At 42.1% G+C, this 72,089-nt stretch overlaps 2 pseudogenes; one reads left to right on the top strand and one right to left on the bottom strand.

Annotated features, from left to right (window-relative positions):
* Positions 1 to 10,903: 10,903 nt before the first annotated feature.
* Positions 10,904 to 12,590, top strand: LOC140711164 (ubiquitin carboxyl-terminal hydrolase 17-like; annotated as a pseudogene).
* A 20,274-nt stretch (positions 12,591 to 32,864) lies between these two features.
* LOC119625745 (zinc finger protein 705D-like) lies at positions 32,865 to 38,750 on the bottom strand (annotated as a pseudogene).
* Between the last annotated feature and the right edge of the window lie 33,339 nt (positions 38,751 to 72,089).

Consider the following 72,089-nt stretch of genomic DNA (forward strand, 5'->3'; position numbering starts at 1 on the left):
ACTGTAAATTAGTTCAACCATTGTGGAAGACAGTATGGTGATTCCTCAAGGATCTAGAACCAGAAACACCATTTGACCCAGTAATCCCATTACTGGCTATATACCCAAAGGAATATAAATCATTCCACTATAAAGACACATGCACATGTAAGTTTAATGCAGCACTATATACAATAGCAAAGACATGAAACCAACCCAAATGCGCTTCAGTGCTAGACTGGATAAAGAAAATGTGGTACCTATACACCATAAAATACTATGCAGTCATAAAAAGGAATGAGATCATGTCTTTTGCAGGCACATGGATGAAGCCATCATACTGAGCAAACTAACACAGTAACAAAAAAAGCAAACACCGCATGTTCTCACTAATAAGTGAAAGTTGAACTTTGAGAAAACAAGGACACAGTGAGGGGAACAACGCACAACACGGTCCGCTGGGGACTGGGGGTGAGGGAAGAGAACTTAGAGGATGAGTCAATAGGTGCAACAAACCATCATGGCAAAGGATACCTATACAACAAACCTGTACGTTCTGCACATGTATCCCGTATTTTTTAAATTTAAAAACAGGAAATACTTATGGACACACGTACATACATACATACACACATACATTCTTCCCGGATCTTCATTCCTGGCAAGCCAAGGAACCTGGAGAAACACCAGAATTCTGTCCCTCTGAAAATGCAGGACAGGTCTACCTTCATCAGCATAAAATTTTGGACCATATATGGTAACTGCAGGTCCACCCCACAATGAGTAACTGAAAATTGAGGCAGTATTTCAGATCCAAAAAAACTGATGAAGCAATTCGTGACACATTTGGGTTGTTTTTGCCTTTTCCTACTATGAAGAGTGCTAGTAGGAAGAAGGAAGAACGGTGTACAAATATCTGTTTGATTCTCTGCTTTCAGAATCCTTTGCTTGTTTGCGTGTTTGTTTGTTCTTTCTTGAGACAGGACATCACTCCAGTCAGCCAGGATTTTCCAGTCTGTAATTTTTGTTCTTTCCTTTTGTCAAGTTTTAGAAGATTTTATTTACTTTCTATTGAATTTTAAGGCATTTTTAGATGTGTATTAAAACATTATCTCACATGCTGTGTGTTACATTTCATTTATTTTCATCGTCCCTTTTTTATTTTATTATTTTATTTTATTATAGTTTATATTCTAGGGAATATATGCACAAAGTGCAGGTTTGTTACATATGTATACATGTGCCATGTTGGTGTGCTGCACCCATTAACTCGTCATGTACATTAGGCGTATCTCCTAATGCTATCCTTCCCTCCTCCCCCAACCCCACAACAGGCCCTGGTGTGTGATATTCCCCTTCCTGTGTCCAGGTGTTCTCATTGTTCAATTCCCATCCATGAGTGAGAACATGTGGTGTTTGGTTTTCTGTTCTTGCAGTAGTTTGCTGAGAATGATGGTTTCCAGCTGCATCCATGTCCCTACAAAGGACATGAACTCATCCTCTTTTATGGCTACATAGTATTCCATGGTGTATATGTGCCACATTTTCTTAATCCAGTCTATCATTGATGAACATTTGGGTTGGTTCCAAGTCTTTACTGTTGTGAATAGTGATGCAATAAACATATGTGTGCATGTCTTTATAGCAGCATGATTTATAATCCTTTGGGGATATAGCCAGTAATGGGATGTCTGGGTCAAATGGTATTTCTAGTTCTAGATCCTTAAGGAATCGCCATGCTGTTTTCCACAATGGTTGAACTAGTTGACAGTTCCACCAACAGTGTAAAAGTGTTCCTATTTCTCCACATCCTCTCCAGCACCTGTTGTTTCCTGACTTTTTAATGATCACCATTCTAACTAGTGTGAGACGGTATCTCATTGTGGTCTTGATTTGCATTTCTTTGATGGCTAGTAATGATGAGCTTTTTTTCATGTGTCTGTTGGCTGCATAAATGTCTTCTTTTGAGAAGTGTCTGTTCATATCCTTTGCCCACTTTTTGATGGGATTTTTTTTTTTGTCCTTGTAAATTTCTTTGAGTTCTTTGTAGGTTCTGGATATTAGCCCTTTGTCAGATGAGTAGATTGCAAAAATTTTCTCCCATTCTGTAGGTTGCCTGTTTATTCTGATGGTAGTTTCTTCTGCTGTGCAGAAGCTCTTTAGTTTAATTAGATCCCATTTGTCAATTTTGGCTTTTGTTGTCATTGCTTTTCTTGTTTTAGACAAGAAGTCCTTGCCCACGCTTGTGTCCTGAATGGTATCGCCTAGGTTTTCTTCTAGGGTTTTTATGGTTTTAGGTCTAACATTTAAGTCTCTAATGCATCTTGAATTAATTTTTGTATAAGGTGTAAGGAAAGGATACAGTTTCAGCTTTCTACTTATGGCTAGCCACTTTTCCCAGCAGTATTTATTAAATAGGGAATCCTTTCTCCATTTCTTGTTTTTGTCAGGTTTGTCAAAGATCAGATAGTTGTAGAAGTGTGGTATTATTTCTGAGGGCTCTGTTCTGTTCCATTGGTCTATAGCTCTGTGTTGGTACCAGTACCATGCTGTTTTGGTTACTGTAGCCTTGTAGTATAGTTTGAAGTCAGGTAGTGTGATGACTCCAGCTTTGTTCTTTTGACTTAGGATTGTCTTGGCAATGCGGGCTCTTTTTTGGTTCCATATGAACTTTAAAGTAGTTTGTTCCAATTCTGTGAAGAAAGTCACTGGTAGCTTAATGGGGATGGCATTGAATCTATAAATTACCTTGCACAGTATGGCCATTTTCAGTATATTGATTCTTCCTATCCATGAGCATGGAATGTATGAAATGTTCTCCCATTTGTTTCTGTCCTCTTTTATTTCATTGAGCAGTGGTTTGTAGTTCTCCTTGAAGAGGTCCTTCACATCCCTTGTAAGTTAGATTCCTAGTTGTTTTATTCTCTTTGAAGCAATTGTGAATGGGAGTTCACTTATGATTTGGTTCTCTGTTTGTCTGTCATTGGTGTATAAGAATGCTTGTGATTTTTGCAAACTGATTTTGTATCCTGAGACTTTGCTGAAGTTGCTTATCAGCTTAAGGGGATTTTGGGCTGAGAGGATGAGGTTTTCTAAATATACAATCATGTCATCTGCAAACAGGGACAATTTGACTTCCTCTTTTCCTAATTGAATACCCTTTATTTCTTTCTCTTGCCTGGTTGCCCTGGCCAGAAGTTCAACACTATGTTGAATAGGAGTGGTGAAAGAGGGCATCCCTGTCTTGTGCTAGCTTTCAAGGGGAATGCTTCCAGTTTTTGCCTATTCAATATGATATAGGCTGTGGGTTTGTCATAAATAGCTCTTATTATTTTGAGATATGTTCCATCAATTCTGAATTTATTAAGTTTTTAGCATGAAGAAGTGTTGAATTTTGTCAAAGGCCTTTTCTGCATCTATTGAGATAATCATGTGGTTTTTGTCTTTGGTTCTGTTTATATGCTGGATTACGTTTATTGATTTGTGTATGTTGAACCAGTCTTGCATCCCAGGGATGAAGCCCACTTGATCATGGTGGATAAGCTTTTTGAAGTGCTGTGGATTTGGTTTACCAGTATTTTATTGAGGATTTTTGCATGGATGTTCATCAGGGATATTGGTCTAAAATTCTCTTTTTTTTGTTGTGTCTCTGCCAGGCTTTGGTATCAGGATGGTGTTGGCCTTATAAAATGAGTTAGGGAGGATTCCCTCTTTTTCTAGTGATTAGAATAGTTTCAGAAGGAATGGTACCAGCTCCTCCTTGTACCTCTGGTAGAACTCGGCTATGAATCTTTCTGGTCCTGGACTTTTTTGGTTGGTAGGCTATTAATTATTGCCTCAATTTCAGTGTCTGTTATTGGTCTATTCAGGGATTCAACTTCTTCCTGGTTTAGTCTTGGGAGAATGTATGTGTCCAGGAATTTATCCATTTATTCTAGGTTTTCCAGCTTATTTATGTAGGGGTGTTTTTAGTATTCTCTGATGGTACTTTGTATTTCTGTGGGGTCAGTGGTGTTATCCCCTTTATCATTTTTTATTGCATCTATTTGATTCTTCTCTCTTTTCTTCTTTATTAGTCTCGCTAGCTGTCTATCAATTTTGTTAATCTTTTCAAAAAATCAGCTTCTGGATTCATTGACTTTTTGGAGGGTTTTTTGTGTCTCTGTCTCCTTCAGTTCTGCTCTGATCTTAGTTATTTCTTACCTTCTGCTAGCTTTTGAATGTGTTTGCTCTTGCTTCTCTAGTTCTTTTAGTTGTGATATTAGGATGTCAATTTTAGATCTCTCCTGCTTTCTCTTGTGAGAATTTAGTGTTACAAATTTCCCTCTACACACTGTTTTAAAGGTGTCCAGAGATTCTGGTATGATGTATCTTTGTTCTCATTGGTTTCAAAGAACATCTTTATTTCTGCCTTCATTTCGTTATGTAACCAGTAGTCATTCAGGAACAGGTTGTTTAGTTTCCATTTAGTTGAGCAGTTTTGATTGAGTTTCTTAATCCTGAGTTCTTGTTTGATTGCACTGTGGTCTGAGAGACAGTTTGTTATAGTTTCTGTTCTTTTATATTTCCTGAGGAGTGCTTTACTTCCAACTATGTGGTCAATTTTGGAATAAGTGTAATATGGTGTTGAGAAGACTGTATATTCTGTTGGTTTGCGGTGGAGAGTTCTGTAGATGTCTATTAGGTCTGCTTAGTGCAGAGTTGGGTTCCATTCCTGTATATCCTTAACTTTCTGTCTCGTTGATCTGTCTAATGTTGACAGTGGGGTATTAAAGTCTCCCATTATCATTGTGTGGGAGTCTAAGTCTCTTTGTAAGTCTCTAAGGACTTGCTTTATGAATCTGGGTGCTCCTGAATTGGGTGTATATATATTTTGGATAGTTAGCTCTTCTTGTTGAATTGATCCCTTTACGATTGTGTAATGGCCTTCTTTGTCTCTTTTGATCTTTCTTAAACTCTGTTTTATCAGCGACTAGGATTGCAACCCCTGCCATTTTTTGTTTTCCATTTGCTTGGTAGATCTTCCTCCATCCCTTTATTTTAAGCCTATGTGTGTCTCTGCACGTGAGATGGGTCTCCTGAATACAGCAAACTGGTGGTTCTTGTCACCACCAGGCCTGCCCTATAAGAGCTCCTGACTCTTTATCCAACTTGCCAGTCTGTGTCTTTTAATTGGAACATTTAGCCCATTTACATTTAGGTTAATATTGTTACATGTGAACTGGATCCTGTCATTATGATGTTGGCTGGTTATTTTGCTCATTAGTTGATGCAGTTTCTTCCTAGCATCGATGGTCTTTACATTTTGGCATGTTTTTGCAGTGGCTGGTACCGGTTGTTCATTTCCATGTTTAGTGCTTCCTTCAGGAGCTCTTGCAGGACAGGCCTGGTGGTGACAAAATCTCTCAGCGCTTGCTTGTCTGTAAGGATTTTATTTCTCCCTCACTTATGAAACTTAATTTGGCTGGATATGAAATTCTGGGTTGAAAATTCTTTTCTTTAAGAATGTTGAATATTGCCCCACCCCTCCCTTCTGGCTTGTAGAGTTTCTGCTGAGAAATCCACTGTTAGTCTAATGGGCTTCCTTTTGTGGGTAACCCGACCTTTCTTTCTGGCTGCCCTTAACATTTTTTCCTTCATTTCAACTTTGGTGAATCTGACAATTATGTGTCTTGGAGTTGCTCTTCTAGAGGAGTATCTTTGTGGCGTTCTCTGTATTTCCTGAATTTGAATGTCAGCCTGCCTTGCTAGGTTGGGGGAGTTCTCCTGGATGATATCCTGCAGAATGTTTTCCAACTTGGTTCCATTCTCCCCCTCACTTTCAGGTACACAAATCAGACGTAGATTTTGCCTTTTCCCATATTCCCATATTTCTTGGAGGCTTTGTTCATTTCTTTTTACTGTTTTTTCTCTAAACTTCTCTTCTCACTTCATTTTATTCATTTGATCTTCAATCACTGACACCCTTTCTTCCAGTTGACCGAGTCGGTTACTGAAGCTTGCACATTTGTCATGTAGTTCTCGTGTCATGGTTTTCAGCTGTCTCAGGTCATTTAAGGACTTCTTTACATTCGTTATTCTAGTTAGCCATTCAGGAAATATTTTTTCAAGGTTTTTAGCTTCTTTGCTGTGGGTTCGAACTTCCTCCTTTAGCTCGGAGAAGTTTGATCGTCTGAAGCCTTCTTCTCTCAACTCGTCAAAGTCATTCTCTGTTCAGCTTTGTTCCATTGCTGGAGAGGAGCTGCATTCCTTTGGAGGGGGAGTGTTGCTCAGATTTTTAGAATTTTCAGTTTTTCTGCACTTCTTTTTCCCCATCTTTGTGGTTTTATCTACCTTTGGTCTTTGATGATGTTGATGTACAGATGGGGTTTTGGTGGATGTCCTTTCTGTTTGTTTGTTAGCTTTCTTTCTAATAGTCATGACCCTCAGCTACAGGTCTGTTGGAGTTTGCTCAAGGTCCACTCCAGACCCTGTTTGCCTAGGTGGCAGCAGTGGAGGCTGCAGAAGAGTGAATATTGCTGAACAGCAAATATTTCTGCCTGATTATTCCTCTGGAAGCTCCATCTCAGAGGGGTACCCGGTTGTGTGAGGTGTGAGGTGTCAATCTGACCCTAGTGGGGGTGTCTCCCAGTTAGGCTACTCCAGGGTCAGGGACCCACTTGAGCAGGCAGTCTGTCTGTTCTCAGATCTCAAACACCATGCTGGGAGAACCACTACTCTCTTCAAAGCTGTCAGACAGGGACATTTAAATCTGCAGAGGTTTCTGCTGCCTTTCGTTTGGCTATGCCCTCTCCCCAGAGGTGGAGTCTACAGAGACAGGCAGGCCTCTTTGAGCTGTGGTGGGTCCACCCAGTTTGAGCTTCCCCACCACTTTGTTTACCTACTCAAGCCTCAGCAATGGCAAGCGCCCCTCTTCCAGCCTTGCAGCCTCCTTGCAGTTAGATCTTGGACTACTATGCTATCAATGAGGGAGGCTCTGTGGGCGTGGGACTCTCCAAGCCAGATGCGGGATATAATCTCCTGGTTTGACGTTTGCTGAGACCCTTGATAAAGGACAGTGTTAGGGTGGGAGTAACCCAATTTTCCAGATGCTGTGTATCACGCTTTCCCTTGGCTAGGAAAGGGAATTCCCTTCCCGCTTGCACTCCCTGGGTGAGGTGATGCCTCGCCCTTTTTCGGTTGTTGCTCTGTGTGCTGCATTCACTGTCCTGCCCCCACTGTCCAACAAGCCCCAGTGAGATGAACCCGGTACCTCAGTTGGAAATGCAGAAATCACCCGTCTCCTGTGTTACTCACACTGGGAGCTGGAGGCTGGATCTGTTCCTATTCTGCCATCTTGGAACTGCCTCTCATCACTCCTTTAATGAACAAAAGGTTTTAGCTTAGATATATTCCTGTTTGTCAAGTTTTTCTGATTTTGACTTTTCAAAATATGCTGTCATATACAAGAATCCCTTGGATATAAAATTCCATGAATATTTCTCTTTTCTTGCAGTCATCGCTTCGGTGGATGTCATCAATTAATCTCTGGGTTATAGCATGTTTTCTTGAAAGTGTTCTGCAGTCTATTTTGGGCATTGAGAATTTCATTAAACTTAAGTGAATATTTCTACAAATTGAACGCATAGTCCCTTTTGATGCTTTATTATTTGCATATATTGCCTCCACAAGACCATTTCATGCAAAGACTTGTCTTGTCCCCACAGCCAGATCATTGCAACATGATATAGAATCAATTGGTCAAAAATGGGAAGGTTATCTCTGGAATGTCTATTTGACTCCATTGATCTCTCCATTTTAATTAAGACATAATATGCTGTGTTAATTACATAATATCGCTGCACATTCTCAAATCAGAAAGTGTAGTTCCAACTTCTTGTCGTTCAATCGCGGAAAGAATGATCTTATCTCCCAGATGCACATCCTTGGAAGTACTTTTGAACACACACACACACTCACACCCAGACACAAAGATACAAATACACACACAGACACAAACTGTTTAATATGTACACAATTGTTAACTGGCATTGTTTTACATGAAATAAGGCAAACGTGTAGCCACTGTCCTAACTCAGTTCCACTCCTATCATATTTGCCCATAACACTGATTAGTAAATCTGATTCAACGGTTCTATAATCACAATTTAAGCTGTGTCCATTAAATTCCCTGAGGAATGCAAAAGGATACAACCTAAGACACAAAACTTAATTGACTGCTGACATTTCATTGGTAAATTGGGTAATTGATGGGTAAATGTAGTGGAACCGGTGGGGGGACATTAGTTATATAAGGGGTGAAACAGCAAGATACTTCATTATTAAAAGGTGTTTGAAAGAAATTGAAACACAGGAGTGTGTGTATTCAGCTGAAATAAAATTAGAAAACCCAGAAATAAATCTCACTTGGGGTGTTAAAAAAATGGCATTAGGGGAGATTCTGGGTCAATCGTCCAACTGTGCGAACTGGATTTTGGAAGCAGGATCCCTTTCCTGCAATGAGACTTGTTTATTGGTGGTGGTGTTTCAGTGGAAACGATTTTGGAGAATGGCCCCTTCCTTTTGTGTATCTGCTGATTAGATTTCATGGCTGATTAGATTTCATGGGAAATCTGGGGTTTTAAACTCTATTTAAATGTTAACGTAATTCATTCAAATGACAAAAAAGTCAACAGGTTCTTTGATGTGGAATCATCACAGATCCCTTTCTTCTTAGGTACAGTTATTAAAGTTGACCTACCAGAGTGAAACAATTATGGAGAATGGCCCCTTCCTTTAGTGTATTTGCTGATTAGATTTAATGGTACGTTTATCATTAGGCATAGTGATCAAAGTTGACCTACCCAAGAGTAGAGATGTCCAGGACAGAACTCAGGACTCTGTAGAATCACAGATTCTTGGGTGCAACACTGTTCAAGCACATAAACATGCTCATTCAGAGTGTTTCGGTGTGACGTGTGTGTGGATTGCGGTGTAATGAGCATGACACACAGACAGATTATCAAGGGGACTCACCTCAAAATCAGTTATGGGCATTACAGAACACTGATGCCAAGTTCCCGGATCCAGAGGAAAGAAACTCCAGCATCCTGTGTAAAGCCATGGCATCTGGATTTCTTATGCTTCTGGGGATCATGATCCTGAAAATAGTGACTCCTTCCTCCTTGTGGAGCGTCTTTCTCAGCAGCGCTCATTTCTTCTTCCAGGACTCTGTCCAACAGAAAGGGGAAGCCTCCTGATAGAGCACACCTGACCCATGAAAAGAAAAGGGAAAGAAAGGAGGCCAAAGGTCACACTCTCCTCATTCCACCATCCTCCCTAAAATCATCCTGATTTCATGGGCCCTGAGACCGGGGATGCTTCTGTACACCTCGAGGCCTTGGCACCTGGCTTAAATTCTATTCTCTTTCTCATTATCTGAAAAATTTTAAGAAAATCCCTAGAGCCAGGATCTTTATTCCTACTAAGCCAAAAGTCCCAAAGAAACACCCAAATTCTGTCCCTCTTAGTTTGGGAAACAAGTCTACCTTCATCAGAATGACATTTTCCACCAAATGTGGTAACTACAAGTCCACCACACAATGCTTAACTGGAATTGGAAGCAACATCTCAGACAATGAAAAATACAGGCAACAATACCTAAGACAAATGGTTTATTTTTCCTTTTCTTACTAAAACAACCGCCAGTTTTAACAATGGTATGCAAATCTCTTTTAGACGCCCTGCTTTTAAATCTCTATGTTTCCTCCTGAGACAGGGACTCACTCCCATCACCCAGGCATTGACAGTGTTTAATTCTGGTTATATGCTATTCTCAAATTTACAACTATTTATTTCATCTCTCTCAAATGTTGATCCATTATCACATACGTATTAAAATATTATCTCCCATGCTGTGTGATATGTTGTTTTTATATTCATCCTTTCTTAAATGAACCAAAGGTTTTAGTTGGATTAAATTGTGATTAGTCAAGTTTTCTGATTTCATGATTTCTTAAATTGCGGTCATATGACCTCAATCACTGGAAATAGAATGTCATGAGTATTTCTCTTTACTTGCAATCATAAATACGGGAAATGTCATCAATTGGTATGTCCGTGATTGCATGATTTCCTGAAAGTCTTTCACAGTCTAATTTGGACACTGAGTATTTCGTCTAAGTTCTGTGCATGTTTCCAACACTTGATGCTTTATGATTTCGGTAGATAGCTTCCACAAGAGCATTTCCTGCAAAGACATGTCTTGGTCTCCACTGGTAAGTCATTTCACTCGAACACAGAATCAATAGGCTGAACATGGAAAGGTTATCGCTAGAATACTTATTAGACTGCACGGATTTCTTCTTTGATATTAAGGAAACAAATACACTGTGTTATTAACTGTACTTCATTGATGATTCTCAAGTCAGAAAGTACAGGTCTGACTTCCTGTCCTTCAGTGCCTGAAAGGATGATCGTAACTGCCAAAAGCACATAGTTAGAAGCACATCGCAGCTCAAACACACACACACCCTGACATATAAACAAAAACAAAGAAACACTCACATGGGCGTGATTCCGCATGCCCACAAGTTCACGCAAGCAAACACATACACACAAACTCACACATTGTTTTGTAAGGACAGAATTATTCCCTACCACTGTTTTAAGTAAACTAACACATTCCCCAGGAGTTTTAAGTGAACTCCCTGGGGAATACAAGGGGACACACCATATGACTCATTCTTTAACTGAGTGCTGATATTGGATTGCTGGACTGCGTACCTGATGGGTGGGTGAGGTGTTCGCGGTAGGCGGGGATGAGTTATATAAGGGCTGATGCAGCCAGTTGGCGCATCATTTGAAGACTCTCTCAGAAGAGATAGCATCTTTCTGCAACGTGTGGTCCCGGCAGAAAAAGCTTGTGATCCTTGCTCCTGGCGACATGGAGGCCGATTCACTCCACTTGGGAGGTGAGTGGCAGTTCAACCACTTTTCAAAACTCATATCTTCTCGGCCAGATGCAGCTTTTGCTGAAATTCAGCGGACTTCTCTACCTGAGAAGTCACCACTGTCATCTGAGACCCATGTCAACTTCTGTGATGATTTGGCTCCTGTGGCAAGACAGCCTGCCCCCAGAAAGAAGCTTCCTCTCAGTAGCAGGAGAGCTGCTGCGGTGGGGGCTGGGCTCTAGAATATGGGAAATACTTGCTACTTGAATGCTTCCCTGCAGTGCCTGACATACACACCACCCCTTGCCAACTACATGCTGTCCCAGGAGCACTCTCAACTTTGTCAGCGTCACAAGTGCTGCATGCTGTGTACGATGGAAGCTCACATTACACGGGCCCTCCACTGTCCTGGCCACGTCATCCAGCCCTCACAGGCATTGGCTGCTGGCTTCCATCGAGGCAAGCAGGAAGATGCCCATGAGTTTCTGATGTCTATTGTGGATGCCATGAAAAAGGCATGCCTTCCCGGGCACAAGCAGGTAGATCATGACTCTGAGGACACCACCCTCATCCACCAGATATTTGGAGGCTGCTGGAGATCTCAAATCAAGTGTCTCCACTGCCAGGGCGTTTCGGACACCTTTGACCCTTACCTGGACATCGCCCTGGATATCCAGGCAGCTCAGAGTGTGAAGCAAGCTTTGGAACAGGTGGTGAAGCCCGAAGAACTCAATGGAGATAATGCCTATCATTGTGGTCTTCGTCTCCAGAAGGCGCCTGCCTCCAAGACGTTCACTCTACACACTTCTGCCAAGGTCCTCATCCTTGTATTGAAGAGATTCTCCGATGTCACTGGCAACAAACTTGCCAAGAATGTGCAATACCCTGAGTGCCTAGACATGCAGCCATACATGTCTCAGCAGAACACAGGACCTCTAGTCTATGTCCTCTATGCTGTGCTGGTCCATGCTGGGTGGAGTTGTCACAACGGACATTACCTCTCTTATGTCAAAGCTCCAGGAGGCCAGTGGTACAAAATGGATGACGCCGAGGTCACTGCCTGTAGCATCGCTTCTGTCCTGAGTCAACAGGCCTATGTCCTCTTTTACATCCAGAAGAGTGAACTGGAAAGATGCAGTGAGAGTGTGTCAATAGGCAGGGAACCAGGAGCCCTTGGCGCTGAACACAAAGACAGGCGAGCAACGCAAGGCGAGCTCCAGAGAGAACCCTGCCTCCAGGTACCCGACTTGGAGGAGCACTTGGTGGAAAGAGCCACTCCAGAAAGCACCTTAGACCACTGGAAGTTCCTCCAAGAGCAAAACAAAACCAAGCCTGACTTCAACGTCAGAAAAGTCGAATGTACCCTGCCTCCCAACGTGCTTGTGATTCACCCATCAAAATACAAGAGTGGGATGAACAACCATCATCCTGAACAGCAAAGCTCCCTGCTGAACCTCTCTTCAAGGAACCTGACACCTCAGGAGTCCATGAACACTGACACACTCACTTCTCTGCAAGGGAGGACCAGGAGATCCAAAGGGAGGAACAAACACAGCAAGAGGGCTCTGTTTGTGTGCCAGTGATCTCAGGAAAAGTCTCCACCCAAACGCAGGAGTGCATGCGCACACACACTGACACACACACACATACACGTGCACACACACACCCACGAGGGGGTTCACGCACGCACACACACACACCATCACATCACATACACAGTCAATCCGACATAAAGTAATGAGGAGCCCAGGTTTCTGTCTACACAAGAGGGACAACTGGATAGTGATGGCTGCATTTCAGGATGAGCCCAGACATGGGAAACATCGAGTTTTGCCGTCGTGAGTCTTCTGAAGCTGTGGGGGGATTGTCTGTGTGTTTGTGTTCATGGTAGATGACATTCAGTGTGAATTTCTGAATAGGACATATTGCAGTGTAGGATTGCGCGTGAGGTTATTGCAGGGGACGGGGTTGACTATTTTCTCTTGGGGTGTGTTTCATTCGTCAGTTGTTGGTGAGCACCAGAAGTTGAAATTTTGTGAAGGTGGGACTTCTGTGGATCCTTCTCCCTACCTTGAATAGTGGAAACTGGGACGCATTTGAAGAGAGTGTGCATTGAGTGTTCTTCTTTTGAACCTGCCTCGCCGTTTTTACATTGCTTGTTGAATGGACCTCAGGCGCCCTAGGACTTGTGCCCTTGGTGGAACCCACAGAATGCTGGAAACAGACAGACAGACACACTTGCCTATTGAATGCTGTCCATTTCCAATGCATTGAAGCAGAAAATCATCCCACTGGTATGTGAGTCATTTGGAAGTAAGTCATATTGATAATCAAGGAAATCAAACACAGGAGCGTGTGTGTATTCAACTAAAATAAAATCAGCAAGCACAGAAATAAATCTCATTTGGTGTGTATCAAAATGGCTTTTGGGAGATTCCGGATCAATCGTCCAGCTGCAAAAGGTGCATCTCTGAAGCACAGTCCCTGACCTGCAATGAGACTTGTTCATCCGAGGTGGTGTTGCAGTGGAAATGATTGTGGGAAATGGCCCCTTCCTTTTGTGTATTCGCTGATTGGATTTCAGGCTCCGTTTCTCGTTCGGTACAGTGATCCAAGTTGACCAACCCGAGAGTAAAGATGTCCAGGGCATAACTCAGGGCTCCGTACAACCACAGAATCTTGGGTGCAACCCTGCTCAAGCACACAAATGTGCGTATTAACAGTGTCTCTGTGTGACGTGTGTGCAAAGTACAGTGTGATGAGCATGACTGGCAGACAGTATGCTGCCATCGTATGTCTCCAACCACCGGAAATAGAATGTCATGAGTATTTGTCTCTTCTTGCAATCATAAATTCGGGGAATGTCATCAATCAGCCGGTCGGTGATTGCATGATTACCTGAAAGTCTTTCACCGTCTAAACTGTGCATTGAGTATTTCGTCTAACTTCAGTGCATGTTTCCAACACTCGATGCTTTATGATTTGAGTATCTAGCTCCCACCAGAGCGCTTCCTGCAAAGACTTATCTTGTTCCCCACTGGCAAGTCATTTCACTCGGATATAGAATCAAGAGCGTGAACATGGAAAAAATCAAGAGGCTGGAATGTCTATCGGATTCCCCGGATCCCTACACACACACACGCACACAGGTGTACAGTCATTTCTACATAACATAATGTGGTCCTCAGATTTTTGTCTATGTAAAAGGGACAACTGGTTAGTGATGGCCGCATTTCAAGATGATCCCATATCTAATATGTTGTTGTGGAGTTGTGAGTATTCTGATCATGTGAAGGGACTGTCTCTGTGCATGTGTTTTCACAGTAGATGACATCCTGTGTGAATATCTGTAGACTACATTTTGAGGTGTAGGTTTTCCCCTCAGGTTACTGGATGAATTTGAATTTATTGTTCTGTCTTGGTTTGTTTTGATTAGTCAATTGGTAGGCGAGAGTAGGTGAAATTTTGCTAAAGTGGGATATAGGTGAATCATTCTCGTGAATGTGAATAATTGAGACTGGGATGCATTTGTAACGTTGGAAGGGTGTTCTTACTTTTTATTCCAACTTTTTTTGCTTTTGTTTTCAACTGATCTCAGGTGGCCTGGGTAGAACCTAGGTAATTCTTGGAACAGACAAACAGATGCTGCTAATTTTATGGTGTGAGTTTAAGTTTAATTTAAAGGGAAAATTTTCTCACCAGTATGTAATTCATTTTCAAATAAGTTATACTTATCATCAATGGAATAATACACAACACACTGAAGTGTGTGAGTATGAAACTACAGTCAAATTAGAAAGTTCTTAAATAAACTGCATTTCATGAGTAAAGGATGGAATTTTCGGAAATTCGAGATCAACCATCCAGCTGTGAAATCTGTGTCTTTGAAGCAGTATCCCTGTCCTGAGAGTTGTTTTTCTCTGGTGGTATTTCAGTGGAAACTACTTTGGGGAATAGCCCCTTCACTTTTTATATTTGCTCGTTACTTTTCATTGTAAATCTGTGTTTTTAAACTGTATTTAAATGTTAATAGAATCCATACTAATAAAACATAACCAACAGATCTTCTCATTTCTAATCATCACAGATCAATCTCTTGTTCGTTATGGTGATCAGTTTACTTACCTGAGAGTAAATGATACCTGGGCAGAACACAGGGCTCCATAGAAGTACAGAATCTTGGGTCCAACCCTGTCCAAGCATCAAAATGTGTATATTAACAATGTGTCTGTGTGAATTGTGTGTCAAGTAAACTGAGTTTAGTAAAACTTGCAGTAGATTATTAATTTGGCTCACTTTGTAATCAGCGAATGAGCTTTAAAGAGTATCAATGACCAGTGCCTACACCCTAGAGATAAGAACTTCCAATATCTTGTGTGAAATCATGGCATCTGGATTGCTCATGATTCTGAAGATAATTCTGTCCCCCATGGTTTCAGAATCACTGCAGGAGGTGGAAACAGATAACACATCAGTCCCTTGCTCTCTCTGCTCTCTTCACTCAGGAAAAGTCTCACTGGGACCAAGGAAAATCCTATGATTTCCTAGGGAGAAGGATTTTTCTCAGGAGAGAAAATGGTGGCTCCTTCCTCCCTGTTGAGCCTCTTCCTCAGGATTGCCCCTTTGTCTCTCCAGGACTCTGTTCATCAGACCTGAGATGTCCCCTGGTTGAGCACATCTGGCCTATGAACAAATAAGGGGAAGGAATGGTTCCAAAGACTGTACTATGCTCACTCCACCATCCCCTCTGAAACTATCCTGACTTCATGAGCCCTGAGTCAGAATCTGTTTCTTTATATCTCTAGGCTTTGCGTCACAGCCTCAATCCTGTCCCATTTCCTACATCTTGTAAATTTTGACAAAACCTGTAGAGTCTAGATCTTTATTCCTGACAGGGCAAAGGGAGACACACCAGAATTCTGTCCCTCTGAGACTGCAGGACATCTCAGCTTCCATCAACATGAAATTTTGCATCAAATATAGTTACTGCAGGTCCACCTCACAATGAGTAATGGAAGTTGAGACAACATCTCAGACCCTGTACAGTGTTTGACCAAGCTCATTTAGTTTGGCAATGCTTTTACTCTAGAAATCAGTTGTGAAAACACTTAGGATTCATGTTATTTAGTCTTTTAATCAGTCTGTTATTATTTTCAATGTATTTACTACACTTTAGCTTAATATTTCTGATAAACTTTGTTGCAAAATTCTCAATATAATAGTGGCAAACCAAATCCAGCAATACATCAAAAAGCTTATCCACCAAGATCAAATCGGCCTCATCCCTTGGGTGCAAGGCTGGTTCAACATATGCAAATCAATAAATGTAATTCACCACATAAACAGAACTAAAGACAAAAACCCCATGATTATTTCAGTTGACTCAGAAAAGGTCTTTGATAAAATTCAACTATCCTTTATGCTAAAAACTCTCATGAAACTAGGTATTGATGGAGCATGCCACAAAATATTAAGTGCCATTTATGACAAACCCACAGTCATTATCATATTGAACAGGCAAAAGCTGGAAGTATTCCATTTGAAATTTGGCACAAGGCAAGGATGCCCTCTCACCACTCCTATTCAATATAGTGTTGGAAGTTCTGGCCAAGGCAATCAGGCAAGAGAAAGAATAAAGCATATTCAAACAGGAAAAGAGGAAGTTGGACTTTCTTTTCTTGCAGATGGCATGATCCTATATCTATAAAATCTCATCACCTCAGCCCTAAAGATTCCTAAGCTACAAGCAACTTCAGCAAAGTCTCAAGATACAAAATCAGTATGCAAAAATCTCAAGCAGTCTTATACACCAACAACAGACAAGAAGAGAGCCAAATCACAAATGAATTCACATTTACAATTGCTACAAAGAGTATAAAATACCTACCTAGGAATACAGCTAACAAGGCAAGTGAAGGACCTCTTCAAGGAGAACTACAAACCACTACTCAAGGAAATAAGAGAGGACACAAACAGATGGAAAAACATTCCAAGCTCATGGGTAAGAAGAATCATTATCATGAAAATGGCCATACTTCCCAAAGTAATTCATAGATTCAATGCTATTCCCATAAACTCCCATGGACATTCTTTACAAAATTAGAAAAAACTACTTCAGAATTCATATGAAATGAAAAAAGAGCCCATATACCCGGGACAATCCTAAGTAAAAATAACAAAGCTGGAGGCATCCTGCTACCTGACTTCAAACCATATTACAAGGCTACAGTAACCCAAACAGCATGGTAGTGGTACAAAACAGACACATAGACCAATGGAATGGAATAGAGATATCAGAAATAAGACTGCACATCTACAACCATTTTATTTTGGATGAAAACAAACAATGGGGAAAGGATTCCCTATTTAATAATAAATGGTGCTGGAAAAACTATCTAGACATATGGAGAAAACTGAAACTGGACCCTTCCTTATACCTTATACAAAAATGAACTGAAAATGGATTAAAGATTTAAATGTAAAACCCAAAACTATAAAAATCCAACCCCATATAAAAGTGGGCAAAAACTGGGTGCAGTAGCTCATACCTGTAATCCCAGAAGTTTGGGAAGGTGAGGTGGGCAGATAACTTGAGGCCAGGAGTTCAAGATCAGCCTGGCCAACCTGGTGAAACTCAGTTTCTACTCAAAATACAATAAATTAGCCAGATGTGGTGACAGGTGCCTGTAATCCCAACTACTCAGGAGGCTGAGACAGAAGAACCACCTGAATCTGGGAGGTAGAGGTTGCAGTGACCCGAGATTGTGCCACTGAACTCCACCCTGGGTGACACAGCAAGACTCTGTCTTAAAAAGTGAAAATAAAAATATTTTAAAAAGTGGGCAAAGGATATGAACAGACACTTATGCAGCCAACAAACATATGAAAAAAAAAAGCCCAACGTTACTGATCATTAGAGAAATACAAATCAAAACCACAGTGAGATGCCATCTCATGCCAGTCAGAATGGCGATTATTAAAAAGTCAAGAAACAACAGATGCTGGTGAGACTGTGGGGAAACAGGAACACTTTTACACTGTTGGAGCGAATGTAAATTCAAACGCTGTGGAAGACAGTGTGGTGATTTTTCAAAGACCTAGAATCAGAAATACCATTTGACCCAGCAATGCTATTACTGGGTATATACCCAAAGGAATAGAAATTCTTGTATTATAAAGATACTTGCATGCATATGTTCATTACCACACTATTCACAATAGCAAAGACATGGAATGAACTCAAATGCCCATCAGTGACAGACTGGATACAGAAAATGTGATACATATACACCATGGAATACTATACAGCCATAAAAAGGAATGAGATCATGTCCTTTGCAAGGACGTGGATGAAGCTGGAAGCCATTATTCTCAGCAAACTAATGCAGGAACAGAAAACCAAATACACATGTTCCCACTTATAAGTGGCAGATGAACAATGAGAAAACCTAGACACAGGGAGGGTAACAACATACACTGGAGCCTGTCTGGGGGTGAGTGAGGAGGGAGTGCGTCAGAGTAAATAGCTAATCCATGTTGGGCTGAATACCTAGGTTACGGGTTGATAGGTACAGCGAACCACCATGGCACACACTTACCTATGTAACAAACCTGCACGTCCTGTACATGTATCCTGGAACTTAAAATGAAATAAAATAAAATTTCTAAAAACTTTATTTTTTCTAAGTCGTGTTTGCAATTTTCAACGTGAACTTTCTAGTAGACATTTATCATATATAGAATTATATAGTTGATTTTTGAACAACTATGGGTCTGCCATTCTTTAAAATGTAAATTCTTTATGAGTGTGTGTATATGTACACATATGTGTGTATATATATTTGTGTGTGTATATATATGTGTACGTGTGTGTGTGTGCAGATAGATAGATAGATAGATAGATAGATAGATAGATAATGCTCCTGGTCTTCTGTTTGAGTAGGCTGAGAAGGAGGAGGGGGAGGAGTGATTGTTCTTGCAGTCTCAGAGGTAGCTAGGTGGAAGAGAATCTGTACAAATGAACACATGAAGTTCTCATTTGTAAGTGTGATTTAAATAATTGTACACCTGGACATAGAAGTGGAATGATAGACACTAGAGATCTGGAAGGGTGAGAGGGTGGGAGGGGCAAATAATAAACAATGGTTCAGATATCTGGATTCCCTGATCCCAAATGGCATACAATTATTTCTCTTTAATTTGTGTCCATTTACCAGCAAGTTTGAGAGGAGTGAGCCAAGCTCAGAAAGGCATTCAGATCTAAAATCAGATGTGCATGGCAATGGGCAGAAGTACCCTCTCCCTTTCTCAGAACAAATCCAAGCTTCCTTTATACCCCTTACCTACAGGAAAGTTATGTTCCAAAATGTATTTCTGCTGGAGGCAAAATATTTTATATTTTATGAAAAAAAAACTTGTAACTTGGTAAAACTTAGAAATTAATATTGGAAAAAGAGTAGGGCACTCTCTTTGGGACTTAATCTTTGAGACACTTCAGCAGCATATACAGCTTGTAATTCGTCCTGAGAAAATCCAGATAGTATAAACTTGAGAATGTTCATGAGGAACGGAAAAGTACACATTTACTCACATATTTTACATTAAAGTTTATCAAGGGTAGAAATTCAAAAATCTGTTTTACTATGAATGTCCATATGAAAGTACAGACAGTCACCTAAATTTTCCTGAAATTATTTAAAAATTAATTTGTCATTGGTAACAGAAACTTCCAAACATCTCCATTTTACAAGTTTCATTATCCATATTTTCTCTAAAATATTCAGAAGTAGAAAATATATATAGATTAAAAGCTCATATTTTTCAAATTTAAAATAATTGTTCAGTAACTGGGAAGAAAGGTTTACACAAATTGGAAATTCTGTATGTATATAGAAATTAATAAGATGAGAAAATTACGGCAAATAATAGGGGGCTTCAATAAGTTCATGCAAAATAACAATTATGAAAAAACTATGCATGAACTTTTAGCTTTTGCATCAAAACACACCTATGCTAGTTTATTTTAACTTTTTTTTTTATTTTTGAGACAGGGTCTCGCTCCTCTCACCGAGGTTGCAGTGCAGTGGAGCAATCTTGGCTCAAAGTAACCTGTGCTTCCCAGGCTGAAGCGATTCTCCTGCCTCAGCCTTCCAAGTAGTTGGGACCTTGTCTGGTTAATTTTTGTATTTTTTGTAGAGGCTAATTTTTGTATTTTCTGTCGAGGCAGGGTTTTGCCATGTTGCCCAACCTCCCAAAGTGCAGGGATTACAGGCGTGAGCCACCATGCCCGGACCTGTTTTAACATATGTGAATAGGATTTAAAACATCAGTCTGAAAAGAGCCACACGAATTCTGCCAAACTTGAATTCTGCCAAACCTGAAATAAGAACAAATATCAAATTTATGGTGAAGCTGGGGTACAAAAAACGGTGAAATAAATTATTCTTTATGAAAAGTCTATGGGAAAAATGACCTGAAGGATCAGTCGTTTACAAACGGATACCTGATTCTAAGAAGAGATAAGACAATGTTGAAAATGAAGCCCACAGAGGAGGGGCATCCATTCCAATTTTTGAGAGAAAAAAATTGTTTCCATGCCCTAATTGAGGAGGACTGACAATTAACGAGAGATATTATAGCCTACACCACAGACATCTCAATTGGTTCAGCTTACACAATACTGACTATAACGTGAAAGTTGAGAAACTTTACATTTGATGAGTCCCGAATAGCCTTGTGCCTAGATCAGCTATGGACAAAAGCAGAGCTATTAGTGACTATTTTGAACAAGCAGAATCAAGATCCTGAAGCATTATTTTGAAGAATTATAACAGGGAGTGAAATTGACTTTATCAATAGGATCCTGAAGGCAAAGCACAATTAAAACAATGGCTACCAAGAAGTAGAAATGGTCCAGTCAAAGCAAAAGCAAACTTCTCAAAAGCAAAAGCCATAGAGGTTTTGGGGATGCTCAAGGCATTTTGCTTGTTGACGTTCTGTAGGATCAAAGCACCATAATATTTGCTTAGTAGGAGAGTTCTTAGAGAAAATTAGCAAATACTTTTGCAGAAAAGTACCCTGTAAAGCTTCACTAGAGAGTCCCTCTGCACCACAACAACACTTCTGTTCCTTCCTCTCATCAAACACCGGTAATTTATACACCAATAACAGACAACCAGAGAGCCAAATCATGAATGAACTCCCATTCACAATTGCTTCAAAGAGAATAAAATACCTAGGAATCCAACTTACAACAGATGTGAAAGACCTTTTCAAGGAGAACTGCAAACCACTGCTCAATGAAATAAAGGAGGACACAAACAAACGGAAGAACATTACATGCTCATGAACAGGAAGAATCAATATCGTGAAAATGGCCATACTGCCCAAGGTAATTTATAGATTCAATGCCATCCCCATTAAGCTACCAATGACTTCCTTGACAGAATTGGAAAAAAACTACTTTAAAGTTCATATGAAACCAAAAAAGAGCCCGCATTGCCAAGACAATCCTAAGTCAAAAGAACAAAGCTGGAGGCATCACACTACCTGACTTAAAACTATACTGCAAGGCTACAGTAACCAAAACAGCATGGTCCTGTTATGAAAACAGAACTATAGACCAATGGAACAGAACAGAGCCCTCAGAAATAATACCACACTTCTACAACCATCTGATCTTTGACAAACCTGACAAAAATAAGAAATGGGGAAAGGATTCCCTATTTAATAAATGCTGCTGGGAAAACTGGCTAGCCATAAATAAAAAGCTGAAACTGGATCCCTTCCTTACTCCTTACACAAAAATTAATTCAAGAGGGATTAGAGACTTAAATGTTAGACCTAAAACCATAAAAACCCTAGAAGAAAACCTAGGCAATACCATTCAGGACATAGGCATGGGCAAGGACTTTGTGTCTACAACACCAAAAGCAATGGCAACAAAAGCCAAAATAGACAAATGGGATATAATTAAACTAAAGAGCTTCTGCACAGCAAAAGAAACTACCATTAGAGTGAACAGGCAACCTACAGAATGGGAGAAAATTGTGGCAATCCACTCGTCTGACAAAGGGCTAATATCCAGAACCTACCAAGAACTCAAACAAATTTACAAGAAAAAAACAAACAACCCCATCCAAAAGTGGGCAAAGGATAAGAACGGACACTTCTCAAAAGAAGGCATTTACGCAGCCAACAGACACATGAAAAAATGCTCATCATCACTAGCCATCAGAGAAATGCAAATCAAAACCACAATAAGATACCACCTCACACCAGTTAGAATGGTAATCATTAAAAAGTCAGGAAACAACAGGTGCTGGAGAGGATGTGGAGAAATAGGAACACTTTTACACTGTTGGTGGGACTGTAAACTAGTTCAACCACTGTGGAAGACAGTGTGGCGATTCCTCAAGGATGTAGAACTTGAAATACCAATTGACCCAGACATCCTATTACTGGGTATATCCCCAAAGGATTATAAATCATGCTGCTATAAAGACACATGCTCATGTATGTTTACTGCAGCACTATTCACAATAGCAAAGACTTGGAACCAGCCCAAATGTCCATAATGACAGACTGGATTAAGAAAATGTGGCACATATACACCATGGAATACTATGCAGCCATAAAGAAGGATGAGTTTGAGTCCTTTGTAGGGACATGGATGTAGCTGGAAACCATCATTCTCAGCAAACTATCACAAGAACAAAAAACCAAACACCACATGTTCTCACTCATAGGTGGTAACTGAACAATGAGATCACTTGGACACAGTAAGGGGAACATCACACACTGGGGCCTGATGTAGGGTGGGGGGAGGGGGGAGGGATAGCATTAGGAGGTATACTTAATGTAAATGACGAGTTAATGGGTGCAGCACACCAACATGGCACATGTATACATATGTAACAAACCTACACATTGTGCACATGTGCCCTAGAACACAAAGTATAACAAAAAAAATCATATCAAGTGTGAAATAAAGAAAATTATATATAGAGAGGGAGAACAGAATCTATAAATATGCATATTTGTGTACATATATCCATATACATACATATGTGTGTGCATGCAGTAATTTTATTCTCCTAAAGCAATGCCTCTGCCTTCCACCCTCACTGTACATGTCCTAGTCCTGTGATGTCCCTAGAACTGAGCACCTGATTTCCTTCTCTGCCTCCCACAAGAACAGGGAATAGAAATGGAAACTACACTCTGTGGTTACTGTTGTGAAAATCCATGTCCCCCACAGGCTAGTTTTGCATCTTACATTCCAGTTCCCATTGTAAAAAAAGCAAGCAACAAACAAAAACTACAAAAGAAAAAATGAAATATTTGAAAGTCTAGAGCCACAGAGGTTCCGGATTCACCCACCACCCACAGTGACCTCCACCGCCTTCCAGACCTGAGGGCAGTTGCGCCTGAACAGCCTGCCTCTTCACCATCCATGAAAAGAGGTGACCTTAAACTTCAATAGATTTTACTCTGTTCAAAAGGAACCAGGTCAACATTCAAAGTCAGTGGTCTGACAACTCTAAACTTTGGCCAGAAAGTATTGGAAACATTTAACGTGCAGTGGATGAAGCAGCCTGGCCCCACTGCACACAACACACTCGTGGGGACTCAAAGGAGGATACTCAACATCCGCTGGGTGGAAGTGAGGACAGACCCAGAAACACGGGGGGTAGGGCGGTCAAACCAGGAAGGCTCAGGCCCTGACCTCCTCCTAGGCCCTGCCCCTCCAGAACTTGCAGTTTTTTCTGACCCGGAAGTGGATTTCACTGATGGAAAAGAAGTTCAGTATTTCTGGTCCAGCCCAATAAGCTGCTCCCGTCGCCCAGCCTTCCACACCCCTGCAGACGTCACAATGCCTACTCCCACTAACCCCACAAGGGAGCTATGCATCGCCTAGAGACAGTACTTGGTCTGCAACCCCGCGATGGGGTCCAGGGTCTGTGTCCATTTCTGGTTAAAATTGCTCTAAGGCTGGTCGCTGTCTTGGCCTTCCCTGCTTCCTCTCTGTTTACTTCTCCCCTCCTCACCCCCTATGAAGCTTTTACTCAGGAGATGGATTATTGCCCCTCTTCGAATATCAAGGACACCACCAGGACACCGCACTGTCTCCTTGACCCTGGGATTCTGCAGACCTCAGTCTTCCTCTGAGGTCCCCTCACTCCCTACCTCATTTTTTCCATCCTTCTGGGGTCTGGGTCTGCTATACCTCAGGCTTCCTCTTCACAGTCACAGACGGAAGGAGCCCCCTTCATCCTTGGGCTCTGGCCACAGTTCACCTGCTGCAGGACACTCAGTGGCTTTCAGTAGTTCATCCAGATATCCAGATGGAAGTGGGATTTCCTGGAAGAAAAGCAGGACCCCAGAATTACTCTGAATTCTAACACAAGAGCCCAGAGTCCCCTTCTGCATGGGACATTAAGCTGCAAACACTACACAGGCACTTAATACTCAGCTGCCCTTTTAACATCTGGTCCAGTTGTGTCCCTCCTCCTTGGAATATCTCAGAAAATATATCTCCACCTAGAGTTGTTTAAACGCATCATCCTATGTGATTCCAGACCATCGGGGGTACAATGGGTCCTCACCAGAACTTCCACTCTGCTTGGAAGACTTAGAAAATCCTGGGGCTGCTCAGAGGGTCAGATTCCCATTTCTGTGTTTCAGAAAAACTTCAGTCTTCCCCGGACAAGTGAGGAGACAGAAAATGTCTAGTCTCTGGCACATCTTTTGCAAGCAATGGCGGCTCCTAGGAATCAAAACTATCAATGAGTATATTTTTGAGACTCTGGTCAAAAGAAGAGTCATTCTGCAATTTCAGGTAGGATGGAGTGGTTCTGTGGCTCCTGAGGTGATTTTGAAAAGATCTAGACCCTCACAAGAACCACGGAGGACATTTCTGGCATTTCCAGACCAGGAGGAGTGACTGATGGACCTCCAGTGTTACTAGGAAAACTTTTTGTTGGACAGCTTTGCTTTGACTTTCAGGCCTTCACATAGGTTGCTTAGATCATGGAAGTGCTTCTGCATTTCTGCATAGGCTCAGGATGCCTTCTCAAGTCGTCCCTGCAATTATGAGACAGTTTCTGTCTCCAGAGGTCACTTAGAATAACACAAGAGGCTTCACCTTCAAAGGGACACCAGACAATATAGCCACAGTTCAGCCAAGATTATCTGTGTTTACATACCTGTAAAGTAACACTCCTAGTTACCTCCATTAACGTGGACATCTTTCATGAATAGAGAAACTCTAGTGATTGTTATATAACAGCTGCCACAAAAATTAACCAATAAAAATAAATGATAAATGAAAAATATTTCATAATTATGATAGTGAACGCAATGAACTAAATAGTAAGAATTTGAATACTGGTGACAATATGAACATAAGGATAGAAAAATCAATGTAGAGATTCTCCTAAATATATGAAAAGTCCACAAATTGGGTCCTCCTTGTGTAATTTGGAGTCAGAGTCAAAGAATTTCACTATGAAATGTGTTCCATGATGGCAAACATGAGAAACAGGAGGTAAAAGGAAAGCAAGCCACAGGAGAGCATGGGCTAATAGGACCACTTGTGTGCAAACCTCTCTAGTCAAGGACTACCAGCCAGAGGTGAAGAGAGTTTGGCTTGTGTCTTGCCTACCACTGGGCACACAAAAGCTTTCGGTAGTGCAACCAGATGGCTGGTTTGGCCTGGCTCCCTGCAAAGAAGACATGGATCTCATCCCCACCAGCCCATCAGTCCTGGAACTCAGAATCCTACATGCAGTAAACATGAAGCTCCAACTCCATAGCTGACTTCACCTCCTTACTGTCCTTCTGCCATCTGGTGTTTCAGGTGCTCTCCAGATCTGGACTTCTTGGCTCCCCTACCTTTATCAAGTGAAGTCAGGATGTATCATTCTCAGAGTTCTCCTGCCAGTCCAAGGTGAAACTCACCAATACAGGCATACCCTGGATGGACTTCCTTGGAATATTTAGAAAACCATGAGCTTGCTCAGGGGTGATGTGAGCTCTAGGAGTAGAGTTACAGTCTCCCATGGAAACCTGAGAGGACTTAGAATAGTCCCAGAGGCCTAAGCAGTCCAATCTGTCCTAGAAACATCAAGAATGATATACTTGGTCTTCCTGAGGCTCCAAACTTTTCCTAAATAAACTCAGAGGTTACAGAACCATTTTTCTTTCAGGAACTGAAGTGGAGTTATTTGACTTCTGCCAGCATCTCACTTTTTTTATTTTCTAAGTTAGCTTTTGAGCCCAGAAGTAGATATTCCTTGTATTTGATTAACACAGGGAGCTTCCTAGAATGCCCATGAGTCTGGATACTTTTTGCATTCACTCAGGTATTCACAAAATGCTGCAGTTCTGCTGAAAATCTATGAGATGACCATTTGATCACCCTAAAAACTTTAGAATGTGTCTTCTATGGAAGCCCTGGAGCCTCCCTTCTGGTATTTCATCCATTGCTGGTACTGAGTACCCAGGGTGAAACCCTCCGTCAGACATTGTCAGCAATTCCAGTATGGAGATGGCACTTACGTGATGGGGCTCAAGAATCAGATGGTAGAAGACCAGTCAGGAGGTGAAGTCTCAGTAGGCTTGGGGGCTTAATATTCGATGCACACCAGACTTCTGAGACTCAGGAAGCGGGTGTGGATCTGTCTGCCCAGTGCTTCTCATCTACAGCCTGGACCAGCCATTTCTTGGGGTGAACTACTGAAAGTTTTGGTATGACCTGTGTCAGGCAGGACTCTGGCCAGACCCTTTTCCATAGTCCATTTGTAATGTATTTCCACATGGCACAGGCATCTCCACTTTTGCCCAAGCCCTCATGTGGCTCAGAATTATTCTCCCTACTGCCACTCTTCTTTGTCATCACAGGAGATATTCCAAGATGCAGCTCCAAGCCTCTCCCTGTAATCAACAGCATGAGGGCTCATATGGGAACAATGTCACAGGCTTACAGGAATATGCTCTTAAATATCTGCTTTTTTATTATTCTCTTCATTAAAATGACATTTATATCACACCATTATGATTGCTATTAATGTTATTATTATGTGGGTACAGTTCTTTATCATGGATATATTTGTGGTAGTTATTATGCAATGTTGAATAATTTTTTTTTTATGTTCTGAAGACTGTTGAATTTGCTGACGATGATTAAAAGACAACCTTAAAACATACATACCACAGCAACCCCAAGACTCCTACTGTATCACCTGGTGTCCTGTAGAATGGGCTTCCTGAGTTATTCTTTTATTTTTTGGGCAAGTACCTATCCATACCAGCATAGGGGATGGATGAAGTGCACCCTGGTCTTGCCATGGGCTCAGAAAGAATTCATACATATGCTTTATGTGCTAGCAACTCTATGTGTAGGCCTGTGAGCCCTAGAATGCACTTTCTTTCACCAACTAGTCAACCTAAAAGTTTTCTAAGTCAAATTCCCCCTCCATGCTTGGATAGGTCATGAATGGCTTTCTGTTACCCACCTAAGATGAAGGGATACTGCTAAATCAGGTTTGTGGCCAAGAAACTTTTACCTGGAGTGGCAGGAGAGGGACTACCTGTTCACCAGAGTCTCTGCAACATTTTCTTTTTCTTCTTCTTCTTTTTTTTTTTTTTTTTTTTTTTTTGTGATAGAGTCTCGCACTGTCGCCCAGGCTGGAGTCCAGTGGCACAATCTTGGCTCACTGCAACCTCCGACTCCCAGGTTCAAGCGATTCTCCCGCCTCAGCCTCCTGAGTAGCTGGGTTACAGGTGCATGCCACCATGCCTGCCTAATTTTTGAATTTTTAGTAGAGACGGGTTTTCAGGCTGGTCTCAAACTCCTGACCTCGAAATCTGCCCGCCTCAGCCTCCCAAAGTGCTGGTATTACAGGCATGAGCCACTGCGCCCAGCCTCTGCAACATTTTCTAAGTCAGTACAGTAGTTCTTTGAGCCACTTTTTCAGTCAAAGAACTCGTGAAAAAGTCCTCCAAGAACTTGTGACCTTCTGGAAATTGTCAAAATCTCTACAGGTGTCCAGAGTCATCCAGAGCTGTATTGCAAACCACTGACTGGGTTCCACCATTAGTAAAGCAAATGCAAAATATGCCATGCCCACCAAAAAGAAGCCAGAAGCCGTGGTATTTAGCTCTTTCCATCTTTCTTGCCTCCTGCAGGTGGGAGAGTACTGAGTATGATGCCCTCCTACAGCCTCTGGAGGACATGCCAGTGCCTAGAGGTGCCAGTAGAGAGGGACCATGAAAGAGCAGATGACAGTCAGGTGGCTGGGAATGACATTGTCCTGGGGTTTTTTGCTTGTCATGAACTCTGCCACTGGGCAACATGTACGGGTCTGGACATGTACCTTCTCTGGATCCCTGCCCCATCAACCAGCTATCTTATCTCCTGAAAGCTGGTAGGTGTTGGTCAGCATGGTGTTGCAGGACCAGGGTTATATTAACATTCCCTCTTAGGCTGAAACAGCAGAAGTTAACACAGGAGTCCCCAGGTGTGCACATGCCAACCTCCAGATTGTTTTTCTTCTCGTTCTAGATGTTCATCCTTGCTTTCTGGGACTTGAAATAACCCTACACCACCAAATATTTATGCCTATTATCCACTTAGGGAAAACTTGTATGTCCCAAGTCCATAGGGTTAGTATCATTATCAGTATTATAATCACTAGTACTAGTATCATGATGATCATCATTCCTGTTAATATTCATCAATATTTTTATTACTACCATTGTTAGTATGGATTTTTCATTATTGTACAGCAAGGAATATAGTTTATCCATTCACAAATGGTGTTCAGTTACTAAAGATGACTACAAGGCATGCTGTGCAGACATATACACACACAGCTGTCCTGGAGACCCAGCTTTGCCACCAATTGCTCTTTCATAAGATGAGCTCCCCCAATACCCACCAGTTTTTCAGGACTCAACCTGGGCTGGTTGGGCTAGACCTGGAAAAGTTTCCTATTCTCAGCTGTACCTGGAAAAATTTTAAAGACTCTTCCAAGGCCCAGTAATAGCTTTTGGCAGCTTCCAAGACCAGGGAGGGTTTCTTGGCCATTCAGAGCCATTCAAATATTCTAAGTAAACTCAAGGAACCAGAAACCCCACTTGCAGTCATGAAATACCAGTGAATGGCCTCTGTGAGTCTCTTCAAGTTTTTCAAAGATAACTACCTGGAAAGGCTGGCCAGGAAGTCACCCAAGCCCATCCCTCTGCAGGATGTTCTATGTCAGCCAGGGACGCAGTGAATTGCCGTTGAACAGAAGGGTGGAACAGAGACAGCATGCCTGAGCTTCTGGAAACATTCTAAGTGCCCTTGTTGGCCCAGAAAAGACTGGTGCTGCCATACGAGGCACAGATATGGCAACCTAGCCACTCTAGGAACCACACAAGATTTAAAGCCTCCCAGGAAGTCCAGGAAGGGCAAACATGGCCTTTTAGAGCCATCAGATTTTATTCTAAGTCTACGTGGGAGACAGTGCACTGGCTTCATAAAAACACCAGTGGAGGTGATATCACTTGCCCCAGTATCCGGTCTTTTCCACCTCATCTCAGAGGCAGGCAGCCACCATTTCCCAAAGCTGCTGTGCAATGAAAGGGGAATATTCTAGGTGCTCTCCTGTGCCCACGAAATTCTGTGGCTGCACTAAAGGCAGGGGTTGTCCTCCGGAATGCTCTTCAGGAATCTGACAACATGAGTCAAGATTAGAGAAGTTCAATTCAACGTCATACAAAACCCATCATAAAAAAAAAAAAAAAATGCATAGTGAGACAAAATGATGAACCCACCTGCTAATAATCATGAATGACAATAACAACAATGATGATCTTAGTGATAATGCCACCAACACTGTTAATGGCAATAACAATAAACCTGAGGTAATGGGTGTTAGGGTCCCGATTCACCGATGTGAAGGATGGCGCCAATTTCTGGCCTTACAGAAATAAAGGAAAAGTAAACACCTGAAGGAGGAGGAGGTGAACCTGGAGATCCCGCCGGCCTCTGGGCGCTCCTTGGTGGAAGGAAAGGGACTTAGTCCTGAGCCTGCCCAGGATCCACCCGCACCAGAACCCGGGAGTCCCAGTCCCTGGATGGGCTCAGTCCCATTCAGGCCAGACGCCCCGGAGCCCTGGAGCCCGGGTCCTCCAGCCCTCGCTGCTGCCGCTCCTCGCGGAGCCCAGGCCCCCGCGCCACCTCAGCCTCAGTGCGGCTCTACGAGGGCAGCGCCAAGGATGCTCCGGGCCCAGCGGGGGCATCCGGCCCCAACGGGATACTGACGCCCTGAGGGCGCGGAACAGCGCGGCCTGTGCGGGGCCCGCCATCTTGGGCCTTGCAAAAAGAGCGGCCTCTTCAACGCCCGCACCCGGAACCTCCCCGGAGGCCCCAGCCCCAAAGCCAGGGCGGCGGCGCCTCCTTCACCCTAGGTAAAGAAAACTCAGGTCCTACCTGGACATCCGGCTCGCCTCGGGAAGCAGACCGCGCATGCGCCCTGCATGGCCGGAACGATGGATTTCATTGCCCTTTGCCGGCCATGAGGTGGCAGCACAGGACGTTTGGCCTTTACTGCTTAGCGGTGGACCTGAGTCTGAATCACTGAAATTCAGGTACGGATTATTCAGTACCTTTCTTTTGGAAGATCAAATGGAAATTGAGTACGATATCTTGTGCTTTAATTAAAGAAGATGGGAATAAAGAAACAAATTCGAAAGTTAGTGTACAAAAGTCGATTGATTCCCTCTATGTGAAGGGAAGAAGAGCTTGAATAAGAGAAGCATTCTGTGTTACGCTTTAATGCTGGAGATCTGCCACCATGCACTTGTCAAATCCCGTAGAATTTCACAGCACAAATAGTACATCTTCATGTGGCTCAGGACTACATATAATGTCAGCCACAGTTTGAGGGTAAATTACATATTTAATTAAATAGATTAAACAATAAATAATGTTATGAGCTCTACCTGGACACAATCCTTGCCTCTCCAACCAGTTTGCCAAGGGCTCGAATTTCTTGCTCGTTATCCTCACACTTGACATAAACCCTGGCTGCTAAGTAAAATCAATCACTTGTGGAGATTTTTTAATATAATGATGTGTCAATTTCAACCATGGATAAGGCCATTTAGCCTTAGTAAGGCCTATCGTATTAAGATTGTGCCTGTTTTGCAAAATTTCAAGTCGTCATGCCACTTATTATTCAGGAAACGTTTTCTCTTGAGTTTTAGGTTCAATACTGAGGCTCCTTGATGGACAATACATTTTCCAATTCTGAGGACAAGGCAGAGGAGGCCCCATCTGTGAGAACTTTCATTTTGCTTCTGGAAAAGTACATTGAATCAAATATAGGAAAGGCTTGCATGGTGGCTAACAGGTTCGGCTGTTTTATCATGCTGGTGTTTTACCTTCTGGATAGAAGTAAAAGGAACACAGCTGTGTCTGTCTCTGTGTAATAACTCAGGACTTACCTGAGTAAACTCTGGGGTGTCATGAGATGAACTGCTACCTCCACTTAGAGAGGCTTCAGGGACGAAATTTCAAGAGATTTCTGAGGAATAGAAGAGCAGGGCTGCCTTATTCTCTGATCCCAGGTAACTACTCAGAGACAGAGGCAAAGGCTGGGGACACCCAAATGCATATACCAGGTGTCTTTGATCCAGCCTCCGTTTCCTTGCTAAATCTATGCAATGACACACTGAGAAATCTGGCAAGTGGGGCTGAAGATCCCTGATGTGTCAGTTCCAGGGTTGGATGGAAACAAGTGGTTTTAGTGGACATGGAAGTAAAGGGAGGTGAGCTGTGAGGAAAGAGCCGTTGAAGACTGGGGAGACTCAGAAGTTGGGGTAGAATCTCGACTCATAAGCTGAGGAGTGTAGATGCAAATGGATTTGTTAGGGCTGCATAAATGAAAGAAGGACTTTACCAACACACTAAGTTTTTCCAAAAACCGATTGTATTCTTTCAATATTTGAAAGTATTGATCTTTTGGAAATGTTTAATGAGATTTCATATATAATTCTGCATTCAATTTATGCCCAGGTCACTTTGCTATTATACGTTTATGTGCTGCATTTTTATGAATAGACATTTTCTCAAATTTCTGAATTATTTTGCTAAACTATATGTTAAGAGTTTTTTCTAGAGGTCCACCTTCTTGACTCACTTTTCTGACGAGAAATCTATCAGTTTTCTCCATAGTGATTTTCAATTTTAATAGCTCCTCAATGTGAGAAACTTAATGTTAACTAAGAAATGAATTACCACTAAAGAATCTTCTCCTTTCAAGATGCTAACCGTGTTTTGTCCAGTGTGAAATCTCACATGTGCCACAAGCGTTACTCTGTGAAGAAAGGATTTCTCATGATTTTTCAAGGCATAACTTCTCCAGTAAGAAGTGTTTGGTATTCCAAGAGAATTCATTGCCCTTGGAAAGATTTTCCCTTCTTATTTAGCTTATAAAGGAGTTCCTCTCTTATTTTCCTTTTTAGCAGCATTTTATCACTGTGTTTTCTTGTGAACATCAAGCCTGGTGCTTGGCTGAATGTTTATTCACAGAAAATACAAATAAAGGGTTCATCCAAGTAAAGTTTTCTTACGTTATTTGACAACAAATTGCACATAAAAACATTTTCACACTGAACGCAGAGCTAGAGATTCTCTACCTGAAAGTCCCACACGTTTTAAGTTATTAAAACTGTTGCTGAAGACTTTTAGTTTATTATGTTGACAGTTTCAGCTCTCTCGTGTCATTTATGATCAGATCACTAACAAGCCTTTGGTACATATATGTCGTACAATTTCTCTTCCATATGAATTTATTGATGTGGACTGAAGAATAAAGGTAACTGAAGTAACGTCCATGTTGATTATAGTAATTCTTCAAAATGTGAGTCCTTTGGCATGTTTAGATGTTACAACTACAGCTGAAGTCTCTTCCATATTCCTTACATTCGTCATTCCTAACACCGTGTCATCTAAAGTCAGAATATGTTCTGAAGACATTTATCATTTTCTCTCCAGGGTGAATTTTCTGATGTTATTTAAGATCAGTACACTGACTGAAGGCTTTCCCACATAAATGGCATTCATATGGCTTTTCTCCAGTGCGTGTTCTCTCATATCATCTAAGGTCAGAAGATAGACTAAAGGCTTTCCCACATAGAAGACAAGCATGTGATTTCTCTTCAGTGTGAATTCTTGTGTGTCCTCTAAAGCCAGAGGTTTGATTAAAGACCTTCCCACTTTCATCACATTCATAACGCTTTTATCCAAGATGAGTTCTCTCATGTCTTCGAAGGTTAAAGGATTGAATAAAGCCTTTCCCACACTGATGACACTTATACGGTCTCTCTCCCCTGTGAGTTTTCTCATGTCTTCTAAGGTGAGAACACTGAGTGAAGGATTTTCCACATAGATGACATGCATATGGCCTCTCTCCAGTGTGAGTCATGTGCCATCTAAGGTGAAAGTAATTAGTATAGGCCTTTTCACATATATTACATTGATATGATTTACCTTTAGTATGAATTTGTTTATGTGGTTTAGGGAACAACTGATTACTAAGGGATTTTCCACACTGTTTGCTGATGTAGGGTTTCTTTCCACTCTGAGTTAACAAACGCTGAGTCATTGTGGAACTGTGAGTGCAATCTTCTCCCAAATCATTCCATTCAAAGGGATCCTCCAGAATGAGAGAGTTCTTCTTTAGGGACAAAGATTAAAAGCTCTTAATGATTTACCAACATACATCTATACATTCATTTCACCACCTTTGAATTCTAGACCAACTATTCAGTGGTAGAGTCCAGTTGAAATCTTTCCAATGTTACTTGTGTGAAAGGAAATTAAATGTTGGCACCCCAAACTCATTGAACCAAAGGGAAAAATCAAGCTGGGAACAGGGTCACAGAAACCTGCCTCCTCCTTCTGGTTCCTAAATAATATGGCTACAAGATGAAAAGCTACATGCCTCCCCCATATTTTGCCCACAAGGAAATTCCTCATGAGCTGTTAAAGTTACACCATGGTAATGCCAACTCATAGCTTGTCTTTACAGGCGCAGTCATCCCCAGTTCACCAGACACAAATGCATATCCGATTATTTCCCTGCCCCATTTTGCCTATGTTGTCTTATATAAAATGCAGCTCTCCTGCATTATTCCTCTGCCTCATTTGTTTATGTCATCTTATGTAAAAAAATCCAGATTCACTGAGCCAGAAAAATGCATGAATGACTATTTTTTTCTATGCACCTTTTACATGAAAATTGTGTACTTCTCAATATCCCACCCTTTCCCCCTTTAAATTTAGAGAAAATCATCTTTGGAGAAAGGTATACACCTCTCCCCCAGGTACATGTCCTTAACTCTGGCAAATAAATCTCCTAAAATGATTGAGACTTGTCTCGTCATTTTTCTCGATTGACACTTGCGTACACATTATCTCCTGCAGACACAGATATTTTCTCTTTTGTAAGATCCCAACTGCAGAGTTATTCCATTGATTGTGATGATATCAATATCTTTCAAAGTCTGAACATGAGCAATGTATATGCACTTGTTCTATTTTAGAGATCTCATGTTATGGTTTAGAACACAGGTCACTTTTTTCACTGGATTCAAACTATCAAAATTTTTTTTTGCTTAGAAAGCACTTAATGCCAGCCTAATTACACTCAGGTGACTGTGCGTCATTACTAACTTAACCCATTACCAGGTCTTTAACTTAGATGGCTGGTGTACACAGCTATAAAACTCACCATTGTCATACCAGTGGACGCGTCTTTTCTGATAGGATGCATGAATATCGTGTGCTTTTTCTTAAGGGCACTTTCCTTGTCTGAAATCATTGAAAAATAAATTGTTACCTTGGTATTATGGTAATAAAATTGTTTGAAAAACCCCAAGGCCCTTTTACTTTTTTTCAAAAATTGACACTTAGATGTGGCAAATGTGTCAAATGAAGAAAATACTTCAATAGAAGAAACAGATTGTACAGCGTCAGCAATAAAAAAGTGCTTTAAAATTAAAATAAGAAAGGAGATAAAATGGAGATGAGATATCAGGCAGGTAAATAGAGGGTTAGTCTTCACAGGGGTATCGGGAAAAGAGTCAGCATGTGACAGTTTAACCCCAACAGGTACACGAATTATCCTTTTCCCGAAAGTAAAAGAAAAGGCAAGAGGACACAAGAGTAGCATCTGACATATGAACAAAATGATAATAACATCTAAGGAATTCTGCTCCAGTAGCTTAACCTACATTTTAGAAATTACCACTCATTTAATAAAACCGCTAATTAATATTTGACTGATATTATTCATTGACAAAGCACTTCCTCCCGTTAGAGCACAGGACCTTGTTCCTTACCCAGATTCTGGCCTTGGAGAAATTCTCTTCCTTCCCGCCAGAGCTCTTTTCCTTGCTCCAGCTGCAAAGTTATATAGGATTTGCTTATCTGTACCCTGTTAGTGGAAACAGTACATGTGTTTTGAGTTCACTGTCAATAAATGTGCATTATCACCAACTGTAAGGCAGGCTACCGAGGAAGAATAAAAACAGTGAAGGTCAGCTCAGGCCACAAGACCTAGAACACAGAAAACTCCCCAGGATTTTTCTGACCCAACGTGAGACTAGAAAATAAATCCAAACAAAAGGTCCATCAGGAAAAGGAAATTCAAAACAGTCAGGACCTACGAATGCTGAGTCCATGCCTCAGTTCCAAGACACAATGCGTAATACACAGTCTTTTCAGAAAGAGATTAATTAAACCTCTGCACAGTATGTTTATTATTATTCTCATGCAGAACAACAAAAAAAAAACCATTCGATTTACAAAAATAATTGGTGTTCTATACAGAAAAGATATTGCTATTGTTTTCACTAATTGGTCTCAGCCTAAGCATAGCGACTGAAGCAGAAGAGTTATTTAGAAAATATTTAATTTAATACATTGAAAATATTCATTAAGTTCCCAGGTCTGATCTGAGTATTAGAGACTGAGTACCAAGGAAACCATGAAATCCCTGTCAAGATTACATTCTAATTGCGTGACACACTAAATAAAACAAAATAAAATAAAATAAAATAAAGATATTTCTTTAGACAGATTTAGAGAGCTCAAACTTTTTTCAGATAAGATCTGTGAGAGAATCAGAGAAGAGATTAGAGTGAGATATGGGGAAGCTGTTCCAACATTTATCGAATGAATGAGTCAATGTGTGTCTACATACGTATGTGAATGTTGAGGGACTCACCGAGGGACACCAGGTGACTGATGTTTTCCAGCATTACATCTCTGTACAGCTTTCTCTTGGATGTGTCCATCATGGCCCACTCTTCCTGGGTGAAGTCAATAGCTACATCTTTGAAAGTCACTTTGTTCTAAAACATCACAGACATTTTAGTTTAGACAGAGAATCCCTTTTAATGTCCAGAGGAGGAAGGCTGACATGACATAGGTAGGAGCTGGGTATGCAGAACACTCAGTGTTTTAGGTTCCAGCCAGTTCATTCTCAATACTAAACTGGTATCTGCCTTTCAGATTCACTCACAGAGACATACCCACTCTTAATCCATTAAACTTTCCTATGAAGAAATATCGCATGAGATGTGGCATAATATAGCCCAGATATTTTTCAGTAATGTGTTAATCACCTGTACATAACTGATTATAAAATTTTCGCTTGAACCTTCATAAACAAAACAGATTTACCATGAATTTCAAGTAAATTACAGATTTGTCACAAGGCAAATAACCATGATTTACTACTTTTTAAACATGACTGTGATTAAATGAATTATTTCTCTAGATAAACCACAGGTTTCTCACCAATCAAATGGTTAAAAGACCTATTGTGTGTTTTGAATAATCTAAAGAAGTAATAGAAAACATGTTTCCTATCTAGCAAATATTTATTAAATACAGGTCATTGGTCCCTTATTCATTAAAAAGTTAGAAAGTCATGAACCAGACTCCAGCATTCTTCAGAACTGAACAAGTTTTACACAGAATATAGGATTCAATTCATACATATAGTCACTCTAATGTTATGTAATTCAGGCGTTCATGACAAGGCTTAAAGACAGTCCAGCCGCACAAGACAAGCCCGCTGAGGCTGCTATACTGAGGAAGTCTTAGTCTGATGATTCCTGTCATATGAAGCCTCCTGTTCTCAACTTTCTCTGGGCAACCCAAACATCAGTTATCACTGCCTCTCTTTTAACTTTACCTTGTCACTTGGCTTGTTCAAGGATAAAAAGGCCTCTTTACTGTTTTGTTTTTTTCTAACCAGCCCTTATAGAGAGAGCATTTCCACAGAACCCTAAATTGTACTATATCTACAATATTCCTTCTCCTGAGTGTGCAACCATAATTAAGTAATTGTATTTCTTATATGTTACTTTCAGTTACCAGAAGGCAAAAAGGTTAATTATCAAAAGGCAAAACGAATGGGGATAAGAATAATAATGACTTCTTTAGTTGTCCTTTTGCAAAGTTTTTAAAAGCATAAATATATTTGAACAAACTCTCCTTTTTCCTCAACACTGTGCAGCTCTTGCCCAAGGCCTATCACACGGGATTTATTGAACTCAGCTGCTAGAACATCAGCCTCATTATTGGTCTGTGATCTTCTGGTCTTCACACATCTCTATTGCCTGCATTCATCACAAGCCTAAGACTATTTCAGCCAATGGTACAGTTAATGGGTCAATTATTTCCCTATGAGGTTGAAGGGGTGGCCTGCCCCTCCACACCTGTGGGTGTTTCTCGTTAGGTGGAATGAGAGACTTGAGAAAAGAAATGAGACATAGAGACAAAGTATAGAGAAAGAGAAAGGGGGCCCTGGGGATCGGTTCTCAGCTTACAGAGGACCCAGGCTGGCACCGGTCTCTGAGTTCCCTTAGTATTTATTGATAATTATCTTTACCATCTTAAAGATAAGGGAGTGGCAGGACAATAGGATCATTGTAGGGAGGAAATCGGCAGTAAGACATATGAACGAAAACCTCTGTGACATGAATAAGCTTAAAGGAAAATGCTGTGCTTGAGATGCATATGCAAACATCTCCGTAAACCTTTTAGCAGCATTGTTTCAGCCTATCACATGGGGAGAAACCTTGGACAATACCTAGCTTTCCTAGGCAGAAGTCCCTGTGACCTTTGGCCGTGTAGGTGTCCCTGGGTAGTTGAAATTAAGAGAATGGTGATGACTTTTAACCAGCAAGCTGCCTTCAGGCACTTGTTTAACAAAGACACATCCTGCACAGCCCAAAATCCATTAAACCTTGAGTCACCTCAGCACATGTCTCTTGCAAGGATAAGGTTGGGGGTAGGGTCACAGATTAACAGGATCTCAAATACAGAACAAAATGGAGTCTCTTATGTCTACTTCTTTCTATATAGACACAGTAACAGGCTGATCTCTCTTTCTTTTCCCCACATGAGGTTATAGGATGGATAGAAGAAAAAGAAATACATAAATGCGATCTCTCATGTCTTGTTTTGTAAATAGCCTGCATAGGGGCTGGAATAAAGTAGTGTAATATTAGAAATTATATTGATAATTTAGGAATCTTTGACACATGATACCCAACCTAGAGTCCTGAGAAAACTTAACTGGAGGCCAGATACCTGAAAGTCTCCTGATTGCATTTGGAACACCCAGGCTGGGTGGATTTTGCAACATAAAAACAAACAAAAAAAGAATAAAAATGAAACACTCATGCAAACTGGAGAAAACTGCCCATTTGCCAGCAATATGGGTATAATTTCAGTAGAAAGAGGCATCCCCTACTCACTAGTGAATGCATTGTCAAAAACTCAGTTTCTCTCTGTCTTCTTCTGGATTTCCACTTGCAGACACTTCAGGCACTAAGAAAAGCTGAGGTTGGAGAAAGAACACGTGAGACACCAGCCTTGTACATAATTTTCAGACCAACCTGTGATGAAAAGCCAGACCTTCACTGAAATGTGACATCACCTGCACCACAGCCTAACCAACAGACACAAACACACAGAGGCCTCTCCTCTTTTCCCATGGTCAAAATTAGGAAGCCTATGACTACGGTTTCTGACAAAGAAAGAACACAGATATCTTGTGAATGAGAACATCAAAAGCACTGAGTTTTCCATGTTAATTGACACAAGTCCAGATATTCAATTCCCTCACTGATTTTAAAACACAGGGATCCCTGACTCCACCTGTAATGCCCAGACCGTTTATTCCCCGAAGAAGACCACCAGAGTCCAGAGTCAAAGCTAAGCAGCAAGGATCTTTATTACAGGTTCGAACCTGGAACTCTCCCTCGCTCGCGAAACGAGACGGGCAGGAGAGCTCCCCCACTGAGCTCCGAGCAGTGTTATATAGTCTAAAAAAAGTGGGCATAGAATTATTAAGCAAATCAGATATATGATTGGCTAGTGTTTGAACAAGGCGATTTGGCTAACTATGATTGGTTCCCGCCATTTCTGATATTTCGGTTCAACCTTTGAGGCGGGAGAGCAGGTTTATGGCAGCAATAGTTTATCTTACTTAAAACACATCTTGTGACCTTGCCTCAGAACTTACAAAATTTCTGGTACGTGCAGAAAAACAGGTACTCACGAAATCTCTGGTATGTGCAAAACAAAATCTCTGGTATGTGCAAAACAAAATCTCTGGTACGTGCAGAAAAACAGGTACTCACAGAACTTACGAAATCTCTGGTATGTGCAAAGATTAGAGAGCAGAACAAAAGCGTGTAGCGGGGGGGCGGGTACTCATCTATCTTTGTGTCCTTTCATTTCCCCCTCACATAAGTAACTGGATGTCCAATCTTGGATTTCCAGAGTTTTATAATGTAGTCTCACTTTCTGGGTGCAGGAGAGTCTGGTGATGGATACGGAGGACCATTAGTTGGATGGTATCAAATCTTTCTCTGACAAATTGTAAAATTTTATTTACCACACAGGGGCCTATAGTGAATAGAAGTAGTAAAGACATTAGGTGGCCTAAAAGGGGTGCCAGAAGGGAAAACATTGAAGAGCTCCACCAATTGTTAGCGGCTGTAGTAAATTGTTGCTTTTTCATTTCTAAGCTTAGTTTGTGTAGGCGTTGGACTCTTTCCTCAACTAACCCTGACTCATTTATATAGAAACAGCATTCTTCTCTGAGGAACATACAGGTACCTCCTTTCTCAGCCATGAGTAAGTCTAAGGCTCTGCGGTTTTGAAGGGTGACTTGTGCTAGGGAGGTGAGCTGCCGCTGAAGGGAGGCTAGGGAATAGGCGGAGTCTTCCATAGCAACAGAGAATTGTTGTAACAGCTTGTCGTTTTCTATCATGGAGTGTTGTAGGGCCCCTCCTGCTAACCCCGCTGCGACGACAGAGGTGGTTAAGGATATTCCGGCAATTAATGGTAGAAAAACTGCTCGTCTATGCCACGCAGTTTCAGTTGGGGCAGTCCCTGCCCAGCCTATGAACTCTGTGGGAGTTAGCAGGGTCAGTCGGGGGACTAGTGTAACAGGGATGCACAACTGTCCGTCAGAGATGCTTTTGGACAGAGTTTTTAACAGAGTCATATTACACCAGAAGAATATACCAGGGGGAGCATATATGGGGCTATTAGGGTATGTAGTCGATTGGTTGCAGAGGCTGTTGCTAAATGCCGAATAACAGTAGGGATATTTCTCTTGGTATGGGTCACGGTACAGGGCCACATCGGGTATTGTGACTGTTGATGAATTAAAACCCGTCGTATAGTTTGTGGGAGGGGAGGATAGGGGAACAGCGGTTAATGGTGGTCTTCCTAAGGTTGCACACAGAAAGCAAGAGGACAGATCGCCTAAACCGGTGAGGTTGGCGAATGCTAGCCCTTCTTGTAATAGGGTTAGCCAGGAGAAGAGCTGCAAGTCTTGTGATAGCTTGGTTTCCTGTCTGTGGATTTGTGTATGGATTAAGGGTTGAATCTGGACTAGACTCCGCCACAGGTACAGATGGCTACTAGGCCAGCTACTACTGGAATAGTAGTAGACTGACCCATGTTGGGGCGATGTCCACCGGGAGTGCCCTGGATCTGTTATTATCCAAGTGTATATGTTAGGAGTCCCTGTCGGGTAGCGAGTCCTGAGGAGGTTAGACTTTCTCGGGTATTCGTCCCATACCCTGGCTGAATGCATTTTACAATAGTGGTATGGGCAACCTGCATTCTGGTGCCACCAATAATTTTTACAATTATATTCAGTCTGATCATATTCAAAACAGATCATGGGTATCCCTGGTTGGGCAATCTGGAACTTAGTGAAATTGAGGTAAATTGGAGTATTGCACCCGGAGGGGGGGCAGTCTGCACTGGCTAGCAGTTTACCCACCTGGGGGGTTTCCCCGGGGTGAGTTTTGTTCTCATAGAGCCAGAACCGCCAGACATAGGGATTAGACGGCGCAGCAGAGAGGAAAGTCAGATGCATAAGGCATAAAAGCATAGGTAAGTTAGACATGGTTACGGCTATGGGGATGACGGCGCAGGGTTAGCTTTAAGGGATTGTTCTTAGCTTTGTCTACAGTCCATGTAACCGGTGCTCCAGACGGCACGAGAAGGTCGGATGTTGGGTCCACTGGTTTGACGTGTGTGTAGTGGATCCACGAAGCGATGCCTTCTACCTTGAGAGCGATGGGAGTAGTCAGGAGTACTTGCAGTGGTCCTTTCCACCTGGGTTGAAGAGTTTCTTGCCGGTGGTGCTTGACTAGGACCCAGTCTCCTGGCTGGAACGGATGGGGCGTCGGCGGGGGTCCCGCTTCGTACAGTTCTCGTAGTCTGGGCCAAATTTCCTGGTGAATTTTCTGTAAGGCTTGTAAGGAGAACAAGAGCTCAGGGACATTTTCAGTTTCAGGTTTGAGTAAGTCATCTTTTAGACTGGGGACCAAGGGTGGGGGTCTGCCATACATGATCTCATATGGTGTGAGGCCCAGTCTGTAAGGGGTATTTCGGGCCCGGAACAGAGCGTAGGGGAGAAGTACTACCCAATTAGCGCCAGTCTCCATGGTCAATTTAGTTAAGGTCTCCTTCAGAGTCCGATTCATCCTTTCTACCTGTCCTGAGCTTTGGGGCCTATAAGCACAATGTAATTTCCAATTTGCCCCAAGAATGGAAGCCAAATCCTGACTTACCTTAGCAATGAAGGCTGGTCCATTGTCTGACCCTATTTGGACGGGAAAGCCATACCTGGGGAGGATTTCTTCCAAAATTTTCTTTGCTACAACCTGAGCAGTTTCTCTCTTAATTGGGAACGCTTCTGTCCACCCTGAAAAAGTGTCTACAAAGACAAGTAAGTACTGATACCCATATTTTCCAGGCTTTATCTCAGTAAAGACTATTTCCCAATAGATACCAGGCCTAGTTCCTCTACACCTAATTCCTGCGGCGGTCTGGGTTTGGGGGCAAGTGTTGTTCAGTTGGCAGGCTTTGCAATTTGTTGTGACATCGCTGGCCAGTTCAGCTATGCACCTGATTCTGAACTTGGCGTGCCTGATTAAGTCTATCATTCGCCGGGCACCCAGGTGAGTTGTGCGGTGGATGTGTTCCAACACCTGCCATCCTAATTTCTCTGGCAGAATGGTTTGGTCATTTATATCAGTCCACCACCCATTTTTAACCTGTTTTAGGGGAAGCGTGTCCATCCATTCGCGATCCTGTTCGGTATAGTCGGGAAAACATGGCAAATTTCGCGGGCCAGGATCGGGGAGCTGGAGCGCGAGGAGCTGACTGGGAGCTTTTGCTATGCTCCTTGCGGTTTGGTCGGCTAAGAAGTTGCCTCGAGCAATTGGCGTAGTTGGTTTCTGATGCCCAGGGCAATGTACGATAGCCAATTTCTTTGGTTTCCACAAAGCAGTTAATAGAGCTAGGATCTCTTGCTTGTTTTTTATTTCTTTGCCTTCGGCTGTTAATAGTCCCCTCTCTCTGTAGATGGCCCCATGTATGTGCGCAGTAGCAAAAGCATAGCGGCTATCCGTGTATACTGTTAGTTTTTTCTCTGCCCCTAGGGTGAGGGCCTGTGTGAGTGCTATCAGTTCAGCTCTTTGGGCCGATGTCCCTGGAGGCAAGGGTTCCGCCCAGATTACCTCAGTCTCTGACGTTACAGCCGCTCCTGCATACCGCTGGCCTTGGTGGACGTAGCTGCTGCCATCAGTGAACCAGATGAGTTCTGTGTCGGGGAGCGGACGATCTTGCAGGTCCTCTCGCACCCCGTGCACCTGAGCCAGTATCTCAGTGCACTCATGGGACGGGGCGTCCAAGTCTGGATTTGGCAGCAGTGAAGCAGGGTTTAAAGAGGTTGGGGGCAGAAAAGTTATTCTGAGGGGGTTTAACAGCAGTCCTTGATAGTGGGTGAGCCGGGTGTTACTCATCCATCGGTCCGGCGGCTGCCGGAGGACGCCTTCAATGGCATGCGGGGTTATAACGCGCAACTCTTGCCCCATGATAAGTTTATCAGCGTCTCGGACCATTAGGGCGGTCGCCGCGATTATCCGCAGGCAGGGTGGCCAGCCAGCAGCCACTGAATCTAATTTTTTTGACAAATAGGCAACTGGCCTCTGCCAGGGGCCTAGGTACTGTGTTAACACGGCTTTTGCAACACCCTTACTTTCATCCACGTATAAGTGGAAGGGCTTGGAGACATCAGGGAGCCCCAGCGCGGGAGCTGATAACAAGGCAGTTTTGATTTGTTGAAAGGCCAGCTCAGCCTCTTCCGTCCAATTGAAGGGCTGCCGTTCCTTTGTTGCCTGGTATAGGGGCTTGGCTAACTCAGCAAATCCGGGTATCCATAACCTACAGAACCCTGCCGACCCCAGGAATTCTCTCACTTGCCGTGTCGACTGGGGTCTAGGGATGCGTAGGACTGTCTCTTTTCGGGCTTTGGTTAGCCAGCGTTGCCCCCCTTTTAATAGGTACCCCAGATAAGTTACCTCCGACTTGCAGATCTGAGCCTTTGTTGCTGAGGCTCGGTAGCCTAGCTCCCCCAGAGTCTTCAAGAGGTCCTCAGTCCCTTGAACACAAGTTTCCGGGGATCTGGCCGCTATTAAGAGATCATCAACATATTGCAAAAGAGTTATTTCAGGGTGTTGCTGCCGGTACTCACCCAGATCTTCATGAAGGGCTTCATCGAACAGGGTTGGCGAGTTCTTGAACCCTTGTGGCAGCCTGGTCCATGTTAGCTGACCGTTGATGCCCCTCTCAGGATCCGTCCATTGAAATGCAAAGAGTTCTTGACTTTTGGGAGCCAGAGGAAGGCTGAAGAAAGCATCTTTTAGATCAAGAACGGTATACCACTGTTTTTCGGGATGTAAAGCACTCAGAAGGGTATATGGGTTGGGCACAGTGGGATGTATGTCCATGACCCTTTTATTAACTTCTCTTAAATCCTGTACTGGCCTGTAGTCCATACTGTTGGGTTTACGAACAGGTAACAGTGGAGTATTCCAGGATGAGTGGCAAGCCCGTAGGACTCCCTGGTCTAGGAGTTGGCGGATATGGGGCGTAATTCCTTCTCTTGCCTCCAGGGGCATAGGATATTGCCGAACCCGAACCGGGTCTGTCCCTGGCTTAACTTCCACAAATATGGCAGGTCGATGTTTAGCTAGCCCTAAGCCCCCAGTTTCTGCCCATGCTTCAGGGAAACGCTGGAGCCAAGAGTCAATTTCCTGATCGGGGGGCTTTTGCTCTTGATGGAGTCTGTACTCATCTTCTAAGGTGACAGTCAGGATAGATATTGGCCTGTTTTGGGAATCAGTTATCTTGGGCCCTTCTGGCTCAAAGTGGATTTGGGCCCCCATTTTTGTCAGCAAGTCCCTCCCTAGTAGAGGGCAGGGGCTCTCTGGGATGACTAGGAAGGAATGGGAGACTTTTCCCATTCCTAAGTCTACAGTCCTCTGGGTTGTCCAGGGGTATTTTTTGATGCCTGTGGCCCCATGCACCCAGGATGTTTTCTTAGACATTTTTCCAATTGGTTTGGTTAGGACTGAGCGTTCTGCCCCAGTATCGACCAAGAAGCGAACTGGGGACCCCTCCACTTGCAAAGTTACCCTGGGTTCGGGGAGGGGGTCCGAACCCCGTTCCCCCTAGTCAGAGTCCTGGGTAACGAGTACGGAGGTAGGGTTAGCTGGTCTCCGTTTCTTTGGGCAGTCTTTAATCCAGTGACCACGTTCCTTGCAATAAGCACACTGATCCTTTTCTAATCCTTGCCTAGAGCCTTGCTTTCTGCTTTGGCCATTCCCTGCCTGGGGGAAAGCTGCTACTAAGACTTTGGTCATTTCTTTGGTTGCCTTGAACTGTTTTTCTTCTGGAGTACCCCTATTATTATAAACTCGCTGGGCCATCTGAAGGAGGTCCTGAATCTGCTTTCCCTCTAAACCTTCTAATTTCTGGAGTTTTCTTTTAATATCTGGCGCTGCCTGGTTTACAAAGGACATTACTACCGCTGCCTGATTTTCCGGTGCTTCCGGGTCCATAGGGGTAAACTGTCTGAAGGCTTCCATTAACCTCTCTAAATACACAGTGGGGCTTTCTGTCTTACCTTGTAACACAGAATATACTTTAGCCAAATTGGTGGGCTTGCGAGCTGCAGCCTGGAGACCCGCCATTAGAGTCTGGCGATAAATGAGCAGTCGTCCCCTACCTTCTGCCGTGTTGTAGTCCCATCTGGGCCGGGTCAAAGGAAAAGCCGCGTTAATGAGGTCAGGATTTGCAGTTGGCTGGCCGTCATCTCCTGGAACCAACTTTCTGGCCTCAACTTGGATTCTTTCCCGCTCCTCCATTGTGAACAGGATTCGGAGGAGCTATTGACAGTCATCCCAGGTTGGCTGGTGAGTAAACATGACACTGTCTAACAATGAGGTTAGATCTTTGGGATTATCTGAGAACCGAGCATTTTGGGACTTCCAATTGTATAAATCACTAGTGGAAAAAGGCCAATACATGAGACGGGAGAGCCCGGTATCATCGAGCGATCCTATTTCTCTGAGAGGCAGGGCTACAGTGGAGTCAGGGAGTCGGGAAGCTTGGTCCCGCTGTACACGGCCTCGCGTTAGGCCAGCCGGCCCCCCCGGGTTACTTTCGCTCTCGGCTGCTTCTGCTTCTCGGTTTCCCTCTACGGAAGCACCACCCTGGGGGACTGGGTCCTGCGGGATAAGGTGCGGATATGGTGGGGGAAGTGTGGGTTCTAACGTTAGGGGGTCTTGGCTGTCTGGCAGCACAGGGGCCGAGGGAGCAGAGGGAGTCCTTTGTCTTGTAGGTCGCGTTACTAGGACCTTGTAGGGCTCAGGGATGAATGGAGTTACCCAGGGCGGTGGGTTTTCCACAAGATCCTGCCACACTAGAATATAAGGAATTTGATCAGGATGTCCCGACTGCCCTGGCAAGAAAATCTTAGTTTTTACCTTAGTAATAATAGAGAGACAGAAAGTTCCTTCGGAGGGCCACCCTACGCCGAAAGAGGGCCACTCTGAACGGCAGAAAGTAACTAGCTTTCCCTTCTTTAGTTCTACGCTTAAGTTATGCCCCCGAGCCTTCACATTTTTGAAATTAGTAACAAGGAGTGAGAGCGGCGTGCTCTGGTTGTTGCCCATCTTTGGACTGCTCCTACAAAGAGAAGGAGGGACGAAAATGAGTGTGAAGCAGAGGGGAGTATCCGACAGGTCCAGTCCTGGAAGGGGAAGAAAAGGTTTTATGTTTCGTTTTGGACTTACACTTAACACTTAACAATAACAGACAGACAGTGATAAACGATGAGCATTCGTGAGCGTGCGTCGGACTTCCGACCTGAGTCAGACGGGGCAACCAAGGATGGAGGCCCCCAGATGGGCACTGGGGGACGTCTCCCACCAGTCCCGAGTGGCTGTCTTTTAGCGCGTCCGCCAAGACCGTGCCACTTACAGAACAGACCAATACAGATTACAGATTATGGATTTCGCGAAATTTCAGGGAGACAGACAGAGACAAAGACAGAGACAGTGACAAAGCCGGCTTACCTACAGATTAAGATCCATTGACTTGGGGGTCTGGTGGGCTTGGGGGAAATCCCGGACGAGCCCCCATTTGTAATGCCCAGGCCGTTTATTCCCCAAAGAAGACCACCAGAGTCCAGAGTCAAAGCTAAGCAGCAAGGATCTTTATTACAGGTTCGAACCTGGAACTCTCCCTCACTCTCGAAACGAGACGGGCAGGAGAGCTCCCCCACTGAGCTCCGAGCAGTGTTATATAGTCTAAAAAAAGTGGGCATAGAATTATTATACAAATCAGATGTATGATTGGCTAGTGTTTGAACAAGGCGATTTGGCTAACTATGATTGGTTCCCGCCATTTCTGATATTTCGGTTCAACCTTTGAGGTGGGAGAGCAGGTTTATGGCAGCAATAGTTTATCTTACTTAAAACACATCTTGTGACCTTGCCTCAGAACTTACAAAATTTCTGGTACGTGCAGAAAAACAGGTACTCACGAAATCTCTGGTATGTGCAAAACAAAATCTCTGGTATGTGCAAAACAAAATCTCTGGTACGTGCAGAAAAACAGGTACTCACAGAACTTACGAAATCTCTGGTATGTGCAAAGATTAGAGAGCAGAACAAAAGGGTGTAGCGGGGGGGCGGGTACTCAACTATCTTTGTGTCCTTTCACACCCACGTGTGGAATATGATTTCCACCTGTAGATAAACACTGTGGGATTTCTCAGATTTTATTATCCCAGCTTTATGCCCTAGCAATGTTTCTCCAACACGAATCACAGCCTTCTGAAGCCTTACTCCACTTTTACTTTCTCTCAATTTCGACTTTTGTTTTTCCCCTTGGAACTCGGAAATCAATCAAGTAAGAATCTGCTTTAGGGTCAAGTGCGGTTGCTCTCGCCTGTAATCCCAGCACTTTGGGAGGCCAAGGCAGGTGAATCACCTGAGGTCAGGAGTTCAAGACCAGCCTGGCCAAAATGGTGAAACCCCATTTCTACTAAAAATACACAAATTAGCTGGGCATGGTTGTGCTTGCCTGTAATCCCAGCTACTCAGGAGGCTGAAGCAGGAGAATTGCTTGAACCCAGGAGGCAATTATAGTGAGCTGAGATCCTAACACTGCACTCCAGCCAGGGCGACAGACCAAGACTCTATCACAAAAAAAAAAAAAAAAAAAAAAAAAATCTGTTTCAGGATGAGGATAATCAATTCAGGAATTTATTTCACTTGGAGGGTCAACACTCCCATCCTGCTGATCTAGCCCTTAAAATCCCCTGCATCAGAAATTCGCAGCAGTACCCTGCGTCATGGTGTTTCTGTCCCGTGTATACAGTCACAATCCTCTAGGATGCTCAGAAAATACAAAATGACTTAGGGCTGAGAGAAATTTAGCAGCTCAATCTGATATTTTACTAAGGTGGTGTCTAACATTCTTGCAATCATGGTTTATATTAGTCTTTGTTAGTTGCAATATCTCTGATTATCATGATACATATTTGCTGAGAAATATTGATGTCCATGTGCATATTCATACATAGATATGTAGGTATATAGATGGATATGTTTATATGAACGCATGTGTTTGAGACGGGGGAAAACATGCATGTATTATTTCCCTGATAAAAATATAAAAATAATTAAATATATTTTATGTACAAATGATAATTATGTGTCATAAACAAAAAATTAACTGACCCATTTGTACATGAAGTTCAGGAAAAATAAAAAGGGTAACTTTGTATTAATTGTGACATTGTGCTTACAGATATACATAAATTTCCTTATTTAACCCTTATAATAACCCTGCTGATTATAGTTTATTTACCAGTTTAATAAATGATCAACAGAGTTTGAAAAACATGACAAAATTACAAAACATGATAAAATTACAAAACTAGAGAATGACACAGCAATACTTTTAATTATATTCTGCCTTGTCACTGCCTCTTCTTGCTTTTTTACAAAATTACTCCCCTAACCAAGGTTCTCTATGATTCTGGGGACTCCAGGGTCTAGACCCCAGGTCCCAAACTTCACTGTGTCTATTTTTACTGCCACATTTTAAGGCACATTTACAGACTTCAACAAGCACTTTTCAATATCAACTTTTTTCTTATTCCTTGGACTATTTCCTACATCTGTTCATCAAGACTCCAGTAACATATGACTCCATCTGCCTGTCCCTTCCATGAATGTACCTGACAGTGCATGTATTATGTAGTCTATAATTTAAGCAGAACAGATATTCCTTCAAAACAATAAGGTATTAGAGAATGCCTACAAAGCTTCAGTGAAACCAGCTGTAACCCTTACTATTATTACCATGTAAACTCTTCCTCGAATATCAAAATAAGATTTGGACTTTAGAGAATATTTGTGTGTGATTATAACCCAAACATGAACTAAAAGTAATTTAAATGGTCATATACAGACTGTGCCAGGGACAAAAAAGGACAAATATTATAAGAAAATGAAAGCACACTTATTTCCTAATGGACCCTTGTGTGGAATCTATAAAAACTATTTCAAGATATAGAGATTAAATATATTTCAAAACACATACATACACAAGCAATCTTTAGGATAAATTTTTTTAAACTTATGTTATGGGTCTAAAATTTTCATTAATTCATGGAAAAAATGTATTGACAAACTTCTCACCAGAGCAGGAATAACAACTTACGTATTTGGTGACTTCAAGATGAGAGCCTGCACAGTTTAGTATCTCCCTCCAGATCTCTCTCTCTCTCTCTCTCTCTCCTTTTTTGTTTTTTGGCAGAGTTTTGCTTTTGTTGCCCAGGCTGGAGTGCAATGGTGAAATCTCAGCTCACTGCAACCTCCACCTCCCAGGTTCAAGCTATTCTCCTGCCTCAGCCTTCCAAGTAGCTGGGATGACAGGCATGCGCCACCACGCTTGGCTAATTTTGTATTTTCAGTCGAGATGGGGTTTCTCCATTTTGGTCAGGCTGGTCTGGAACTCCTGACCTCAGGTGATCCACCCACCTCAGCCTCTCAAAGTGCTGGGATTACAGGCATGAGCCACAGCGCCCGGCCCAGATCTTTTAAAAAGTCACGAGGAAGGAGCCATTCTGCATCCTCAATATTCCCTTAATATTTTAAGGACACTCATAACAACTAAGAGGCTGACTTGTGACTTCCTAGCCCTTTCAGGGCTATTTAGACACATCTTAGTGAAGTATTAGGAATGCAGTATTAGGTCTCAAGTTCCTGGACACCAAAACCATGTGCTCCAACAGATCTTCAGTAAAAATAGCTGATGTCTATATTCTTTTGCCTGTCCTTTCCCTTCCTTTTAATTCAGAACTGCGGTCTTGAAAATTGCTATTATTTAGTAGATTCTCTCAATTCTCAACACCAGCACTATACAGTGTTGAGTAACATCTCAGGTGCTAGGGAAACAGCAGCTGACATTCTAGCAATGTACAAATAGAAAAGCAAAGATCACCACAGAGTAAAAGAGAATAGATTTTTTAAAAGTATGAAACCAAAACGAATATATATCAGATTACACTATAAATGGAAAATCCTATTATCTTGACTGGATGCAAGTCAAAACCTCTCATGGCTTCCAACATCCAATATATTCAAAGCAGTTCAGGAATGGTGAAAGTGGAATGGAATTTAAAATTATTCTAAGGTTGCATGTGTGAAAGCACCATGCCCTGAAACAAAATATTTATTTTTAAAGTGCATAATGAACACTGCATACAAAGTTTGTGTAACAAGAGAGAGAAAAAAATCTCACATTTTTAAAAAAGGAATATGCAACATATTTACATATGATAAAATAAAATTAAACTAAAATGACGGCAATGAAAGACACAATCTGACTTCTGAAAATCAAGGGAGAAATCTCTTTTAAATAAACTTGGCACAATTTTTAAAGTAAGTTATGAAAAATAATAATACCTGAATATAGTATGTAAAAGTACCAACACAATAAAGCTAAAACAATATCCGTGGAAAAATTATTTGCTGTAGATTACTTTTAAAAAATGATCTAAGTACTTTCCTCAAGAAGGTAAATGAATGAAAATTAAAAATTGCCTGAGAAAAATCTGTGAAAGGAAATGAATATAGAGAAGCAGAATATAATTTAACTATAAAGCACACAAATACAATTTAAAAATAAGGCCGCGTGCAGTGGCTCATACCTGTAATCCCAGCACTTTGGGAGGCGGAGGCAGGCGGATCACCTGAGATCGGGAGTTTGAGACCAGCCTGACCAACATGGAGAAACCCCGTCTCTACTAAAAATAGAAAAAAAAAAAAACAAACAGGCGGGCGTGGTGGCATATGCCTGTAATCCCAGCTACTAGGGAAGCTTAGGCAGGAGAATCACTTGAACCTGGGAGGCGGAGGTTGCAGTGAGCTGAGATCATGCCATTGCGCTCCAGCCTGGGCAACAAGAGCAAAACTCTGTCTCAAAGAAATAAAAAATAAAAATAAAATAAAAATAAGTGGCAGCCAACATGCCCCACATGATTTTCTGTGATGAAAGAAATTCTCTGTATCTACATTGTCCAATGCAGTAACTACCACACATATGTAGTTACAGAATTTCTAGTTTGGCCACAAATTTGGCTATTACTACTAAGGATATGCCATTTAGTTATGTAATTATAATTAATTTGCAGTTTATAGCCACATGTGACTAGTAGTTACTCTATTGGTCAATGCAGATCTAGAATCTTGGAGAAGGCAGTTAAAATAATGAGATATGGTCAAAACAAAAATGGAAAAGGCACACAAATAGTGAACACAGAATATGAGAATGTGAAGGAACAATTCACACAGTAAAGTTTAATAATGAGATGCTGCCTTGATGGGACACATGTCTGATGATATTCAAGGCTTGTCTTGTTAAAGGTAGAAGAGCAGGAGCAGGGCAGGAGAAGACTCTTCCCCTACCCACTAGAAATGTCAGGTGATGGCCTGTTAATGATCACTTTGCCTCTCTAAAAATGATAATTAGGTAGCACCAGAGAGAGGCCATTTCATGGTGGTTTACATCAGTTAACATCAAAAATGTTAATTAAATGCAGACCCCAGGAAGAAGCAACTTCTTGGGCATTTATGTTAAGAGACAAAAATGGCAAAGCATAATCTTCCGGAGACACACTGCACTGGAAAAGGAAAGAAAACTTCAGATGGACATGCATATAACTCCCTAAACGCACCGTGCATGCTCAATTCCAAAGGGTAAGGAAAGCACTGTGCATGCCAGAAACTCTCCCTAAAGGAAGAATCATGGGAAAGAGGCAAGCCCATCCCAGGATCAAGCTTAAAGGCCCTTCTCTTTTCTCTCTTGGACCTTCAGGCATCCACTCGGGTCTCTTCCAAGAGAATTTTCCTTTCCTTTCTGTTCTAAAGCCTTTTTAAATAAACTTCCACTCCTGCTCTGAAACTTAGTCTCTTTTTCCGCTGTATGCCCCTCAGTCGAATTCTTTCTTCAGAGGAGGCAAGGACTGAAGTTGCTTATGGACCCATGCAGATATGCTGCCAGTAACTCGAATCTCTTCTACTGGTAACAGTATCATTGTAAGGGAATGAGACCAGTTCACATCTCAGTGCTTGGAGAACTCACCAAAAATAAAAAATTGGAGGATGCTGTGAACTTATCTACCTTCCAAGACAAGTCCCACAAGCAAGCAGCAAGACTCTCTCCCCCCAAGGTCTTAATCTCTTCTGATGCTCCTTCTCTGGGAAAACGCATCCTCTGATTGGCTTCCCCTTATATAGGAAAAAACAATTAATAAACCTAATCAGCACTACATTCCAAGAGACATGCCCTGATTGCACAGATACTGAACCTAATCAAAACTTCCCACACCCAGTTCAATTTGATTGGATTTTTGAGACAACTACTAAAAACCCCACATCAACTTGGAAACCAAAGAGTTAAGGCTATTTTGAAGGAAAAATAGGAAGATTCATTCCTTTTTTCATTCATAAGAACTTTTTTTTTTTTTTTTGAGATGGAGTTTTGCTCTGTCGCCCAGGCTAGAGCGCAGTGGTGCGATCTCGGCTCTCTGCAAGCTCTGCCTCCCGGGTTCACGCCATTTTCCTGCCTCAGCCTCCCGAGTAGCTGGGACTACAGGCGCCCAACACCACGTCCGGCTATTTTTTTGTATTTTTTTTAGTAGAGATGGGGTTTCACCCGCGTTAGCCGGGGTGGTCAAGAACTCCTGACCTCGTGATCCGCCTACCTTGGACTCCCAAAGTCCTCAGATTACAGGCGTGGGCCACCACATCCGGCCTCATAAGTACTTTTGAGTGTGTTATATGTACTAGAAGGCATTCGCAGTCATGGGGTACAGCAAGAAACCAGACAAACTGGTGTCTTATGGAGACTCTATATTCTAAAATTATTTGGAAGTAAACTCGACTTGAAAACAAATGGAAAGTGAATAGATATAAAAAGTTTCAATATTCATGATGATATAAATAAAATATATTGAAGAAATGAAGTCAGGAAGTGTTAGGGGTCATATAGTACTTTTAAGGCCATTGGTATCCTCTGAAATTCAAGCAGGCTTAAGACATTTGCATAACTAAAAGGAAAGAAGATGCTAATAGAAGACAATGAAGAAAGAGCCTGAAAGGCATTTCAGAGTCCTTGGCTGGTGGCAGCCCCTCCCTTCAAAGGTCTGGAGGCCTATAAGGGAAGATTGGTTTTGTGGGCTGGGCCTAGGGCTCCACCACCCAGGGCAAGCGCAGGACAGTGCTCACAGCATTCTACCTCCCAACCACTCCAGCTCCAGCTATGGCTAAAAAGGCCCCAGACACAGTTTGGGTCACTGCTTTGAGGGTGCAAGCCATAAGCCTTGGCAATTTCCATGGGATATTAAACCTGCAGTTGCACAAAGTACAGGAGTGCGCTGATGATAAAGACATACCCGAGACTGAGCAATTTACAAAAGAAAGAAGTTTCATTGGACTTACAGTTCCACATGGCTGGGGGGAGGCAGAAGGCAAAAGGCATGTCTTACACCACAGCAGGCAAGTGAGAGAATGAGAGCCAAGCAAAACTGGTTTCGCCTTATCAAACCATCAGAACTCGTAAGACTTATTCACTACCACGAGAACGATATGGGAGAAACTGCCCCCATGATTCAATTATTTCCCACTGGGTCCCCCCACAACATGTGGGAATTGTGGGAGTACAATTTGAGGTGAGATTTGAGGGGGGACACAGAGCCAAACCCTATCAGAAGCCTTCACCTGGATTTCAAAAGATGTATGGAAAAGCCTGTATGTCCAGTAGAAGCCTGCTGGGGTGGAGACCTCATGGCAAATGTCTACTATAGCAGTGCAGAGGGAGAATATGGGGTAGGAGCCCCCACAGAGTCCCCACTGGGGCACTGCCTAGTGGAGCTCTGAGAAGACAGCCACCATCCTCCAGACCCCAGAATGATAGATCCACTGACAGCTTGCACCCTGAGTCTGGAAAAGCTGCAGGCACTCAACACAACCCTTGACAGCAGCCATGGGGATTGACCCTTGTATCCAAAGGAAAATAAATTGTTCTACCATAAAGACATGTGCACTCATATATTTATTATAGCATTATTTGCAATAGCAAAGATGTGAATATTTTCTCTATCATTGGATAGAGAAAATGTAGTATATGTACACCATGGAATACTATGCAACCATTAAAAAAATTATGTCCTTTGCACCAACATGGATGCAGCTAGAGGCCATTATTCTAAAATAATGCAGGAAGAAAAAACCAAATGCCATATGTTCTTAGTTATAAGTAAGAACAAAGCACTGATTACACATGGATGTAAAGATGGGAACAACGGATACTGGGGACTACAAGAAGGGGAAGGGAAGGTGGGGACCAAGACCTGAAAAACATATACACCATGAAATACTATGTTTTCTACCTGGGTTACAAGATCATTCATACTCCAAGCCTCAGCATCACACAATGTGCCAATGTAAAACCCTGCACATGCATTCACTGAATCTAAAATAAAAGTTGAAATTTCTTTTTAAACAGGTGAAGATCTGAATAGTCGTTTCCAAGAAGAAAAGATACAAATGGCCAACAAATATATGACAAAATTCTTACCATCTCTAATTGTCAGGGGGATGCAAATAAAAACCACCATGAAATGTCACCTGACACCTCTTAGAATAGCTGTTATCAAAAAGATGAATAGCAAGTATTAGTGAGGATGTGGATAAAAGATAACCCTTGTATACTCGTGGTGGAAATAAAAACTAATATGGCCATTTTGGATAATAGTATGAAGGTTTCTCAAAAAATTTTTAAATAAAACTACCTGCTGATGAGGCTGTTGAGATATAGGAACACTTTTACACTGTTGGTGGAATGTAAATTAGTTCAACCATTGTGGAAGACAGTATGGTGATTCCTCAAAGACCTAGAACCAGAAAGATCACTTGACCCAGCAAGCTCATTACTGTGTATATACCCAAAGGAATATAAATCATTCTGTTATAAAGATACATGCACACACATATTCAGTGCAGCACTAGTCACAATAGCAAAGACATGGAATCAACCCAAATGTCCATCCATGATAGACTGGATAAAGAAAATGTGGTACGTATACACCATGAAATACTATGCGGTCATAAAAGGGAATGAGATCATGTCCTTTGCAGGGACATAGATGGAGCTGGAAGCTATTATCCTCAGCAAACTAACCTGGGAACAGAAAATCAAACACTACATGTTCTCACTTATAAGTGGAAGCAGAACGATGAGAACTCATGAATACTGAAAGGGGAACAACACACACTGGGGCCTGTTGGGAGGCAGGTGGAGGGAGAGTATCAGGATAAATGGATAATACATATATGCATTGGAATATTATTCAGTGTTACATAATAATGAAACCCTGTCTTTTGTGACAACATGGGTGAACTTCGAGGGCATTACGTTATAAGAAATAGGCCAGCCACAGAATGACAATTACTATATGATTTCACTTGCATTTGAAATCTAAAATAGACAAACTCACAAAAGCAGAGAGGAGAATGGTGGTTACCAGGGGCCGTGGTGCAGGGGAAATGGGTAGATCTGGTTAGAGCACAAAGTTTCAGATATACCATAGAAGTAAGTTCTGGAGGTCTCATTTACAGCATAGTGCTTAGAGCTAAGAATACTGTATTGCACACTTAAAATTTGCTAAAAGGGTGGATTTCGTGTTCTTACCAAAATTTCTTACCAGTAATAATAATAATAATGGGGGGGGGGGACTTTGGACGGTGAAGGATGTGTGTATAATCTTAAGGGTAGTGGTGTTCATGATGTATACTTATCCCCAGACTCACTGAGATGCATACCTTAAACATGGACAGCTTTTTAAATGCAATCATAGCTCAACAAATTGGGTTAAAAAAAAAAGAGGGGGTTGGTTAAAAAATTTAAAAGGAGGGGTAGATGTTCCCTTGTTTTTCTCTCTCTTGGCTATTTTCTTTCCTGGTGCCTGGAATTAAAAAATGATAGGTGGGCATTTAGCAGCCAAACTGGAGCCTCTTCTAAAGCACAGCAGAGCAGACAGCTGGAAGGGGCCTGCGTCCCTAATGAATTTGGCAAGCATCTGTACCAGCCATGATAGGTGTAACTATAGATATAAGTGAGAAAGAAATAAACTTCTGCCTTGTTTAAGCCACTTTGTTCAGACATTAATTTCATATGCATATAGAGAATATATGCTCCTTACGAGTAGGAAAAATGTTTATGCCATATGGTTCGTAATGGGTGTTCAGCGATGTAGGATGATGCTGATTATGATGACAATGGTGACAAACAGCATGAAATAATAAGTAATGAAAAAAAGTGGTTTAATAGTTGTATATGGTTACTTTATTTAAAGATTCTGCTGCTAATATCATTCAATGTATTTGTAGGCCGGTGGGAGTTGTATTAGATGTAGACTAAGAAAGTTTACATTATTTAATGAAAAATACTAGATCAATTTTAAAAAACAGTAAAAATATCATGAGATGGAACTAAGCATCTGTATACCAAAGCAACTCTTCCAGTTGATTTTATGCATATTAATGATTGAGAATCCCCTGATCTAGATCCAACAGATCTCAATATTTATAGGTGCTATCAAGGAAGCTCCTAAAGAAGACAATTTTCCTGACTATATCCATACCTCCAGTTAGTAATAGATCTAGAGATCTAGAACCCAAATCCAGACCTCCTGCTTCCATGTGCAGTGGTCTTTCGCTGTTCTGTTTTGTTCCACTTGGTGAAGAGGATTTGAGAATAAATGGCCGCATGATTCAACTCCCTCCTCTGCTCTGAGGAATATAGCCTTGTCCTAGCAAGCAAGAAACTCATACAGTAGTGGAAGAGGCAAATATACATTCACTAATCTAACATACAAGGCAGTAAGCACTGTAACATCAACAAAGCACTTTGGGGTTTCAGACCAGGAGCAAGTGGGGTGATTAATTCTTAGCAGGGCTAGTAAAGTCTGGGAAGTGTTCTCTAAAAAAACGTCTGGTCATTAACGAAAGCAACTGGTTTCTCAACACAGTCTAAATTATTGTAACAATATAAATGGTTGTTTGTTCATAAACTTTCATCTTTTGCCAAAATGTTTGTAGCTTATGTTCCCATTTAACAAGGTTTTCTGGCCAAAACTGTGCACCCACATCAGTCCTCCCATCAAAGCAATTGTGCATGCATAGAACACCTCTATCTATGAATATCCCTAATGACGTACAGAAAGGCTCTTCTTATCCAAACAGAGACATTCCACTGGTGCTAGAGAGCCACGGACGGAAGTTTTCTCTGCCTCCTGGAAATGAAGCCAAACTTTCTTCTTTCTTCAGCCATGAGGATTCCTGTCCTCCTCTTCACCATTTTCTTCTTTATGAGCCAAGTTCTACCAGGTAACAAAATAAACTTGGTAAGAAAGGAGCACCTAACACCTTACAGGGATTCAGAGCAATCACCATCATCTATGACCAGATAGGGGATCTCATAGGAAATCTGGAAGACACACCAGTCTCCGGCTCCCTGGTTAGGCCCAGTTCTGTCCAACCCACCTGTACAGGCCCCGCACACCCAGTGCCCACCAGGTCCTGTCAGCCAGGAGGACCCGTGCTCATCCCCTGAAGTATCCGTGGGAGCCTGCATCCCACAGGGACCCACATCTCGGGGCCAACCTCCATGGGGGCCTCTTGGTTGTGGTGGGGGGGGAGGTAATTGACCTCCAGCCCTCCCATCCTGACCACTGTATTTGTGGGAATCATTCAGTCCTGGGAGCTTCCTGGGGGCCCCAGAAGGAAGAGAACAGGGTGGTCATGGCAACCTCAGCCCCAGCCTCTGGGCCCAAGTGCAACAGAAAGTAGAGAACAGGGTGGTCATGGCAGCCTCAGCCCCAGGCTCTGGGCCAGAAGTTGATAACGACCAATTGAGAGCAACCACTGAATTCGATCCTCTTACAGATACACGAGAAGTTGGCGAAGAACTGGATTTCGACCATTCTATGGTCATCCAGCATTTGAAGCCAATTGGAAAGCTAAAAAATCTTGATAAGTGGGTGCCTCGTGAGCTGACCAAATATTTTAAAAATCATCCTTTTGAAGTGTCATCTTCTCTTGTTCTATGAAACAACAATGAACCATTTCTTGATCAGATTGTGACATGCCACAAAAAGTGGATTTCATACAACAGCCAGCTCACTGGTTGGACTGAGAAGAAGCTCCAAACCACTTCCCAAAGTCAAACTTGTACCAAAAAAAGGTCATGGTCACTGTTTGGTGGTCAGCTGCCGGTCTTCTGATCCACTACACTTTTTGAATCCTGGTGAAATCATTACATCTGAGAAGTATGCTAAGTTAATCGATGAGATGCATGGAACACTGCAGCACCTGGAGCTGGCACTGGTCAACATGAAGGGCCCAGTTCTCCAAAACGCATGACCACATGTCATACAACCAGGGCTTCAAAAGTTGAATAAACTGAGCTATGAAGTTTTGCCTCATCTGCCATATTCATCTGACCTCTCACCAACCAACTACCACTTCTTTAAGTACCTTGACAACTTTTTGCAGGGAAAACACACATCCAGTAGGATGCAGAAAATGCTTTCCAAGTGTTCATCCAACCCTGAAAGCAGGGAATAAACAAGTTTATTTCTCATTGGCAAAAATGTGTTCAATGTAATGATTTCTTTTTTTTTTTTTTAAGACCTAGTCTCACTCTGTCGCCCAGGCCAGAGTGCAAAGGTGCAATCTTGGCTCACTGCAACCTCTGCCTCCTGGGTTCAAGAGATTCTCCTGCCTCAGCCTCTTGAGTAGCTGGGATTACAGGCACTTGCCACCACATTGGCTACCTTTTGTAATTTTAGTAGAGACGGGATTTCACCACGTTGGTCAGGCTGGTCTCAAACTCCTAACCTCCTGATTCACCCGACTCAGTCTCCCAAAGTGCTGGGATTACATGTGTAAGCCGCTGTGCCCAGTGCATTGTAATGGGTTCTATTTTGATTAATAAACATGTGTTGCAGCCTAGTTACAAAAATTTAAAATTCACCGTCCAAAACCACAATTACTTTGGCACCAACCTAATAACAGAAGAATTAAAAGAGGTCTTTATATTAGAGAGCCCAGGGATGATAAAATAATAAAGAATATTACAATCTCCATAACCCACAAACTTGGTAAATTAGACCAACTGGATGAATTAAAAGACACAATCTATTAATACTAAAACATAGGAGAAATAGGTAATCTAAAAATATTGATATCTACTTTAAAAATGGAATCAATACCTAATAACCTTACAGAAAACCTGTATATTCCAAAAACCTGACATTGTGTCATGTTGTTCTAACTGGTGGGATTCTGGGATTTCCATTTTGATAAACATAGGTGAGTCGCACACACTTACTTTTAGTGCTCATTGGTCAGGAAACCTATATCCACTATAGGATACTGCAGAGCGATGCGTTTTGGAGAATTTAGGCAAGATAATATTATTTACAGAGTTAAAGGAAGGCAACCTGTTTTATGTACAGTAATTCCTCATAATATCACAGGGGATACCATATTTAAACTTTTGGGTATCCCCAGGTATAATTCTTATTTGAGCTACATGTGAATTTCAGACTTGCAGGCTTCCCAACTTTGGTGGCTTTCAACAGATGTGGAAGTAAATTCACAACCTACTTTTTGGAGGCATAAAATTCAATGAACACTCATTTAGCATTTTATTTGAAATATTATTTTTGTAAACTTTGCATTTCCAATTAGGTGAAATTTTAAACCTGTTTCAGTTCTTATCCACTTTTTTTTTTTTTCCCCCTGAGATGGAGTCTTGCCCTGTCACCCAGACTGGAGAGCAGTGGCATGGTCTTGACTCACTTCAACCTCCACCTCCCAGGTTCAAGCAATTCTCCTGCCTCAGCCTCCCAAGTAGCTGGGATTACAGGTGCCCACCACCACGCCCAGCTAATTTTTGTATTTTTAGTAGAGATGTGGCTTCCCCATGTTGGTCAGGCTGGTCTTGAACCCCTGATCTTGTGATCTGCCCACCTCGGCCTCCCAAAGTGCTCGGATTACAGGCCGGAGGCACCGTGCCTGCCCTCTCCACTCTTTTTAGGCAGAGGGGAGTAAGGTTTGCTTTAAGTTAGGAGGGACTCCCGTGTGCCCAACCCATTTGTGTAAATTTCTTCCTTCAGAGTTCTTCAAATCAGCATCACCATTGTTAAAGGCCTCCCACATTGTAATAATTGTGCTACAGGGTTTTAGGAACATGAAGTTTATGTTTGGCTGAATTAACCTCCTTGCTGTGGCACAAGGGGGGCATAGGTGTTTTCACCAATTATGAAGCAGGTTCACTGTGCAATGGCTACCAACTTTTCTGAGTACAATGAGACCAAACACATTCATACATAAATTCCATAAAGTGAATTTATTACTTACAAATAGCAAACAAAAAACAACAGAAGCCTAGGATTCAATATGAACCACTACCACAAGATCAGGAAGGCTACCCAGAGCAGATGGATGGAGTTTTGACTGTAAACCCTTCACTTGCACTACAACTGAGGGACCCCAGAAAGCAGCCCACGTTGGGTTTTCTCCCACGATGTGGTTTGCTGGACACAAACGTTAAAGGCCACTCTGTTTCGAGCAGGGCCTATAACAGAGCCTGGGCTGTTCTGACCAATGTCACCTGATTATCAGGATATTGCGTTCCCAGCATATCATACAGTTATCTTGAGAACTACCAGTAAGAAAGGGAGGAAAATGGCCCTGCACCCTTAAAACTGAAGGATCAGGATATTTGTTGTGACAGAGGCACAGACAGTAGCGACAGAGTGTTCTTGTGAGCCATCTACTAGTTCTCTTGAACCATGAGGCGCCATGGATGTACACCTCATCAGGAGGGTGTAGGGGACAGCAGCAAGGAGAGCAGCAGCACAAAAAACAAACAAGGCCACTACTTCTTCCTACATAATTACTATTGTCTTGGAGTGTACAGTAATTATTAATGTTCACATGGCTGCCCTAAGCATACAGAGATGGTGACCAGAGTAGATGCAGGGACTACAGAGATACAGCCTGATTCTTGCTAATTAGGACTTAAGTATCGGCTTATGTGCTGCACTTCTGTGCATTAGTAATCCAGGGCCCCAAAACTGCCTGTTAAGCAGAGGCCACATGTCATGCTGGGGTGCAATTAAACATTCATGTCTAGGAGATGCGAGCATTTTAGTGTGGGAGAAGATGACAACACCTGAAGACCACAAAACACTGTGCAGAACAAAGGGAAGGCCCATCGTCAGCTCACGGTTCTGAGTCAGGTGACTGCTGATGTGTTACAGAACCATCAGCCGACAACAGGTAGGTCAAGTTGAGCAGGTGACCTGCATGAGGGCTGGTCCATTTCATTCGTGTTGCGTTGCCAATTGTTTCAATAGCGTCTCATGCACCCCACTGGTGAGGAAGGAATTCGCACCCTAGGTTTACTGGCACCGTTAAACACATAATATCTATTACTAAACAGAGAAGCCAGACATCAGTTATTAATTACATACAGGAAGATGGCGTAAGCTCCCACAGGCCCAAACAGGGATGAACTTGGGAGCAGGGAGTGGTATCACATTAAAAAAGTGAGGATAGTCCTTTTTTTTTTTCCTTTTTTTTGAGACAGAATCTCGCTCTATCACCCTTGCTGGAGTGCAGTGGCGTGATCTCAGCTCACTGCAAGTTCCGTCTCCCATGTTCATGCCATTCTCCTGCCTCAGCCTCCCTAGAAGCTGGGACTACAGGTGCCCACCACCATGCGCGGCTAATTTTTTGTAGTTTTAGTAGAGACGGGGTTTCACCGTGTTAGCCAGGATGGTCTCAATCTCCTGACCTCGTGATCCGCCAGCCTCGACCTCCCTAAGTGCTGGGATTACAGGCGTGAGTCACTGTGCCCGGCTGAGGATGTTCCTTTGTTCCTACAGGAGTACGTGATTGGTTTATCTGTTGGCTGGTAGGGAACTGAATCATGTGACACTGACTGGTAAGACTGTAATACTCTAAAATACAATATATAAACTATCATAACTTAATGGTGTAATACGATCTACTACAATACCAAAGGCATCGATGAAAAGCCCAATGTTATCATATGCGACTGAGAGACTGAATGCTTCCTCCCTCAGATTGGTTACAACGTATCGTCCTATCACAGTCCTCTCTCCTTCATTCAAAGTGAACGATCCAAATAACAGACAGAAATAATAAAGAATAAAGGGCAACAGATGCAAATAACTCACGAGATGATACTCCATGATACACTTTATACACTTAGGAATTAATACCAACTCAGTATTAGCAAAAAAAGAAACATCTTTGCATCAAGAGTAATTTTTCCTTTAATAAAGAAATGTGGAATGTGTATAATGAACAAGGCATAATCAAAGTTACCAAATGAGGCTAGTAACACTATCTCAACAATTCACAATCATTATTCACTGGTCCATTAATCACAGGGCAATACATACAAATGAAACTTACCTGGCCAGGCACGGTGGCTCATGTCTGTAATCCCAGCACGTTAGGAGGCCGAGGCAGGCAAATCATGAGGTCAGGAGCTCAAGACCAGCCTAGCCAACATGGCGAAACCCTGTCTCTACTAAAAATACAAAGAATTAGCTGGATGTAGTGGCGTGTGCTTGTAGTCTCAAGTACTCAGGAGGCTGAGGCAGGAGAATAGCTTAAACCTAGGAGATGCAGGTTGCAGTGAGCCAAGATTGCACCACTGCACTCCAGCCTGGGCAACAGAGTGAGACTCCATCTCAAAAAAAGATAATAATGAAATAAAAAAATTGAACTTACCTACATATTAGAAAAACATCAAAATTCAACCATGAATCCAGCAAATTATCAAATGAATAGACAAAAATTCTACCAACAAACTTAATCTCATTATCTATGAAACTCAAGTACTACTGCTTAAAGAGCATTTACAGAACTCTCACCTCAAGCTTTCCCTGCAAAACAACGTGAAATGCATTCTCAAGACTCTTTAAGAATGAGTCACTGATAAAAGCAATATACTTGTAACTTGTGTAACATTTCATACACTTTTTTCAAACACTGCACGATAATTAATTTGCATCAGGCTTTCCAAATTAGAAAAGCTTCACTTATAGAGCTTCTTTCTCATGGGAGTTTTCACATGACTTTTCAAGTAAATGTGAAAACTGAAAATATTCTTGCAGTTTCTAAACTATTAGAGTTTTAATCCTGTGTACGTTCTTGTATTTACAAGGTCCAGCCAGCTACAGTGTGCATTTTCATTTGTCCTTGAGTGGAGATGAGAGAAATGAAACATTCCCACATTCTGAACGTTCATAGGGTTTTTCTCAGGGAGGAGCTCAAGTCTTCAAATGGAACTAACACAACTGAAGGCCTTACCACAAATTTAAATTCAAAAGGCTTTTCTCCACTGAGTCCTCCCAAATCTTCAAAAACAGGAACATCTGAAGGCTTGACCACACTTCCTACATTCTTAAGGTTTCTCTGCAGTGTGAGCCTTTTCATGTTTATGAGGGAATCGGAAAGAGTCAATGTTTTACCACATTTCTTACATTCAAGGGGCTTTATTTATTTATTTGTTTGTTTATTGATTTATTTATTTAGAGATGGAGTCTCACTCTGTCGCCAGGCTGGAGTGCAGTGGCACAGTCTCGGCTCACTGAAACCTCTGTCTCCTGGGTTCAAGTGATTCTACTGCCTCAGCCTCCTGAGTAGCTGGGATTACAACCATATGCTACCACACCCAGCTAATTTTTGTATTTTTAGTAGAGACGAGGTTTCACCATGTTGGCCAGGATGGTCTCGATCTCCTGACCTCGTGATCCGCACGCAGAGGGCTTTCCCCCAATGCCCCGTTGCTTTTTATGTCCTTGAAAAAGAACTAAGACCACTGAAATGTGCCACCATGCCCAGCTAATTATTTTTATTTATTTATTTATTTATTTATTTGTTTTGAGACGGAGTCTCGCTGTGTCGCCCAGGCTGGAGTGCACTGGTGCGATCTCGGCTCACTGCAAGCTCCGCCTCCCGGGTTCACGCCATTCTCCTGCCTCAGCCTCCTGAGTAGCTGGCGTGAGCCACCGCGCCTCGCATTATTTTAGTTTTTGTAGAGACAGGGTTTCACCATGATGCCCAGGTTGTTTCACATTGTTTTAATCCAAACTGGTTATAAACTCCTGGGCTCAAGCAATACACACTCCTTGGCCTCCCAAAGTGCTGGGATTATAGGCTGAGTCACTACACCCAGCCTCTATATCATGACTTCTTTCATGGCGAGTAAGGTGACTGGAACGAATGTAGACTTTACCGCATCTCTGACATTCATAGACTTTTTCTTCAGTATGAATTCTTTCATGGAGGTGAAGGAAACTGAGGCGACTGAAGGCTTTGTCACATGGTTTACTATCATAGGCTTTCTCTCCAGTATGAGTACTTCCATGGTTACAAAGGGAATTCAAACCACTAAAGGCTTTGCCACATTGTTTACATTCATAGGGTCTCTCTCCAGTATGAATGCCTCCATAGTAACGAAGGGAAGTGGAACAGCTGAAGGCTTTATCACATTTGGTACATTTATAGGGTCTTTCTCCCGTGTGAGTCCTTTCATGCGTCTTAAAGGAACAAGAAAATCTGAATGATTTTCCACATTCCTTACATTCGTAGGGTTTCTCTCTAGTGTGAGTTCGTTCATGTATTAGACAACAACCGGAAACAGTGAACGCTTTACCACATTGTTTACATTTATAGGGTTTTTCTCCTGTATGAGTTCTCTGATGTCTTTCAACTGAATTGAGAAAATAAAAAGCTTTCCCACATATCATACATGTATACCTGGATTTCCACTGTGCATTATCATGTGTCTTCTAACACCTGGAACAGAAACGAAGAGTTTCCCACACTGTTCACATTTATATTGCTTCTCTCCATATGGTTTGTATCCTGAGTGAGCTAGGATGTGCCTATTAAGGAGGGAATGACGTACAAAGACTTTTCCACAAATACTTCATTCACATTGCTTTAATCCAGGAGAAATGCTCTCATTCAGATCAAGCTTTGGAATTTGGCTGGCAACTGTCCATATTGACTACCTTCTTTGCTTTCACAGAGTCTCTGTATCATATGATTTCTGTAAAAAAAAAATGACAAGCACATTATTATAGCTTGGTTTAATAACTTTCTACTTATTAATAGGTCTTTGACTTACACTGCTACCAATACCAAGGAAAATGCTTTTTTTTTTTTTTTTTTTTTTTTTTTTTTTGCCATGACTGAATTATTTGAAAGTAAATGGGTTACTACTGAAAACACAGCTACCACCTGCATGGCTATGACCAAATTAGTAACATTCATGTACACAATTTTGTAGTACTATTTTCAAGTAAACTGTTTTCCAAACACTGACTGCTACGCTGAAGTACATTACATTTTGGATGAAATTTTTCTAAAAAGAAATAAATTTCAAGTGACTCTTATTTGTTTTGATCGCTTGTTTTTAAGTTCATGACAAGCTAAGATTCCTTCAGAGGACTTTATTTCCTCTTCTCAGTGCAAATTATCTTATCTCTTTCCCAGGTTTTTCAAAGTGATCTTCAATATTCTGGCCTTTCCATTTGTTTCCTAAAATACAGACCCACAAAATTCTCACAAATTATTACAAACTATAGAAACATTACTAGATTTAATGTTCATTGTACACAGTGCCCATGCCTGATTTCTTCACCAAATCATTCCCTTACCACATTCCAAATCACAAATAGCACTGATGATAGGGAAATACTTCTGTAATTAAGTGAAATGTGTTGTCATTCTCACCTACAAAAGCCAGGTTCCTGCAAGTTTCCTGCATCACTTCTCTGCAGAGAATCTTCTGAGAAGAATCTAGCAAAGCCCATTCCTCCTGGGTACAGTTCACAGCCACATTCTCAAAAGCCACGGAGTCCTAGAACATCCCACACATGTGGATAGAAGGATGGGTGGGACTGACAGCACTGGGAATCTATACTCAATCCATAAGCTGTTTACATGAATCTAAAATTTCCAAGCATTTATTCTGTGACTTGATTGTCACAACTCTTACTCTGTTCACACATACTCCCTCCCACACAGCAGTACGAATGCTAGAATTGAACTATTCAAAAAGGCAACAGCAAAGTAGAAACACCCATCTTATTAGAGAATCCAGGGAGTAAGATGTGCTGCTAGGAGTTACCTTTCAACTTCACTTTGTACATTTCTAGTATCTGTCATAATAAAGTCCTACCTGATGCGCATAAGGGAGTTAATATTATCAGTCCTGAGACTACTTATTCTTAAAAACGTCTGCTCACAAAGTTCCATCTTTGTTTGTATTAGTAATTTACATTTTGAAAGGGATTCCACCAACCCAAGTAATAAGAATGACTCACTGCATCTAAATGGCTTATGCAATATATTTGCCAAAACTTTTTCTGTTGAAGGTCCATTATTTTGTGTCACTGCAGTGGTGCTTAGGGAACCAGACACCAAAACACAGTCTGAACACTAAGTGTTCAATGAGTTTCCCTGGTAGACAATATTTTACACGTGCAGTCACATGTTAACTGAGGAGTTGAGCCCATGCCATGTGATTACACCAAGACAGAGTAGGCTCATTAAATTTAACTGAGTAGTAAATCAAACCAATAATTGATATTTGGTAATACTAATGCCACAATTTTAAAAATTTCTATTGCACAATATCAAGGTAGTAAAGAATAAGAGGAAATGCGACACATGTTTTTTAAAATGACATTTATATCACGACTTCCAGATGTTATTCCTATGAAATCACAGAAATTCCCAACTCAGGTTGTTTCTAGGCAAGAAAAACTACTTTTTCTTACGTAGTAAAAATGACAAATGTCTAATGATTTTTAGTCATCTCAAAAAAGAGTGATGGCTTGTCTAACATACTTCTAAGATTTTCAAAGGAAAATATTCAGGACAGCACAGTATTAGCAGAAAGATGAGCAAGCAGATCAAAGGGGAAAAAAAGTGTTAATGACCCAGCATTCATATGGAAAGTTGATGAATGATAGAGTAGGCACTATAGACTAGAAAAAGAAATCACATGCATTTTAAAATATGAGACAAACCAGGCTGGCATCTACTTGGGAAAATGCATCGCATTCTTCTCTATTCCATGAACCATAATCAACTTATTATATATTCAAATATGAAAGATAAAACCAGAACACTTTCAGAAGTCACAGGAAGATTTTTTTTTTTTTTTACGAAGGATTAGGCAGAATTTCTTTTATGTAAGAAAACAGTAATAAAGGAACAGACAAACTCAAACATATTAAAATTTAGGAAATAAAAAGAAAATAGAGTGGACAGGGCATGGTGGCTCACGCCTGTAATCCCAGCAACTTGGGAGGCTGAGGAGGGTGATCACCTGCGGTCAGGAGTTTGAGACCAGCCTGACCAACATATCAAAACCCTGTCATTTTGTTGTTTGTTTGTTTGTTTGTTTTCTTGAGACGGAGTCTCACATTGTTACTTGGGCTGGGGTGCAGTGGCAACATCTTGGCTCACTGCAACCTCCACCTCCCAGGTTCAAGCAATTCTCTTGCCTCAGCCTCCCAAGTAGCTGGGATTACAGGTGCCTGCCACCAGGTTCAGCTAATTTTTTTGTATTTTTAATAGAGACAGGGTTTCATCATGTTGGTCAGGCTGCTGTGGACCTCCTGACCTCATGATCCGCCCACATTGGCCTCCCAAAGTGTTGGGATTACAGGCCTGAGCCACTGTGCCAGGCCTAATACCCCGTGTTTACTAAAAATACAAAAATTACCTGGGTGTGGTGGTGGGTGCCTATAATCCCAGTTAATCGGGAGGCTGACACAGGAGAATCACTTGAACCTGGGAGGCGGAGGTTGCAGTAAGCAGAGATGGCGCCGTTGCACTCCAGTTGGGCTACAGAGCAAGACAGAGTCTCAAAAAAAAAAAAAAAAAAAAAAAACCCTCAGATATCCAGAGAAGAGGATACAGATGTGTCCACTGTCATTAATTCTTCACCATGCTACAAGAGAGAAACTGATATTTTGGTGAATCTTTATAAATCATCAATTTATCTATCACACTTTTATTTCACCGGTAGCATTGACAAAACTAAGTCCTACAATTCCATTTGAAATTACCCTTAAAAAGAACAGACCTTTAAAACTTACTACACTCACTCCGGGGAACAAATAAATACGAATTTTTAGTAAATAAAATACATCATTTTACTTTGCCTCTTTGGAAATAGTATGTTTATCTTTCAAGCTGTACAGGTAAAATGTATCTTACAGTCAATGAAAAACTGAAACTCAAATCAGCCGACAAGCCTTTTCAAGGTAACAAATTCAGGGAGGGGCAGTGCTGACTCCAACACAGACCTTTCTAAGTGTCACGGCAGGCCATTCTATCCCTCGGGACACCCATCCTGTTCAGTAAAGTACTCAGTGACTACCTAGGAGGCACTGGCACTGCTCTTTGTCCTCCTGTGTGCCTTCAGTGCATTTTAATGTTCAGGTGGTTGCACATCCTCTCTGGGGTGGGATTTCCTTGTCCTTTGGGACAGTTTTTCTCTCTTCACAAGTCTGAGACAATCTAGAGAGCAGAAATCATTTCTGGCTTTTCCTCTCAATATCACCATCCCATTGGCAGACCGTCAAAGTGTCTCCGAGGAATAAAAACTCCGGCTGGAGGAACAGTTTTAATGACCTAGCTTTAATGACATTACGTTGTATTGTCCATTAATTTTAATGTCCTAAAATTTTAATAACCCTAAGGGGTCACCATTTTAGATGAAACTATACTAGGAGATTCCTCTAAGGCCAAGAGCATCCAGCTACTCCCCTGAGAGACTCTATCCCCTACCTGAGGCTGTCCTTGGCGATGAGATGACCCCGGGGTTGATACTCACTAGACCCTCCAAAAGACATGGCCACTGTGGGTATCCTGGGTCATCCCAGACAGTTCTAAAATACCAGGACTAGGAAAAGACAGGAGGGTGGCTGAGAACACAGCACCCTGTAAAGTTTTCACGTGGGGACCTCAACCTAAAGACATTTTGGTAATATGTCCCCTTAGGAAAGATGAAAAGAAGAGAGGCACAAAGATTTTTTTTTACAGTAGAGTGCCAGATGGTTTATTCTCCGCTTTCCTCTCATGTAAAGTGCTTGGAAACAAAAAAATATTTTGACCAAGGTGGTTCGTGCCTGTATTCCCAACACTTTACAAGGACGAGGCGGGAGATAAATTAAAGTCAGGAGTTTGAAACCCACCTAGCCAACATGGCAAAACCCTGTCTCTAGTAAAAATACAAAAATTAGTTGGACGTGGTGCTGGAAGCCTATAAGCCCAGCTACTTGGGAAGCTGAGGCAGGAGAATCGCTTGAACTCGGGAGTCAGAGGTTGCAGTGATCTGAGACTGCATCATTGCACTCCAGCCTGGCTACAGGGCGAGACTCCGTCTCAAAAACAAAATAAAACAAAAATATATATATATAATATACATTTAAAAGTATTACATGTAGATAGTATTTGAAGTCATGGGACTGACTGTAGGTAGAAACAAGAGAAGGCAAGGAAAGTTTTTATATTTATATTTATATATAAATATATAAAATTAATATACATAATTATAATATATAAATATATCATATAGGCTGGGCACAGTGGCTTACACCTGTAATCCCAGCAATTTGGGAGGCTGAGGTGGGCAGATCACTTGAGGTCAGGAGTTCGAGACTAGCCTGACCAACATGGAGAAACCCTATCTCTACTAATGATACAAAAATTAGCCAGGCATGGTGGTGCGTGCCTGTAATCCCAGCTACTCAGGAGACTCAGGCAGGAAAATCACTTGAAGCCGGAAGGTGGAGGGTGTGGTGAGCCCAGATTGCATCATTACACTCCAGCCTGGGTGACAAGGGTTAAACTCCGTCTCAAAATAAATAAATAAAACAAGAAATATATATTTACGTCTAAATATATAATTGTAATACATAAATGTAATACATAAACATTTATTCTAAATTTATTGATATATGAAATATGCTTATTTCTGAGATAGGGTCTGGCTCTGTCACCCAGGCTGGAGTGCAGTGGCACTATCATAGCTCATGGGAGCCTTGAACAGATGGCTCAAACGATCCTCCCACCTCGGCCTCCTGAGTGGCTAGGATTGGATGCACACACCACCATGCCTAGCTAATTTTAAAATTTTTTGTGGAGACAGGGTCTTCCTTTTTTGCCTAAGCTGGTCTTGAATTCCTGGGCTCAAGTGATCTTCCTGCCTCACCTTCCAATGTGTTAGACGTGGGCCACTGCATCTGGTCTAATGCATTTTTTAATTTGCGAGTTTATATTATTTAATATTTTGACGTACTGAATGTGTTGAACAACCAACTTGCAGAATTCCCGAACAATGGATGGTCAGCTCTCATGTCCTGGTTCAAATCGCCCCAGCACACCATGGCTAGAAACCTTTCAGCCAACTTCCACTTATGTGTCCCGGGGCAGGACAATGTCACTTGGCCAATCCCCACTAAGATGGACTCTGGAAAGGCAAGAAACTATTCTGTTCTCTATAATGGAACCTCACCAGGGAGAAGGCAGTTGGGAGGGCCAGCTGGGCCCTTCAACCAGAAGCTTCCACCATCGACCCACTGCCCTAGAACTACACCGTGCTGGGCATTTGGGGCACTGTTATGAGTAAGAGTTTCCATTTTTCTTCTCATGGGACCTTCATGCTAGTGGCAAGAGACAATTTTTTTTTTTTTTTTTGAGACGGAGTTTTGTTCTTGTCACTCAGGCTGGAGTGCAATGGTGTCATCTCGGCTCACTGCAACCTCTGCCTTCTGGATTCAAGCAATTCCCCTGCCTCAGCCTTCCGAGTACCTGGGATTACAGGATTGCACCACCACGTCTAGCTAATTTTTAGTAGAGATGGGGTTTCACCACGTTGGCCAGGCTGGTCTGGAACTCCTGAGCCACTGCACCCAGTCAAGAGGGAGATTTTCAATCAATAACTATAATTGTGATGAATGCCAGAAAGAAGAATGTGTGTGATGGGGAGGGGACCTAAGTTATTGTCTCATATTTTAACACTTTCACAGGCAATAACTAAAAACTTAGAAGCTTAAAACAACACACACTTTTAAGCCAATTTTGGCAAGCTAGGAGTTGAGCACATTTTAGTGGGTCCTGTGCTTGGGATCTCACGCTAAGCAGCTGGGCTGCATCCTCATCTGAGGCTCCACCAGGGCAGAATCCATTTCCACGTCCGCTGAGGTTACTGGCAGAATTTATTTCCTCGGACCCGCTTGGCAAGGGCCCAGCTTTTTGCTTCCTTGCCTACGGGGCCCCTCCAAAGGTCTTTTCTCAGGACATCATCTCCTTCCTGGAGCGCCTGCAGGCGGAACCTTTCTCTCAAGTGTGCGAATGTGATGCACTGTGACAGTGACATCCATTGCTTTTGCCAGGCTCTATGGGTTAGAAGCCAGTCACCGGTTTTGCTCGTACCCAAGGTCAGGAAGACTATGCAAGGGCATAGGTTATTGGGAAGTCAGTCACTTTAGGGTGTGGCTGCCACCACTGAAC

Source organism: Chlorocebus sabaeus, unplaced genomic scaffold (genome assembly GCF_047675955.1).
Source record: "Chlorocebus sabaeus isolate Y175 unplaced genomic scaffold, mChlSab1.0.hap1 unalloc_scaffold_240, whole genome shotgun sequence".
In the NCBI taxonomy this organism is placed as follows: Eukaryota; Metazoa; Chordata; class Mammalia; order Primates; family Cercopithecidae; genus Chlorocebus; species Chlorocebus sabaeus.